Below are 61,643 nucleotides of genomic sequence, written 5' to 3' on the forward strand. Positions count from 1 at the left end.
CCTTTTAGCAAAAGTCAAGCAATATCCACCAGAAATGGGCTCACACAGACAGTAACCATGTGGGTAGTCCAACCCGGGTGTTCGGCGGGATGAGTGAGACCCCCCCCCCCCCCCCCCCCCCCCCCCCCCACACACACACACACACACACACACCTTTCCTCTCTCTGTTCAGGCTCCAAACACAACCCCATTCAACACAAGATCCGCAAGTATCCAGAGCGAGCCACGCCGTCCGTATTCCTCAAACATGTGGACGTAAAACAGGGGAAGGACCATCGCACCAATACCCCCTCCAGTCGAATCTACTGCAGAAGCAAATCCCCGCTTCTTGTCAAAGTAGTGGAGAACAATCACGGCAGACGGGATGAAGGTCAACCTTGTTGGAAATGTAAACAAAGCCATTCGTCATTGGCTCGAGATCTGCATTTTCAGAATATACACGGGAAGAGAATCGTAGAAAGAATTTGGGAATTAAACATATATACATTGCAATAATTTGATATTTTCAACAGAACGTGTCGAAGTTCCCGTCCTGTGTGACGCCATGACTGACGCAAAATCACGCACAACGACAACGGTAGTTATCAGAATTTCTGACTAATTCCGTTGGTTTCAATGAAAAATACAACAACAAAAAACAGTACACAGATTGTCAGAATGTTGCTAATTACTTACATGTCGTATCTGATGTATATACGAACCCTGAATCAACGAAAGTCCCCTCGTAAAGTCCCGCGCACTATTGACAGTCAACTCGCCATTTTGTAAAATTCGGTCACAGGTAGTGATGTCAAACTTCAACATACTTGTTGTACATATTTAGTAATTTCTCTGAGGTGAAGGTCCTTGAATGAAAGTACACACGATCAATGTTTACTGCTTTTTACTGTTTCATGATGTAGGTTTTGCATATATTTTGTACATTTGTTCACACAATTAATTTCACTCTGGGATATTAATTATTGTTCAATATGATATCATACGTAGAGGGGCGGTCGGGCAGCCTAGTGGTTAAAGCGTTCACTCGTCACGCTGAAGACCCGGGTTCGATTCCCGACATGGGTACAATGTGTGAAGCCCATTTCTGGTGTCACTCACTCATACGTAGATATAGGCCACAACATATATGGAGGTTTGATCATCTCCTGTTTGTTTGAATAAAGTTCACATATGAATTTGATAAGTTTATAGTGTCGTATACAATATTTCTTACAAGATGAAATGTAAATGTACCTGTCACATGTATGTATTTCTAGGGAGTGTAATAGTCAATATTATAAGTTCATATAAATTGTGTCCATGAATAGCCGTTTCATTTTATTTTGTAATTAAAACTGACGATATAACTTAACCAAAACGGATATTATTTTGCGTTAAATTATATGCACACATTTCTTGAAGAATTGGATTGGAAATTTTATGCCGTTTGATACAGAACAGTGGTATCTGAGGATTCGCCAGGTGTGCGTTAGTCGCTATGGTGATTGTGATTTTTTTTAATTAAAGATTTAAAATACCAATAATTCCCAAGAATAGAGAAAATCAAAATATGTGTTATGAATGTTAATTTTGTATTTAAATTTGCGTCCATTGTTTATTAGTATGCAAAGAAATGCTGAGTAATTATGTATTCCTACACAGTGATTCGGTCGCTTGCTTCAGGGAATGCAAATCATATTTTCACCCTTTGACATTCGGTCATGTGACCCAAATTAGCCAATCACAATACCAATCTCATTAAAATCAGATCTTAGTTCTCGCTGCCGCTAAACAAAGATCTGAGGACATCCCATTACGGGTCACGTCAGACCGACCTTTCGCAAACTCTGACCGACCAATGGAATTACTGACAAGAAGTCGACATTAGCCAATCAGAAGGCAGCTTAAAGCTTTCTCGTGCTTTACGGCACTAATTTCAAATTGGCGACTACGCTTCGAAACATATTTTGACAAATTCTCGCTTAAGAATTTGAAACCTGAACAAAAGAACATTCTTGAATGGCTAATATATGATCTTGATTGTATACATTCAGTCGCTAAGCCCGTAACTATCGTTCGAAATACTCCGTTATTAAGTTTTCGAGGCTGCGTGATGAGGAATCACATTCCGACTGTCACTTTCATGATTTGTTAAGCGACGCTCTGGTTGGTCGGATGAAAGGTCGTTCTGACGTGACCCCAAATAGGTTGTCTTCAGATCTTTATTTAGCGATAGTGACAACTAAGATCTGATTTTAATGAGATTGATCACAACACAGAACACACTTTCTATAGGTTTACAATTATGAATATTGTCCAACCATAGAGAAATACTTGCGTTGTAAGATTTGATAAAATTTCTTGTTCTCCAAAGGAATGTCTAAAGGCACATGGCCTGGTACATATATATAATCAGATGCGACACAACAGGACGTCATGTCACATCCAAACGCAAATGTTACACACCAAACATTAAGCAAATATGACTCACAAGTATGAACTTAATGTTTCACATCCAAGTAAAGCAAGAACAACACTGCTGAACGCACACGTGTCCCAAATGGATTGGTACAGAACGCAGAAAAAAAAAAGAAAAAAAAAAAGGACGTGCCGCATTAGAGTAGCAGTTGTTGAAAGTTTTGCAAATGACACGTGCTATTTATTGTATTATTTGATCATACAGAGTCGAAATAAACATGATATATTCGTCAAACGTATATATGATTTGGGGGTCCTCCCATTTGTGAGACACGAAGTTCTCAGACAGTTGAATATTTTTTAATTGTCATACACCCCTTCATTCATTATGATATGGCCCACACACTGGCAATCACTTTGATGTTTTAAGCAGCTTGGTTTAACTGTAAATGTTGGTTGTCACTGAAGTTTGTGAGATTGTGCTTATTGCTTGTTTTTAATAGGCTTCGTTAAAATAACCAGTTTGTATTTGCAAGTAAGTAGGCCAATTAAAAGTAATCTGTAATGCATTTGAAGTGTGTGTGCTTTATATTTTACTGTTTCACGGTTTGTTGTCATTGATATGTTCACTGAGTAGAGCTGTCTAGTCTCATTGCTAAATTCATCCGAGTTGTTTTTACTGAAATTAGAGGTTATATTATATAAGGCACATGGTCAGAGCTCACATATATACCAAAAGCAGACCACATAATCAAACTAACAAACTTCCATACTCAGGTCCCTTAGTTCGTCCCCCAAACCCTCTTGGCATTTTTTTCAAAATTTCAAAATTTCCAAAATTCTATATAAGCAACCACTAAAACACCCCTACTGGATTGCCAAACAACTTTTTCCCCTTTTCGGAAACACATTAAATGGCTTGGCCGGGCCCGTGTGCGAAATACGCTGCAGTCGGAAAGCGCACGTAAAATCTCCAATATAAGTAAGTAAGTAAGCTCGTGTATATGTTCATGGAGGTCACAAGGACAACTGATGACAGGGACGTTCCCTTATTCAATGATGGAGATCACAAGAAGATCCTATCCTTCTCCAGCCTGGAACAGCTGGATGGAACCATCACATCTGTCACCTACCTACTTGTCTTCGTCCTGCTTCCTGATCACTAGGCCACATCCTACACCAGGCTGTTGAGCCGACTGAAAGCTGACATCAACAAAGACCACATCGACCCTTGACTCCTTGAAGATCCAGGCTTTAATTTGCTGCCATTCGAGCCGTTTAGACAGAATTCCCTCAGGCTGAAGTAAAGGGATGCTGCTTCCACTTCACCCAAGCTACCTGGATGAAGACCTTAGACCTAGTATTTACTGTTCTATACCGAGCAGACTCCCCAAGTGAAGAGTAAGATCCGGAGAGCAAGTGGTTTGGCCCTTCTCCCACCAAGCATGGTTCAAAAGTTGCGGCTGGACAACATACCATCTCAGTCCATATGCAACTGGTTGACAAATGACGTCATGTCACCAGAGAATACTCTTCCCTCTTTTACATGTATAGGGCGGTCGGGTGGCCTAGTGGTTAAGGCGTTCGCTCTTCACGCCAAAGACCCGGGTTCAATTCCCGACATGGATACAAGGTGTGAAGCCCATTTCTGTTGCCCCCTGCTGTGATATTGCTGGAATATTGCTAAAAGGCGGCGTTAAAACTCCCTCGTTTACTCAGTTTTACGTGTCTGTCATTGAAAGTCTTTCGTCATCACGGTACAAAAGTACTGACAGAAATGTTGGACAAAGTCCTTGCAGAACAAGGTGTAGATGGCGGGAGCGACTTTTTCGATTGTGCCGTGCTGCGTGATCAACGCACAGGTAGGGAAGGTACCCGATTACTCAGTGACTCGGGATGAAGAAACATCAAAGATAAGACTCATTAGGTCAGATAGGACTCCACTCAAATATGACTGTTCAGAACATCAACATCAGGTAATGTTATACACACGTAGACATACAAGTGTATGATTTATCCATGGTTTTAGGGGTTTGGAAGAAGACACACAAAATATGTGAACACCACATCCAAGCCAGTCGTCCCAACCACAGCCCAAAAAAATGAAGGTTTCTGTTCTCCGGAAACCTTCGAGAAACCTTCCGGAAATCTTCCGGGTACCTTTCCACTTTGGATCCGGCCCGCATACCTTATAAAAAAATGTCAAATTTTAGGGGTGCAATTTGTTCAATTAAGTGTTAAACACATACAATTTTTTCTGAAAATTACCAAGAAAATTGAAGGTTGCTGAAGGTATCTGGAAGGTTCCCGGATGCAAATTTTCTTCATGTCTTGTTTCTGGTGAATAGCGTTAGTCTGTGCATATCATATAGCTTTTGTAATATTCATTGTTATTTTAGTTGTAAATATCCTCCTAAAACTGAGATCTATGGACATGCATTTTTCAATTTCATACATTGCTCTTTTCAAATATTAAGCGTATTTAATGAACAAACATCAGTTCTCGTAAAATGACTTCTAGTTTGTACTGAGAAAAAAGTTAAAAGTCATCGACAATGTGCTCACTTGGGCCTTTGGTCCTTGTGAGATGATAATAAGACTATTTGTATCGGCACGCGTACTTGTTATATCCAAACATACTACGTCATCAAAGTTTGCCCCATCCTAGTTTCATCGTACTCAGTTACTGGGAATTCTTTTACTGAAAGAGATTGAAAGTTAATTTAACACTGTGAGTTGTGTGACACTATTTGCCACGGGCATTTTGTGAGCCCTAACAGCTGCACTGGATAGTCGTGCAACTGCACTGCATAATTGACCAGCTCAGCAGAATGATAATTGGTCAGCTGGCGTATTTATATAAGCAGCATAGTTGCTGTCATAGCAAATGTCAAGTACATACTACTTGGTGACATAGCGACTGTCAAGTTGATCATAAGTGACTAGCTCAGCAGAATGATGATCGGTCAGCTGCCCTTAAAAGCAGGCAGGCTGTGTTAACAATGGAGAACCGGTAAACCATCGGAGGAGCGCAGTAACAGTAGTAGGGAGGAAAACCAGGGACAAGGAGAGACGAGCACTGACCAGCCAGTCCAGCCCTCAGCTGCCCAAGTGTCATGTGACTTCGTCGTCTTCCTATGTTCGACTCTGTAACTATTCGTTCGGTTCTGTAGTTCTACTGAGTTAATAAAGAAACCATTCTTTGCCACCACCACGACTTGTCGTTCTAACTGCACGGAGGTGTCACAGTTGTAACCGCTGCTCATATATGTGTATTCAATTAATATAACAACGGCATGCTTAATACAAATGTCTGCAGAGATAAGCAATTTAGTTACGAGTTCTGGAGAATTATGTATAAAGATTTTAGCTATCAAAAATAATTGTTGCCACATGTACTTACAGAGAGAAGGCAGCCAAATCACAAATCAGGACTGTATGTGTGTCTTGTTAAATGCCAAACATTTAAGATCTATATTTTTCCACATTGATGACTTGAAACCATCTTTAAATGACATCTCTTAAAAACATTCCCAGCAATATCTGCTTGCTATACAAGCCAAAGTAATAGATCAGGTAGTTAGTAGGCTCGTTGATCGCACGCAATCATAGTGTCCATAACAGTTATCATCGGTTTGTCTGGACTGAGTTCATAACATTAATCACTGGTTTGTCTGGTCGAGATTTGAGATGTGAATATTTACAATCCTTGTCATAAAGTCAAATTATTGCTGGATGCGGTGTTAAATGAGTGAGTTGGGTTTCACACTGCTTTGAACAGTATTCCAGTTTTATCACAGCCTGTCTGCTTGATTTCGGAAGAACGCCCTAAGGGATGCAGGTACTTCATGAAAACCACGAGCATGATTATAACGCTGACAAACCTAGAAACATAATCGGTGCGAACCTGGATTTGAACCCATGACCATAGGTTTCTGCCAAACCCAAGAGATGCAACTCTGCACATCAAATTGTGGTGCCTTAGATAAAAGGGGCACCCGTTGCCCACAGGGATAAAGACAAACTGAAGAAATATTGCAATATAGCCATATGCACCAAACAGAATCATTTCTGAATATTTATCACTCACTGTTGCGCTTAACTTGTTCCTCGTTGCTTCTCTTCGATGGTCTTCTTTCTTTCCACTGATGCGGCGCAGATGACCATCTCTTTTATTCATCCAGACATTCTACAAACATAAGTAGCTTTCACATCACAGAAATGTCCAAACTCTACATGTTGTACATTTGATTCAAATGAAAAGGTTCCAGTTCTGATTCGCGACTTAGAATTGCCCTTACTAAAATATTTCATGTGAAACATTCAGAGATAACACTTATCCCCATATTCAATAATGTCAAAACAGTATTTTGACAAAACAGACAGGATCATTCAACACATACATTACATAGGGAATCACTTCGAAAATGCAGAAACATCCTCACCTAGGTAAATTTTCTTGAAATGCAGATTAATGCAATGCAGTATTTACTTTTAGTTCTAGGTTGTTTATTTTGCTTTTCCATGGCACTGTTTTGACAGAGATCTAACCTTACTATGACACTATGTTCAGAAAGGATATGAATAAGATGATACTTTATTATTCTCAAGGAAATTTGGGTTACCTTGTGAAAGCACAGAGAAACATGTAACAGATTCATGATTTAAATTTAAATATTGCTGAAATATTGCTACAAGTGGCGTAAAACCTCACTCTCTCACTCACTCACTCACTCACTCACTCACAATATGATACGCGTGTTTATGCCACAACACAATAGCAATCTAACTTGGAATTCGTTTAACAGTTGCCCAAATAAGTCTGGAGCACAGTCGAAGTTAATTCAACTTTGCCTCGTTTAAATTTTACAATTGGCCAGAAAACTTCGAAAATGTGAAAAATGGATACATTAAACAAATATGCATATGATCAACTGCTTGCAAAACACAATCGTGATAAGTGATGTCTGCAAGGCAAGTTCTTTGAACAATGAAATTATAGCCAATGCTGCATGATAGTACAGACATTATATATGGACTATTTGTATATCAAAGAGGTAATGTGTGAGGTATCTGAAGCTACTAGCGGTAATTAGTGTGTTCTGAGATAAATAAATATACAGATAACAAGATAACCTTTTCCACGTTCCATTGACGGTGATATTAAACATAATTACCGTCAGTGTAGGGAGAGCGAAGCTTTTGGAGATAATTGGTGTATTCTGAGGTAATAACACAAGGTCACTGTATCATATTTCCAGAGATAGTGGATAATATCTGTCTCAGGCCAGATTCATTTTGTTCTGTATGTATTGTATTTTCTGACGTCTGTGTTTTGAAGTCGGTATATTATATTTGAAAGGGAAGACTATATAGGGATAAGGACTGGCTATGTACTTTGGTGTGCTGACTGTATTGGGCTTGCTGTGCGTGAAGGTAAGTGTGTTACAGAGGTTTTTGTCCTCATTTCACTAGGTCTCGAATGTTTCTCAATCTTTCTATTATTTAAATGTCTGAACGTACGGATAATTACATCTTTTCATGTCGATTCCTTGATCTACTTATTGCCCTCACTCACTCACTCACTTACTCACCCAAACCCACTCACTCACTTTCATCAACTGTGTGATACTGTTGCGACCGGGTGTTATCAGCTGACGTTTAGTGTGTACTACAGTTGGGTGTAAACAATCACGCAGAAATACATTTGACAAATGAACTTGTACGTCATTCCACAGACGTCACATAAATAATGGTGTGTAAATGTTCAAACTGTACGTATGTTGTTTTTATTCTCCAAAAATCAAGGTAGTAAACACATAATGATCAAGTTAATTAAGTAAAGTATTCAGCAAATGTTGTTTCTGTGAGAGGAAGAAGGATGTACGTTTTAGTGGCTGCTGTAGCTGTTTGTTGTTTGTTTGTTTGTTTGTGGACACCCACACATAAAGACAAGTTGAACTTTATCTTGTACTTTAAGTTGTAGTATTATTCCATTCAGACATTCAGACGCATCGAATGTAAACATTAAACAAAAGGAACAAAACCCTTCACATATTCGGGGCGGTGGGTCAGGTTGGAGGTTAAAGCTTCGGCTCGTCAAGCCCCAGGTTCGATTCCCCAAATGGGTACAATGTGTGAAGCCCATTTCCGGTGTTGTCTGAACATTGCTGAAAGCGGCGTAAAACCATATTCGCTCACTCCTTTCCATATTCATAAGAAATATCTGCTAAAAGTGCGGCGATTGTTTGATTCCGACTTTATCATGAGCATGTGGCCTTTTCATTCTGTCGTTGTGTTGGACTTCTGATAGCATTCCGTCATGCCCCCCGGTTTGCCCCCTCCCCAATTTATCATGACCCACCTCATACATGTAACAGTTGTTTTCATTGACCTCACTATCATAAATGACCAGTACCAAGGTTGGTTTGTTTAACAAAACGGACTGTGTCGTGTTTCCATACACACCCTCATTAGCCAAGCCGTGCTTCAACCGTACAGACATGGCTCGGGTATATTGGTATAGCTCCTGATGGTGTCATGGTTGGTTGACAACGGCCCATAGTACAACAAGTAGCAGTTAAACACAGAAACATTAGTTTACGTAGGACGATCAACGAGTACTTGGGAGGTGAAACGGTATTTTCCCTTGCGATCGGGATTTGAACGTCACGACATTTGTTGTGCGCGAAGGCATAAAAAGTGATGAGAAAGTTACCATGACTACTCTGCATAAACGTTAATCACATAATCATGATCAATTAGTGTAATATACAAGACAGCTTCTCGATAAATCGCCAAAAAAAATGAAGAATAATACGTGGTATATTTCATGATAAAACGTTGTTCTGTCATTTCTGGAGATTCGAACATACGCTCGCAACATGATGACGTCGTATATTGGACAACGTCAATGTTTTAAGGAATGTGTCTAGTTGTTCCCCAGGATGTAGCTGGGCTACACAGATAATGTCAATGGTCGCACGATCGCATCCTAAAGTGAGCGAGATAAAACAATCGTTTTGTGATAACAGGTACAGATAATCCATGTCACAGTTCTGAGAATATCTGGTAAATACCAAACTTCGCTCCCATGATCAAACTGTTTCCAAGGAGTCATCATTATTTAAACAGGGGTAAAAAAATTTTCAAAACTGGTACATCTTTTTAACGTCTTAGGCTCGTGGTCGTTGGTTATCGTACAATAAAACACAACAGGTAGAATAAACCCTCACTTATCGGAAGGTTATATATAGATCTGATATTATTTAGACCATAGTCCTTTCAACAAACCATAGTGCACTGGAGTTATGCAAATTATGTAAATTTCCTTTAATCTTGTACATGTTTTGAACATCTTTATAGAGGCTGTAGATAATGTTGATATTTAATATACAAAATAAACGACTCGTGGTCGTTGGTTATCACACAATAAAACACTACAGGGAGAAGAAACAAATAACTGTATTCACACACACACATATAATATATATATATATATATATTTCGACCATATTCTTTTCAACAAAACATTGCGCACTGGATGTAGAGTTTAGGATACAATATTAACAAAAGACATACATTGTACCTCTTTACAGTCAGCCTCGTTTCACATGCAGCACGTTTGCTAGTGTGTTTGTTTGTTCGTTTGTTTGTTTGTTGTTTGCTGAAAGAGTAGATAATGGAACCCAGGTTAGAATAAGTCTTCAGCAACCCATGCTTGCCGTTGTTGATGCATGTCACGTATCCCTGATGCATGTCACGTATCCCTATTGCGTAGATCGATGCTCATGATGTCAATCACTGGATTGTCTGATAAACACTCAGTTATTTACAGACCGCCGACATGGAGCTGGACTATTGCTCAGTGCAGCATTAAACAACAACCACAAAAAACAAACAAAAGATAATGGAACACTAGAAGCACAGTAACACAAGCAAATTGTGAGACATATCCATAAATTCTAATACTATGTAATAGTATATACAAACATTTACCGAATAGGACCTATAGTTTACGTACTAGCGGGTATATAATACCAGCATAAACACCAATACATAAACACATATGACTACCATGAGTAAGTGTGGTCAGAAGTTTTGCTGCAGTGGGCTAGTTTGTTTGTTTGTTCGTTGTTTAACGCCGCACTCAGCAATATTCCAGCTATATGACGGCGGTCTGTAAAGAATCGTGACTGGACCAGACAATCCAGTGATTGACATCATATGCATCGATCCACGCAGTTGGGATCGACGACATGCATTAACCAAGTCAGCCAGCTTGACCACCCGATCCTCTTAGTCGCCTCTTACCACAAGCATAGTCGCCTTTTCTGTCTAGAACGGGTTGCTAAAGACCTCTTCATGGGTGGGAAGACAAGCATCGGTTTCTAAAGACATAATCTTACCCCGATCTTCACGGGGGAAAGACAAGCATGGATTGCTGAAGACCTAATCTAACCCCGATCTTCACGGGGGAAAGACAAGCATGGATTGCTGAAGACCTAATCTTACCCCGATCTTCACGGGGGAAAGACAAGCATGGATTGCTGAAGACCTAATCTTACCCCGATCTTCACGGGGGAAAGACAAGCATGGATTGCTGAAGACCTAATCTTACCCCGATCTTCACGGGGGAAAGACAAGCATGGATTGCTGAAGACCTAATCTACCCCGGATCTTCACGGGGGATAGACAAGCATGGGTTTTGAAGACCTATTCTACCCCGGATCTTCACGGGTCCAGTGGGCTAGTAACTTGTGGGGATATAAAGGGAAGGGCCAAACATCTACCTGTACCTGTTCAAACTGTTCAAAACAGGACATAATTACATTTATTATTAATTTGTCTATCCACATGTCTATCTGTTTGAAACCTTTACTGAGGCCTTGAATGTTGAGCTAGCATTATATGACGCTGTTTGAAATGATGATAGAAAGAGCATGCTCGATTGTACCCAGACACCAAAGGCTGGACCTGCTGGAGTATTGCTCGACATAAAGGGAAATGTGACTTTTGGAAAGTTGAAGTCATCCACCCCTCTTGTTATAGAGTCTCGTGGAGTGTGTTTTGTCACTCTGAATCTTCACGAATAGATCTAAATATGAAAACTATGAGGCGATCTCACTGGTCTCCTTTATTGCCAGTTCAGGTGAGTTAATCAGTCATGGAAGGGAACTGACTTTTTTACGGTAATTAAAAAAAATGAGACCACCAATACACCAGAAACTTAAGTTAATCGTTTTGGCCAAAACACCTTGGTTTTGCCACTTCTCGTAGCACCCACCACTCTGACGTGAAGAAACAGACCAACAAGAAGGGGAGCACCCACCTCTCTGACGTGAAGAAACAGACCAACAAGAAGGGGAGCACCCACCACTCTGACGTGAAGAAACAGACCAACAAGAAGGGGAGCACCCACCTCTCTGACGTGAAGAAACAGACCAACAAGAAGGGGAGCACCCACCACTCTGACGTGAAGAAACAGACCAACAAGAAGGGGAGCACCCACCACTCTGACGTGAAGAAACAGACCAACAAGTAGGGGAGCACCCACCACTCTGACGTGAAGAAACAGACCAACAAGAAGGGGAGCACCCACCACTCTGACGTGAAGAAACAGACCAACAAGAAGGGGAGCACCCACCACTCTGACGTGAAGAAACAGACCAACAAGAAGGGGAGCACCCACCACTCTGACGTGAAGAAACAGACCAACAATTCAAGAAGGGGAGCACCCACCACTCTCACGTGAAGAAACAGACCAACAAGAAGGGGAGCACCCACCACTCTCACGTGAAGAAACAGACCAACAAGAAGGGGAGCACCCACCACTCTCACGTGAAGAAACAGACCAACAAGAAGGGGAGCACCTACCACTCTCACGTGAAGAAACAGACCAACAAGAAGGGGAGCACCCACCACTCTCACGTGAAGAAACAGATCAACAAGAAGGGGAGCACAGTGGCTGCCTATGGGGTTGCACCGACCATTCTCACGTGAAGAAACAGACCAACAAGAAGGGGAGCACAGTGGCTGCCTATGGGGTAGCACCGACCATTCTCACGTGAAGAAACAGACCAACAAGAAGGGAAGCTCAGTGGCTGCCTATGGGGTAGCACCCACCACTCTCACGTGAAGAAACAGATCAACAAGAAGGGGAGCACAGTGGCTGCCTATGGGGTAGCACCCACCACTCTCACGTGAAGAAACAGACCAACAAGAAGGGGGGCACAGTGGCTGCCATGGGCTTGCACCTTTTGCCTAAATATCATTTCCCAAACTTTCATGAAGATTTTATCAATGATGGAAACTAACATTTCAAATGTTGGTTTCTCTGTAAAGTTCGGAAGACATTTGCTTTCATTTTGATTGTCCTGAACCTTTGAAAATAGAGCTGTAACTACAAAACATATTCACTTGGCGTGTATCGAAATCAAATCACTATTTACCTTCGAATAAATAAACTGCCCATTATGGAGACATATGACATATATACTTGCCTCGTAATATCAAAGTATAATCTTATCTATGCCTATTGGACGGCAGATATTATTTCTTAAAAAAAACATAGGTATAAATAGCAATGCCCCAACACCATGCCAGAGCTTTTAAAAACGAATATGTTTGTTTTGTTGCGTTGTTTTTTGTTGCTTAACGCCGCACTCGGCATATTCAAGCTGTATGACGGCGCCCTGTACATATTCAAGTCTGGGCCGGACAATCCAATGATTGACATCATGAGCGTCGATCTACGCAATTGGGACAGCGTGTCATATGTTATAAGACAAACTCGATGTGCAAACTGATCAAATTACTCGAGAATGACTGGTCCTTGTCTATACACAGGGACATACGATGAAGCTGACCTGGCTGATGTTGGCAGTGTGTGTGACGTGGGGGACGTTGTACTCGGTAAGTAACACAGTGTGTGTGACGTGCGGGAGGTTCTACTCGGTAAGTCACACAGTGTGTGTGGCGTGGGGGACGTACTACTCGGTAAGTAACACAGTGTGTGTGGCGTGTGGGGCGTTCAACTCGGTAAGTAACACAGTGTGTGTGGCGTGTGGGGCGTTCTACTCGGTAAGTAACACAGTGTGTGTGGCGTGTGGGACGTACTACTCGGTAAGTAACACCGTGTGTGTGGCGTGGGGGACGTACTACTCGGTAAGTAACACAGTGTGTGTGACGTGCGGGAGGATCTACTCGGTAAGTCACACAGTGTGTGTGGCGTGGGGGACGTACTACTCGGTAAGTAACACCGTGTGTGTGGCGTGGGGGACGTACTACTCGGTAAGTAACACAGTGTGTGTGACGTGCGGGAGGATCTACTCGGTAAGTCACACAGTGTGTGTGGCGTGCGGGAGGTTCTACTCGATAAGTCATACAGTGTGTGTGGCGTGGGGGACGTACTACTCGGTAAGTAACACAGTGTGTGTGGCGTGGGGGGCGTTCAACTCGGTAAGTAACACAGTGTGTGTGACGTGCGGGAGGATCTACTCGGTAAGTCACACAGTGTGTGTGGCGTGGGGGACGTACTACTCGGTAACTAACACCGTGTGTGTGGCGTGGGGGACGTACTACTCGGTAAGTAACACAGTGTGTGTGACGTGCGGGAGGATCTACTCGGTAAGTCACACAGTGTGTGTGGCGTGGGGGACGTTCTACTCGGTAAGTAACACAGTGTGTGTGGCGTGGGGGACGTACTACTCGGTAAGTAACACAGTGTGTGTGACATGGGGGACGTTCTATTCGGTAAGTCACACAGTGTGTGTGACGTGCGGGAGGTTCTACTCGGTAAGTCACACAATGTGTGTGGCGTCGGAGACGTACTACTCATTAAGTAACACCGTGTGTGTGGCGTGGGGGACGTTCTACATGGTAACAAAGTGTGTGTGTGGCGTTGGGGAGGTTCTACTCGGTAACAGTGTGTGTGGCGTGGGGGAGGTACTACTCTGTAAGTAACACAGTGTGTGTGGCGTGGGGGACGTACTACTTGGTAACACAGTGTGTGTGGCGTGGGGGACGTTCTACTCGGTAAGTCACACAGTGTGTGTGGCATGGGGGACGTACTACTCGGTAAGTAACACAGTGTGTGTGACGTGGGGGACGTACTACTTGGTAACACTGTGTGTGGCGTGGGGGACGTACTACTCGGTAAGTAACACAGTGTGTGTGGCGTGGGGGACGTACTACTCGGTAAGTAACAAAGTGTGTGTGGAGTGGGGGACGTACTACTCGGTATCACAGTGTGTGTGGCGTCGGGGACGTTTTTCTCGCTAAGTAACATAGTGTGTCTGACGTGGGGGACGTTCTACTCGATAACTCAGTGTGTGTTGCGTGGGGGACGTACTACTTGGTAACACAGTGTGTGTGGCGTGGGGGACGTGCTACACGGTAAGTAACACAGTGTGTTTGACGTGGGGGACGTACTACTCGGTAAGTAACACAGTGTGTGTGGCGTGGGGGACGTACTACTCGGTAAGTAACACAGTGTGTGTGGCGTGGGGGACGTACTACTCGGTAAGTAACACAGTGTGTGGCTTGGGGGACGTTCTACTTGGTAACTCAGTGTGTGTGGCGTGGGGGACGTACTACTCGGTATCACCGTGTGTGTGGCGTCGGGGATGTTTTTCTCGGTAAGTAACATAGTGTGTGTGACGTGGGGGACGTACTACTTGGTAACACAGTGTGTGTTGCGTCGGGGACGTTCTTCTCGGTAAGTCACACAGTGTGTGTGGTGCGGGGGCCTACTGCTTGGCAAGTAACACGGTGTGATTTAACCATCACAATGTTATTGCAATAAGAATGTCATCGCTATTCACCCCTTGTGTTGAACAGTTGTCGGCACCACTGTACGTGCGACTGGCGTCTTGCTGCATCTGAATGTGGGAACTGTGTTATCATGTGTTGTGTGAATCTGTTACGTGAATGGATCAGATCCGCTTCCGTGGTCTGGTAGACTGCCTCTTTAAGATCCTCAGTGTATCACGGAGGAGGTAGCTGTTTAACTGTAGAAACATAACTCACCCTCTTCGAGGTAGTCCCACCATATTCCATACGTTCTCTCTATCTTTGCATTGGAGTAAGTCAACAGGATATCCAGGATATACGTCTTCATCATCTCTTAGCGAACATCATCAGGACTTACCTCATACATATTTGTGCCACGGCCACCCCACCTCAGTGTTTGTTTCAATGTCCTTCCAGGGTGCGTCATCATCACCAGAAAGTCACCGAGTTCGGAAACGTCAAGCCACAGTCGTTGTTACTCACGGCGTCGTCAACATCGATAGACCAGGCAGCTCGGCTGATGTAAGCTGACTTTTAAACTGCGCCCTTCTGTGTTGCAAAACGAATATATTTCTTAACGTTTCTCTTACTTTATAAGCAGCAAATTCACAGCACATTTAATTGAATATACCCTTATTATTAGATTCAGCAAAATCAGTGATGGTACATTGATCACTTGATTGTCTGGTTTGGTTACAGGATGACACTGATAGGACGTGTGGAAACACAATGGGATTCGGAAAGATAACGATCTGAAACATTGATAGGATGTGTGGCAACACAATGAGATTCAGAAAGCTAACGATCTGAAACACTGATAGGATGTGTGGAAACACAATGGGATTCAGAAATCTAACGATCGGAAACACTGATAGGACGTGTGGAAACACAATGGGATTCAGAAAGCTAACGATCTGAAACACTGATAGGATGTGTGGAAACACAATGGGATTCAGAAAGCTAACGATCTGAATGGGATTCATATTTGTTCATTTCAGTTTGACAATCTAAGCAACCACGTACAGATCACCAGACACCATGATGACACAGAGGACCACAATGTCACATTTTATAATGTTTCAGTAGTCTTCTCAGAATGTAAAATATACAGAGAGGGTATACTGTGGCGGTGTGTGTAGCACTACAAGTATGTGAGGCTGGCTTGTCTTGTTATATCCAGATTAAGTGTGAGCCTTGTTGTCCTGGGATGGGTGGGATTGGGTTGGTGGGGTTGGGGTGGTGGGGTTGGGGTGGTGGGGTATGGTTTATACGTGAAAGGGTGTGCCTTCAGATGGAAGGTAAATAACCGACGCTGTGATAAAGTTGAACTGTTCCTGACTGCCATGTAAAACAACATCCAAAGAATCTTATCTCAACTTACTGTCTGCCCTGTCGCTCAGAATCCAGTTTCAAATATAATAATCAGTAATAATAGCCCGCACAGAACAGTTGATAAGAATATATACGCACCGCCAAACTTTACACGTTAATACTGAACGACACAAAGGGTGCATCTGGGGTCACGGATCTATTACGTCAAATGTGATGCGCTTGTGAGCGTCGGTTCACACAACATAACAATATGTTCGTTTGTGCACCGAACCAGTCATATATAAACTAACACATATTGTACTCGCGTATCTTTTTGCGGTGAGTATAGATACTTTTCACTCATTCTAGCGTCGAACCAGTATGGGTTACATACTCCTCGGGGAGCTGCGAATGTTATTTCAATATACTTTGAGCATACGTTAATGTGATGATGATGATGATTATTATTATTATTATTATTATTATTATCATTATCATCATTATTCGCAGTAGTATATGTTGTTTTTTTCTCTCAGGATTATTCAGTTGATGAAGCGGAGGATCCAGCCCATTTCAATGACCCGAAATCAGAAGAGGTTAGTATTCTGTGCCCCTTCCACAAAATCATCGTAGCGCTACGACTCTCACAGGTTTGTATTAAAGTATGGGAGTTATAATCATCTTAGCGCTAAAATCGCTTTGTTGGCCCTGACAATTTAAGCGTGTCAGTTTACTCCGTGAGAAGGCCCAGGGTGAGTGAGTTAAAGGCATTACCTCGCCACAACGAAGACCCGGGTTCGATTGGCAACATGCACAACATGTGTGAATCTCGTTCTGTCGGCCGCCGTGATATTGCTAAAATACTGCTTCCAGCACAACAATGGGAATTGTCTTCTCACACATACGTTACACTGCCCGGTGTATTTGAGATTTGTGTGTAGTTTGATTAAACTGAAAGCGAACTACAGTTCGGATCAATTGCAGATGTTCTTCCAGGCTACAGGGAAGACCCGGGTTAGAATTAATCTTCAGCAACCCATGCTTGCCTTAACAGGCGACTATGCTTGTCGTAAGAGGCGTCTAACGGGATCGGGTGGTCAGGCTCTGTGGCTCGCTGACTTGGTTGATTCATCTCAGTGATGCCAACTTGCGTAGATCGTTGCTCATGATGTCAGACTCAGACTCAAGGATTCCCAGTTTACAGTATTGCTAACTGTGGTGTTAAACACTCACTCACTCACTCACTCACTCACTCACTCACTCACTCACTCACTTTGTTACTCACTCACTTTGTTTAATGCAGGAAGAGAATGAAGACGAAGAATTTAGCAATGGTTCAAGGTCACGTCGACTTATTTCCAAGGACAAATCCGACCTGTGGCCTAAGGGCATCCTTCCATACATCTTTGAGGATGATCTAGGTACGTAACTGCAGCACGACATCTATTCACGGCAAATATTAGCAAAGAAAGCCGTGGTCCGTGTGAGATGATCTTGGTTCCTTACTGCGATATATTTCTGCTACAATAAATTGAAAATCATAAAATGTAAATAGTGTGCCTGGATTACCTGTGTAGAGTTGTTTCCCTTTGTAAGAGTTGGATGTTGTTATCCAGATGTTATTTTAGCTTTGTCAGCACCATTCTGATGTCCGTGGGTTTCTCTGTTGTAATTAATGTCTGCGTCACTGTAAGCTATCCTATCTCAATAAGCTGTCACGCTGTTGAAGTTACAGAATACTGACCACGGTTGATCTCACTCATCACTCACTTGAACGTATAAGGCCGCCATCCAGCCCACAGGACAACAGAGAGCACACACACTCATACACTCACACACACACTCACTTGAACATAGAAGGCCGCCATCCAGGCCACAGGACAACAGAGAGCACACACACTCATACACTCACACACACACACTCACTTGAACACAGAAGGCCGCCATCCAGCCCACAGGACAACAGAGAGCACACACACTCATACACTCACACACAAACACTCACTTGAACACAGAAGGCCACCATCCAGCCCACAGGACAACAGAGAGCACACACACTCATACACTCACACACACACACTCACTTGAACATAGAAGGCAGCCATCCAGCCCACGGGACAGCAGAGAGCACACACACTCATACACTCACACACACACACTCACTTGAACGTATAACACAGCCATCCAGCCCACAGGACAACAGAGAGCACACACACTCATACACTCACACACACACACACTCACTTGAACGTATAACACAGCCATCCAGCCCACAGGACACATTTCTGTGACCAATGCAGGCTTTATACGCCTGAAACATTCCATCATTCCCTGTTGGAATGTCCTCATTATGACAGCATAAGTTATAATCTAAGAAGTGCAGTGCTGGAGAAAAGAGAAACGATTACCCTTGCTACAATGTTGGGCGATAACATGGTATATAGTTCAAATCAAAAGACTCTCCGAGAGTAAGTGACTACATCAGGCAAATATGAGACAATCTAATAATATGTCTCTGAGAGAAATAGCAGTAAATACAAATACAAAACGTATGTCTCGCTTTTGAATCGTTTTGAGGTTTCTATTTTCTGGTTGATATTTTGCTTTCTTTTTATTAAATATATTTCTTTCTAAACGAACTTGTGTTTGCTTGATGTATTAATCCATGTTATTAAGCAGATGATTTAATTTCGCAAGAGTAATGGTGTTTAATGTCATACATTTAAATAAATGGTAACTTCCTATGGTGTGGTAAATATACTTATGTTTATGACTGTTAATGATCATTTGGTGTATTCACCGTGTTTCTAGTCTAAGGTGCTCCTAAGCAATAGCACCACCGATATCAAATTTCGTGTTTGATGGTTGGTTCACGAGACCAGTGTAAAATGTGGTTTCACAGCTTGTGTTTTGTTAAAGGCAGCGACGCCCGCAACGAAATCTCCATAACTCAGCGACGGATCGAGAAGTACACCTGCATCCGGTTTGTACCATGGGTCAAGGGCGTCACCAAGGCAACGTACGACCTATCCCACGAGGGTCATCTAAACTTTGTCGATGAGAGCGGGTATGTCTAAGGCGACTTTTACCACGTTGGCAGAAATCTGTAAAAGGTAAAATAACCTTGTGTGGAACCAACAAACAACCAAACAGTGGTATACAATCAACAAATGTATTAACTAGGTTTACAAAAAAATACAAATTACATCAATTCCAATGACAGAAGACATTAGAGTGGTTGTACAATATTCAACAGCAATAAACAATATGATCGCAGTGGTCAGTATCAAATTCAGAAACACAATGATGATTGCAAAAGTCAATGATTATATTATATATTCCGAGATGGGCTAGGTAGGGAATTATAATTAGGGATGATGAGTGATCCTCACATTAAAGCTGGTCCCGAAGCGATGAACATGCATGAGAACTCTTGTCCAACTATATATTCAACCTACCCAGCCAATGGAAAATTCGACAGTGCCCCCACAAGTCTAGCAGTACTGGGACATTCCAGGTGACTGTTAAGTTCAAGACATTTTCATTGGTGACTGTTAAGTTCAAGACGTTTTCATTGGTGACTGTTAAGTCCAAGACGTTTTCATTGGTGACTGTTAAGTTCAAGACGTTTTCATTGGTGACTGTTAAGTTCAAGACGTTTTCATTGGTGACTGTTAAGTTCAAGATATTTTCATTGGTGACTGTTAAGTTCAAGACGTTTTCATTGGTGACTGTTAAGTCCAAGACGTTTTCATTGGTGACTGTTAAGTTCAAGACGTTTTCATTGGTGACTGTTAAGTTCAAGACGTTTTCATTGGTGACTGATAAGTTCAAGATATTTTCATTGGTGACTGTTAAGTTTAAGTCGTTTTCATTGGTGACTGTTAAGTTCAAGATATTTTCATTGGTGACTGTTAAGTCCAAGACATTTTCATTGGTGACTGTTAAGTTCAAGACGTTTTCATTGGTGACTCTTTAGTTCAAGACATTTTCATTGCACTTGTAGCAAATGTAGCATTATCGTTAAGGGTTATACTAAGAAAAAAATATATTGAATATAGCAGTGTACCAACGTACAAACATCGGCCAATTTTCTTTTTCTCGACTTGAAAATCACAAAATGAAATTGACTTGTAAGGAACTTCGTTATTAGTGGCGGAAGCTTAAGGATAGGAGATGCTAACCCTCTTCGCGAAGCCCTGGTTTCATCGCTGATTTTCAACGACCGATTTATGTGGCCTCCTACGCCCGATGGAAACTGTTTCGTCGGATAATCAAGACTGGTTACCCTGTGGCGTTGACGTTTTCTATCACGAAGGTAATCATGTCTCATATGTTATTCATTCATTGCTTCAGTTGCTGGTCGTATATCGGATTTGGGCCCAGCGAGAGTGGCAGGGACATCAAATGTTGCTCCAGGGTATGGCACTCTTTTACCATTATTACAATTCCAAATGCGGTTTCCGGGTCAGAGTTGGTCCAAGCAGCCTTTGGTTGTCATGGAGACAGCTCATGGATCGGATGGTGGTCATTCTGGTTGACTTGGTTGATTGCGTGTCATCGCACCCTGATGGGCGGGACGTTACAGTTCGTAATGCGTATCAACATAGATTTAATATTTCTCATGCCCCGCCCCTATATTTTCTTACTTTTTTAAACGAGTTTAAACTAATATTATTTCACTTTTTTAAAAGTTAAGGTGTTAAAACATCATTAAAATTCTGATTTTTGCAGATGGTTCTGAATCTGGTTCTTGGTATCATTACATTAATATCAGACAAATAGGCAGAATATTAATTTGACATTTGTATTATTTCCAGCATTACTGCACGCACGAGTTGGGTCACGCTCTTGGATTTCCTCACGAACACACGAGCCCAAAGCGAGCTGGATATGTCCGTCCAAATTTACAAAACGTTGATCCTTGTGAGTAATTTAAGTGATGTCATTTTAAGGAGTCTACAATATGAAGCAATATTTTACTTTATACCTCGGTGGCAAGATTTCACTGCAAACCGCATACCGACCGACCCCTCTGCATATGGTTCGGACATACACAAGGGATACAATTTAGCGTCGTACAGCATTGATGATGTTTGAAGTTGAAGTATTGTTTTACGCCGCTTTTAGTAATATCCAAGCAATATCACGGCACGGGACACCATAAATGGGTCCCGATTATATTTCAAGGTGTGTCAGCCATACCCAAAGGGGCGTTCAACCCAACTCACTCACTCCAATATAAATCAAACAAGACAAACGTGTCAGTGAGAGCACAAGATTATCGCAATCGCTGCATGACAGGCAAACAGCCAGGTCACATAGCCTGACCCCCATCTACCCCTGTTAGCAGCTCCCGCGACCAGCATGACACACTGGGGATTATACCGGGACCTCGAAGGGTTCATTGTCCTGTGCAGGGGTGGTTGGACGTTGCAATTGCACGCACACTGCGACCTAGATCACATGGCATTCTTGATAATCTCACATATGTCCGTCACTCTTACACAAGTACTTGCAAAAATGACATTAAACAACAACTAGCTTGAGTTTTGTCTCTCGTGTTGGCCAAGTGTGTTAAGCTGGTATTCAATACTCTGGTATTTTCCAATAATGTGTAATAATAAAATACTTCTATAGTTAACAGATAAACATCGGTCTCCTTTTTTTGTGGTGAAGGTTAGACTCTGTCATATATCATGAACTTAGAATAAGTGTGTTTAATCTTTGTTGTGGATCATCTATCGTTAAATCTGTAACAACCTTGTCATCTCTTGTGTAGATGTTTTGGGACACAGTCAGATATTAACCTGTTGTCAGTGTCACAGGTGACAGGCGGGGGATCAACAGGGCCCTGGAGCATGTAATGTGGGAAGTTACGGGGGGACACCGCCATGAGGCAGATGGTGGTGATTGGCACAGTGTGGGTTGCGTGCTTGAGTGGTGCTGAAGTTCGGGTTTAAATCCAAGCAATTATAAATATATCACCTTGTATCTCTTGTTGTGATATGTGCTATAACTGCTTTCAATACTTGCCCGTGAAGAGATCACCCGTTTAAAAAACATACAGCTGTATTACACATTGTGTAATACAAAAACGCGTGATTTTGTACTCTCGGAACACGTTTCACGAACAAATATGGAAAGCTCTCAACATCCCTTGGCTTACTCAGCGACATTGCGTGTGGAGTTGATAGATCACTGAGAGGAGCTAATGCACACTCGATGACCCCAGCAACCTTGTTGCTAGGCTGACGTCACATGGTATTGTTTCGCCGATGGATCTTGCAACAAAATTCCACAAATTACGTCATCGGGTATTGTGACGTTATTGTAAACTTTGAGGTGCAAGGCCCGTTTCACAAGGCGATCGTATTTTAGCGCAACGACAGTCCTTAGTCTGTTAAGGTATGTGAGTTGCGATAGTCTTAGCCCTACGATAATTTTGTGAATTCTAAAGGTGGACCGTTGTATAGTATTAAATTCATACGTTTCAACTTTTGACGTGTTTGAAGTATTATTCTGTTAAACTCAATTGGACTATGCCGTGGATCGTATAAGTGTCAGCCTATTCATACTCAACAGTAAAATTCTAAAAACGTTATAAATGGCAAGTAATGAATAAAATACTAAACGAGCTCCCGTGTAAAACCAATTTTATGAAACTCGTGACTATTCACTCGTTTCATAAAATTGGTATTACACGGGAGCTCGTTTAGTATTCTATATATTATCCTCTATACCATCTACCTACCGAGTTTTCCAGACACCTGTCTGTGACATCTGGAGGTCAATGGTAATGTTTCATATGATGATATGTGTTGATTGTTTTCTTTTTGTTTGTGTTTCCACAGCAAACTGGGGAATATACGACATTAAAAGCCCAAGCGACTATGAGGACCTGAGGTTTGACATGACCAGCCACATGCATTATAACCCTACAGTATGTGTAAACTACGGTATTCTCCTTCCTATAATGTTTCAATAATATATGATTGCTTCCTTGAACCAATACAGGGGCAGTGATCGGTAATCCAGTAACACATGGCTGCTTCCTTGAAACAATACAGGGGCATAGATCGGTAATCCAGTAACACATGGCTGCTTCCTTGAACCAATACAGGGGCAAATATCGGTAATCTAGTAGCACATGGCTGCTTCCTTGAACCAATACAGGGGCATAGATCGGTAATCCAGTAACACATGGCTGCTTCCTTGAACCAATACAGGGGCATAGATTGGTAATCCAGTAACACATAGCTGCTTCCTTGAACCAATACAGGGACATAGATCGGTAATCCAGTAACACATGCTGCTTCCCTTAACCAATATAGGGACATAGGTCGGTTATCTATCAACACGAGATCAGATATTTTAAAGAACATAGGTCAATAGTTACATTACATAGTGCGTTTCTAAAACGATTCTTTCAGGGTTTCTCCAAGAATGGCTGGTACACCCAGACAGTGTTGTTCCGAGACCTGCAGCCTATGCTACAGAACAGGGGCAACGTCTACTACTCCTGGCACGCCCTGGCCCACGCCTACAGCTGCACGGGTACGTCCACACATGGCCCCTGGGGGTCATGTCATGATAGACCCCAGACGTCGGGTAATATTGGGGAAAAAAACCATCTGTACCTGAAAATACTCGAAATAAGATATAAATTATGTCAGGTTATGCTGAAAGAAAACGTAATTATTTGTTGAATATGCTGGAAGTTCTAAAAAAGAAAGTGTTGCGGGTAAACAAAATAGCTCCTTCTATCTGTAACAATTGGTGGATGTTTTGAAGCACTGGCTGAAACATAATGCAGTACATACCATGGCCATCAGAGTTTAGTGGAACAACCAAAGGGTAAATTCTATGAATGAGAACATTTATTGAGCACGTGTTGCAGCTAGTGACACATTGATATCGGCGACACTTGGTCGAGTGAGTGAGTGAGTAGGGTTTTACGCCACGTTTAAGCAGGTGTGATATTTGCATTTTCATTGACACTGACGCATATTTGATTCTGTTTGATCAAAATTAATTTGCATTTTCATAAAAAAATGCGAGTGTGAAAACCAACTTGTCGATAGCCTGCGCATAGATGCATAGATCAAATGCTGTCCATAACCTATTACAATTGTATACATCTGATATCGGAACAACAACTCAACATACATGATGAAATATGTTATTTATACATTTGTTTCGGCTTATCTTACTTACACTGCTTTCCATGCAAATATTTAATGTTAAAGATGTAGACCTCAAGGTGATGGAGCCTCTGTAACACAACAGTTAGATGCTTAGTGTGTTCTAAGCGCGGTCTATTTTCAGAGGAAAAGTGTCCAAGTGGGGCAGCTGTGACTTGCGTCAACGACGGTTTCGTCTCCTACATCGACAACAGCACGTGCGCATGCATCTGCCCACCAGGTCTGGATCCAGCTAAGGGCTGCTCTGACGTCATAAAACAGGGTGAGTAGGGAATCAAGGGCTTCCATGACGTCAAAAGACTGTTATGCGGAGCAGGGTGTGACATAAAGCCTTCAGATCAGCCTGAGAGTTGGGGAAATCATGATACGTCTGGAAGAGTGCTAAATGTTGCGTAATGCGCACCTCACTCACACGTAGCTTCCACAAATTACCAAAATGTTGACCCACTATTTCGGACATAATACAGTGAGTAGACTGCTATGACCTCATAAAACAGGTGAGGAGGAGATCGAGGTTTTTTGCTGTGATATAAAAGATTAGGTAATTAGGGGCACTATTGCAGTCATACCAGTCCTATGTTGTGTAAACGCGCATGTTGACGGGCTCTCGGGGGAATAAAAGAGAAAAATCGACATCACTGTCCCGGAACGCTTTATGCACAACATGTAAACAATAAACAACAATTGCACAATGAGCGGAATACCTGCTCTGACAACACAAACACAGCAATGAGCGGACCTTCCAGCTCAGGAGTACAAGAGGTGAGCGGAGCTCCAGCTCACCTCTTGGCGTTTCCTACGAGCGGCACATCCTGCTCGAGGTCATCCCTACGCCAGCTCTCAGAATACCAAGCCTGACTAACGACCTAGTAACTGTGTAATGGTAGCACATATATAGTACTGAACAACAATGGAAAGACAATGACGTTACTCTGGACATGGGACTTCCGGGGGTGACGTACCGACACAACTCAGGGGATGAACAATTAAGGCAATAAATGTCATACTATAAATAACAGTAATTAACGGGAGGTGATAAAGTAGCCCAGTTCGGCTGTCAGTCGATATACAATGAAATGTTGGTGAGGATTAACAACGGGGATTAGCGCCTAAAACTTAATGACCGTTAAGTTATGGAGACATGGCTACAGGGTAATTTGCCTTTGGTGTCAAATGTACTTCAGACAATGGTAGTCGTAAATCAGTCGCTATGACAGTTGTAACCTCGCTGTGTCTCTCCTCTGTAGTGCCCGCTCCCACTAAATGGCCTGCAGGGACGTACGCCATGCCGTCAGCTACGGAAGGATGCCCCGGTGACGTATTCCTGGACGGCTTTGTACAACACACCAGTGATGGGGGCAGCACACAGAGCACCACCGTGCACGTCAAGGGGGCGTTCACACCAAGCAGCTCCAAGTACCACTTCTGTGTAAAGAACAGTTCCACCAGTGTTGACGCTGACACAGCAGAATGGGGCCCCGGTAGATACTGCATACTCAAGAAAGGAGATTGTCCTACAGGTAAATGTTACATTCAAATTAAAGTGTAACATACAATGGAGACATGAGTGGCATGCATGGCGGTTCAGGGCCCTGTGTTCATGGGGTCTTATCCCCTTGCTTATGTTCTAGATTTGCAAGGACACACTTACATGAGGTCTTGATCTCTCCCTTGTAATAAACTATGTGCCAAGCGCCCCGATACCGTACCATGTGATGTAAGTCTGTAATTCGGTCACCGTGAAAACGGAAGGTCTGTGGTTCGATGGCTGACCGCGTCATACCAACGTTAAAAGATTGGACGTGTTCTTGCCCTGCCTGGCGCTCGGCATTGAGAGTACAACACAAGGACTGGTCGGCTCAGAGTCAGTATACCGGGCTGTTCATGATGAACTGGTATACGATGGCGCACACACATGCACGTCAGTATATGAGTTAAATAATGTTAAGTGCGACGTTAAACCCCGCTTGACCTAACCTATATTCCGCTGTAAGGCATCAACACTATTTTCCTAATCAGTAATTTGAGAGTGATGGTTTTGTTTTCAAATTAAGAACAGAATGGCGTTACCACGTCCTTTTCATTGACGAGTAAGAGACGTCCAGGTTATTTCTGTGTGGTATCTCCACAAAGCTGACAAGCCGTGATGTAAATGACATACTGTTCAACGTTAAATCAAACCCACTCACTCAAAATAGTTTCAGCCCTTGTATCGTCGTAAGGCTCATTTTCACAACCGCCTTTTCAGGTTTTGAAAGTGGATACGTCAAATACGACAACCTTGCCGGAACCACAACAACCACATCCGGATCCCTACCCGACGGCGTCTATGATGCAGACACTCGTCTTGACTTCTGTTGCCGTGACGACGGCTACTCTATTGTCCCACTCAAACTCCCCAACACTAAACCCTTCATCTTGTTCCGCCACAAAGGAGAAGCCGACTCCTGTCAAGAAGTTGATGGTAAGACAGTCTCTGATTCATCTGTAGGAGTTTGTGTAATATTTTTGTGATAGACTGTCACGCCACTAAATCAGTATTGACATATCAGATTACTGTTGCTGTGCAATTATGATACTTGTGACATATACCAGAATCAGTATTTACTAACAGAAAAGATGTAGCTTCTTAATGGTAAGAGTGTGCTCATGAAATAAGGATTGTCTGTTGACGGTGAAATTTGCCTCCACGGTAAACATTAAATATTACCCAGAACCACAGAGTGATCGTATATGATGTTACAGTGTGTCATTGTTATTAAAATAAGACATGACGTATATATATCACTTCTTTTGTGTCCATATGGGAATTCAAATAATTAAGATTTTAAGTGTTTGAGTGTCATCACTGTGTATGACTACTATGAGTGTGTGTAGCTTCAAAGCATGCATATGTGCATGGGCAGCTTTCCTGATATTAATGTTTAAATCCCAAAACTGACAAATGCTGTGTTTTCTCACGATCCCCACATATCTTACCGTCTCGATAAATATATATATACACCCATAACGAATATACATAGTTTTCCTTATCAGTATCAATGAAACTATAAAGTTATTCCCTCTTTAAAAATAGCATCTGTAGATAGCAATACTTATTAGTTGTGACACAAAACATTTCGAGTTGTATATAACCTTTCAGAATACATATACATATATATTTATGTATATGTATTCTGAAAGGTTATGTACACCTTCAAAAGATTGCATAAAAAAGTATAACTTGTAAAAACAGATATAACTTGGCTTAAAATAAGAATAATCTATCGGAGAGTGAAACATTATAATGATATTCTTAAACGATACCGTTTACCTTAAATTATTATCTAAAACTGCTGCCCCCGCAGGGATGTTGGCGAATCCGGAGTTCCTGAAGTTTGACGATGACAACGAAGGCCAGGCAGCCTTCAGCTCGAGGTTACTGGCAAAGAGATTCATTTACTGCTACTATGTGCCAGCTGAACGAGGTTCGTCAAGCCCTTTCCTTCTCTTCTGTACCAGGGGCTACTCAGTTTTCTCAAATCCACCCTAGATATTATTTCGTATTCTATAAAGAGAAAATGTCATTCACTCACCTTCCTTTAATGCTCACGGTATTGCCATTGAGAGATTAAGTATGACAGTGTTCGCGGATATACATACTTTTCTCCACAACTCCGCAGCTTGTGGTGGCCTGTATACCTTGACTAAAGAGAACCCCACACAGACAATCACATCACCTGGTTATCCCAGCTTGTACCCAAACAACTTGGACTGTTTCTGGATATTTAAGGTAAGATCAGAAATAACTTAAGCCGTGATATACATGAAATACTGTCCAAAACTGTCACTCACGTCTAGTTATAGAAAAGCACTCACATATAAAGCCAGTTTCATTTTTATTCCACATTTTGACATCTATTTTCCTTTTGTTAGTTCGTCAAAAGTCCCAGTTTTCTCTACACATAAAAAAATCCGGGTCCGCCCTGATAATAATTCCTCGTTTCCACTTTTTACGCTGGTGTCACCAAAGTCTCAAGTCTTCATCACTCAGGCTTTCCTCCCACTCCAACTTGATCTGTTTCTTGTAAAAAGTTTGAAGGCTGACGGTATTGTACTGTATGGGGTTCCTGTTATTTAGTACAGTGTTACTTTCAGTTAAGACAGAGGAAATAAAAAGAGCATATTATTCACTAAAAGAACATGACTAATTTAAACAGGCGCCAGAGGACTCAACTATTCTCCTGAATTTTGATGACTTTGAGATCGCTACTTCATCAACATCGGAATGTGAAGATGAGCTTCGTGTTAGATCTGTACTGCTCGGCGAAAACCCCTTCACGTAAGTAAAGCGGCAAAATTTGAAATCAGCACTGACCAATTGCAGAACTCCTTGGTGAGTGTGTTCCCCATTGTATTGCCGATAGGGGGCAGGGGTGGCACAGGCGTCAATGGCACTATGTTGTGTGACGTCCCTAAGGCATGCCTGAAGCCAACGATCGTGGTTCTCCTTGATTATCAGTCTTGGTTCGTGGGCACCATACACGCCACCGGTGGAGCAGGATATATTCACCTTTCGCAACTACATGGTGTCATCATTATTTGTTAGTGACTCATAAACATATGTTATAAATGAAACAAGGAATATTTATTTCAACCTCCTCCATCACTTGTGTCTTTCTTCCACATTAAGCTCTGATGCCACTGAAAAGAACTAAAAGGAAACGGCATAAAACGAAAGCCGAAAGAGATCTGGCAGCAATATCAGCTTGACTTCTTTATCAAAATAATCTTGTTTACATTCTCTGCATATTCATTACATATAGCTTCAATAACAGGAACTGGTAAGCAAGTTGCCAAAACGGCAACTAAATATACTGTGAGGTACCGTAATTACTGTAAAGGAATATATGTTCCTTGTCACCTCTTTCATCTACAGATGCTGTGGTGTACCGTAATTACTGTAAAGGAATATATGTACCTAGTACCGTAATTACTGTAAAGAATTATATATGTACCCTTTCACCTGCTTCATCTACAGATACTGTGATGTACCGTAACTACTGTAAAGGAATATATGTACCTTGTCCTTCATCTACAGATATGTGATGTACCGTAACTACTGTAAGGGAATATATGTGCCTTGTCACCTGCTTCTTCAGATACTGTGGGGAGTCCCTGCACCGCACTATCCGGACTGTACGGAACACACTGTCTCTCAATCTCCGGACTACACCCGAGGGTCAGAGGAAGGGCTTCAAGGCCCAAATCAGTCTGGTCACACGTACGTTTGTTTATTTATCTATTCATTTGTTCGTTTGTTGTTGTTTTTTTTCTAAATATATCCCAGTAAACTGTATTTAATCGAGTTATTGTCAAGTGTTTGGTGCTACTGACTATCACTATTTCTACATTTACAACAGTCTCTGCTGCCACAGCAATGTTTAAAGGTAACCTTGACTGTTTCCGAGCACGCCCAAACATAATGAGATCAGGTCATTAGGTTCACGTCTTCTTCACACATTCATGTTATTTATTCCTTTTGTGAATTCTTCAGCTGAAAATCACTGCTACAGTATGGATGACAAGGGCGTCACGTACAACGGGAATGTCTCGTTCACGCGAGGTCGCAAGACCTGTATTCCTTGGAGTCAAACAACCACGTGCCCACATCACCTGTTTAATCCAAGGTAAAATACCACTTTGAACTGAACATGAAAGTATCAACTGTCAAAATCAAGAATGCAATGTAATAAAACTTGGTCGCACAGTCAGGCTGGTTAGGTTAAGAATCAGGTCAGGACCCTTCCCCCTTGGCACGCAGTCCAGACAGCGAATGCTGCCTTGTGGAACCCACAAAGAGCTTTCTCGGGGTATGTGAAGACTTAACAACGCTGCAGCTTTCGGCATTACCTACAGCGTCAGACGGGATCTTATCCAGACAGACTCTCCCAATGTCAGTCAACAGATTGTGAGGTACCCCGAGACAATGGAGTCGAAAAACTTGGTACTAGGCATGCAAGCGAGGTCAGCACATTTGCCATGTTTTTCCCTGAATCTTGTCAATCACATTAGTTTCATATTGGACAGAGATTTCAATGATATGAATGATTCCATTGGCTTTATCAAAAGGGACAAGATCAGGTTTGTTGGCTGGATACGTCTGAGGCTGTATACGGTCCTATTCCAAATAATTTTATAATTATCATTTTCCATGACGCCCTCTACACATTCTGGGTCGTACATGGATGGAGTCACAAGCATGGCAGAGAGGGTAATACAAGGATCTAGCAAGACCAGCACGTCCTTTAAGATACTGTGTTTGTGCCAGAGCTGGGCATCCACTGACAATGTGTTGGACAGTCTCATTAAATGCATTGCATGATCTACATTTCATATTTCCATTTGGATGTAAAATCACACATTGACGGTTTCGATTGGGAAGTCACTGGTCTTGAGCAGCAAACAGAAAGCCTTCTGTGTCATTTTTTCAGGCCAGCCGATTTCATCAAAGTGAAGGACTCTGGAGGGTTACTTACCTTCTCCAACGATGCAGTGGTCGTTCAGAGAGCCACAGTAGTAGTAGTAGTAGTAGTAGTAGTAGTAGTAGTAGTAGTAGCAGTAGCATGGTTGTTAATATTCTCAATAGCAGCATCGTCATTGTCCTTTATGTTAATATTATTATCATCATCGTCTCATTTTTTTTAGTGACTTTGATGCCAACTTGAAAGAGAACCATTGCCGTAACCCTGACAACACGTTCCGGCCGTGGTGCTACACGGGAGTGTACGAGGGGCAGTGCGACAGGGATTACTGTGATGTGTGTCAGCTGGGTGAGTGTCCAGTGTTTGTCCATCAGTGTGATGTGTGCCAGCTGTGTGAGTGTCCAGTGTTTGTCCGTCAGTGTGATGTGTGCCAGCTGTGTGAGTGTCCAGTGTTTGTCCGTCAGTGTGATGTGTGCCAGCTGGGTGAGTCTCCAGTGTTTGTCCATCAATCTGATGTGTGCCAGCTGGGTGAGTGTCCAGTGTTTGTTCATCAGTGTGATGTGTCCCAGCTGGGTGAGTGTCCAGTGTTTGTCCGTCAGTGTGATATGTGCCAGCTGGGTGAGTGTCCAGTGTTTGTCCATCAGTGTGATGTGTGTCAGCTGGGTGAGTGTCCAGTGTTTGTCCATCAGTGTGATGTGTGTCAACTGGGTGAGTGTTCAGTGTCTGTCCACCAGGGACTACTGTGACGTGTGTCAGCTGGGTGAGTGTCCAGTGTTTGTCGATCAGTGTGATATGTGTCAACTGGGTGAGTGTTCAGTGTCTGTCCACCAGGGACTACTGTGATGTGTGTCAGCTGGGTGAGTGCCAAGTGTCTGTCCATCGCCCTATCCCTCTGTCTTTCAACTCCAATACAAAATACTGTATACGGACATTATCAGGGTTTATGTTGTCTTACAAGATCCTTCAGAAGTCAGAAGACCCTTTCTCTGGTATTTCTTACTACTCAACACATAACGAAGATTAAGGCCATATACTTGTGTAGTCCTGCATGTCGAGGCAGCTCGATATTGGGAGAAACGTCTACGAGCATTATTCAGGAAATGTAATGTCATAATGATCTCTGGAAACTATCAAACCTTATTGTCGGAAGAACCCATGTCGTCATACTTGTACAGTGACTACATCTACAGTCCACCAACTGTGTAATTAAGGTAAATGTATTCTGACTGATAATAGAATTGATGTGGTGTGATTGTGTACGTTCTCCATCTCATGGCCCACCTGTATTGTGTATCTATCAAATCTGATGAGCTGTCAGAAATGAATTAAATTGATATTTTGAGTATGATGCTTTTCCAGAGAGCAAGTTCGACAACTACCCTGACTGTGCGGAACTGAAGGAGGCAGGCTTCTGCGAGAAGGATCTGACGGAGGCGAGGGCTGGCTGTGCCAGAACGTGTGACACGCCCAATGTACCTGTAACCCCAGGTTATATTTACCTGTCCATGCATCACATCTGTGTGTCCATACTTCACTGATATTTACCTGTCCATACATCACATCTGTGTGTCCACACTTCAATGATATTTACCTGTCCATGCATCACATCTGTGTGTCCATACTTCACTGATATTTACCTGTCCATACATCACACCTGTGGGTCCATACTTCACTGACATTTACCTGTCCATGCATCACATCTGTGTGTCCATACTTCACTGATATTTACCTGTCAATGAATCACATCTGTGTGTCCATACTTCACTGATATTTTCCTGTCCATGCATCACACCTGTGTGTCCATACTTCACTGACATTTACCGGGACATACATAAAGCCCGTGCAAGAAAACGAAGTCCCACAAATATGCTTGATCCTAATATATTGTGATCCTTTCATCATAAGGTTATGAGTTAGGAAAGTCTTATACGTTTTTCGTGAATGACTCTCCGCATAACGCCGCCTGACAGCATGTCAGTCATCTTGATGTAGGAGGACAGCTTTAAGAGATGCAAGTTTTAGACGTTTACCACTTTCGTGATACCCGAACACGGTTATTGGGCTGAAAAAGGTTAAAAAAAAACAAGTAGCAGGACGAGACTCGGATTCACAAATGCCATCTACACTATCACGTATTCATGTTCATATAATTTCACATTTGAACCTTGACAGTGACGACGTGTTCTGCCCCTGACGATGTTGCTGACGCTGACCCCGTGACGACGCTGACTTCCAGCTACAACCTCGGGGATACCGTCCAGTTCAAATGTAAATCTGGTTCAGACACCCTCACCAGGACATGTTTGACAGACGGGACGTGGTCCCCCGGAGGATATGTGTGTGGAAGTGAGTAGAACTGTCTGCCTAGCATCTATGCTTTTTGTATGCTAATGTTGGTATGCCGGGTATATATGGATATATCTGGGTTTTCTGTGTATGTATTTTGCAATGTTGTTTAACGCCGCAAGTTGCACTATTTCACCTTCATGACTGCGTCTTCAAATACTCAAGTCTCAACCAGACAATTCTTGACTGCTTGTTTGGGCAACTATTCAGGGTACGATGACAAGTCATTGGCGAGAGACTGGTTAGAAGTCATGATATCGTCATACAATCAGCCATCATCTATTGTGTGTCGTCATTTAACAGACAGCCACTCAGACAGAAAAGCATTGTTGACACAAGTGAAAATCAACTTCTGGTCATACATGTTTGTAAAAAGTAATTATTCCACTGACAACGAGGATGCTGGCAATTTATAAATTGTAGAGACATAAATATTGAAGGATATTGTGCTCTAAAGTATACACTTACAGTCTATATATATAAAGTATTGAGACCCGTGAAGATCAGCGGTAGAGTAGGTCTTCAGCAACCCATGCTTGTCGTAAGAGGCGACTAACTGGATCGGGTGGTCAGACACGCTGACTTTGTTGATGCATGTCATAGATCCCAATTGCGTATATATATAGTGATCTAATCTCTACCTTTGAATTCTATACATATACATACTAAAGTGTATATGATGATTTTTTTTTATGATGTGCGTTTCATAAGCATACTCGCTAAGGGCCTTCAATACACTCAACATATCGCATGAACAAAGTTGTAAAAACTTATTGCAGATAGTTTTACATGATAATACTTTGGAAAATTAGTAAATCTTCGGTTTCAAACAGCGGTCAGAGTAGAAAATGATATTCATCGTCTAAATCACCACTAACAAAATACAATATATCAAATCCTTTCAATCTGCTACTCTGTACTCCCTTCTCCCAAGTGTAAAGTGTGTGAGGAAAGTCTCAATCTTGGTTGTACAATTCAAATGTTTGTGTTACTTAACTTTGTGCAGATATGGTTCTATTCAAAACTTTAGTTTATATGTTTTATATACTGGCATTGAAAAAGTTCTCGGACATTTCAGAATCAATCCGAAGTGAAATGATCTTGTAAACTATGTTTCAGAATATTGAGGAAACATTGACTGTTGACATATGTGTGTGTAACCATACATCTAAAAACATTTCCCCCATTTACTTCTTATTTCATGTAACCACTGACTTCTTGATTCAACTGATGCCTTATGCATTTTTTGCAAACTAACATTGGAATTCTTTGGAGAACTATGTAAATTAACTTAGTAAAGTACAGATTCTAGTACTTTTTGGGGTTGAGTCCATGTACTTGACAAAGAAAGTGTTATCCAAAATATAACGAAGTAATAATGTGATATTTTAAATAATCTAAAGTCGAAAACGTTGGTAATCAATAAATAATTTCTCAAAATTACTCAACAGAGTTATGCCCCTTTAATTTATCCAGTCACCCACACGTCCCTCCTTTATGTAAAGGTTCCACAGCGCCTACTGACCAAACTGATAGGAAATGACCAGTATCTAATAAACAATTATAAAAGGTTGCAATATTTGTATCTGTCTTCACTGACTTCACCAGATTGCCCCAATGGCTGGCATTTCTACAACGGCGACTGTTTCGTGTACGTCAACGTGGAGAAGAACTATGCTGATGCCGTTTCCCACTGTCAGACGCTGGGAGCTATAGTTGCCCCCACCAAGAACATGAAGGAATTAGAATTTGTATCAGCTTTACGGTAAGAATTAGCCAAAAGGATTGATATAGCAGGCTATGATTCTCTCAGGAACTCGCGATCTATTGGCGATCTCATCGCGATCTATTGGCGATCTGGACGTGAAGACCAGTAAGAAAATATAAGATAAATAAAGAATATTCGCCTGTTCTTCTCAAGCAATATGTGGCAACGCTTTCCAATATCACATTTGTCAAGTCACTCCATGAGATTAACATGCTTTTTGTTAAGAAAAGACAAATATCCATCAGATATATAATAACGACCGAGCTTCGCTTTGCAATAAGTGTTGGTCACAGTCACCTGCATGAATATATACAACTGCTGACACGATGGCACGTGGGTTTCAGGGAAAAGAAAAAATTGATTTGGATCGGTGGCACAGACATTGACACTGAAGGGTCGTTCAAGTGGTCGGATGGTGCCCCCTTTACCTGGACCAACTGGGAAGGTGGTATGTCACTCCATCTTTATTCATTTTAAGGATAATGTTCAGTATGTACAAGGAAAGTACGAAATGTCAATGCAAGCAAAGAACCAGCAAATCACTGATGCGTCAGTTTTTGGAAATGTTGTAAGCTTTTTGAAACAAGCTACAACACATGTATCTAAATATGAATGCTGATGTTTCACTGGTCCCTATTATTTCTAGTGCAGGTGGGTAAATCACACGAAGGGACTTGGCCATTTGACAATTATTCAACGATAACAAATCATCCATATACCGGAAGCTTGAGTTAAACGTCTTGGATAATTTCCTGTGTCTTGATTTTGCCAATCCCTGCAATATTCCGATTCATATGCGTGAAGAAACTGATCAGCAAGAAGGGGAGCCAAAGAGATGCCAATGGGGATATCTTATCCCAAATTTTACACATATGTTATCAACGAGGAAGTCCATTATTTCAGATAATGTCTTCTTCTTCTTCAGTTGTCATTTGCTTTCATTTTTGACAAATTGTGCTGAACTTTTGAAGAGATGTAAGTGAGTGACAAATGTCCCATGGATCAGGAATTTAACTTACGTGTTTTCTGAGATTACACAATTTCAAGATGTTTCATATTTTTGCAAATTCACATGGCATTATTTCAATTTATTTCAAATGCATAAGGTTAATATATTGAAACATACAACGTCAACGACAGAGTATAATCAGTCTCGAGTGGGCGTAAAAGGCAAAGTAGTGGTGACAATTTCGCAAGAATGGATCACTGAAAATCAATTGTTTGATGGGCATTACTTAGAAGTTGACGAATGACAAGATAGACACAATTTTATGGATAACAACGCCCATTCTAATTCTGGAAACCCATTTGTCCAGAAACTCTCCACGCTGTGGCGAGTCTCTGTCAAAGGTAATTACAAAATTGAAGATGCTGTTCTCATTGGTACATAAAAAGAAAGAAAAAATCTTCACAAAATATTTTAAAAACTAAAAAAATAAACTGTGTATTTAAATTTTGATTAACACGAGCTTTTGTGCAAAGGAAAATATTCTCGCCCATGTTCCAAACCTTTTCGGACATTTGCGAAATATTTCAATAACGCCTCAAATTAGTTGGATTAAGTAAAAATGAGTTAAATCATGTGTCACGATGCTTGTAGACAAACCTTTATTTGCCAAAGAAAAAGATGAGTTTTGAGCAAATGAAAATATTCTCGTCCGTGGGCGATATATTTTAAATTTTGAGTTTTCAAAAACAAAATTACATTTGTTCTTCCTTTTTATGGACCAATGAGAACAGCTTGTTTAATTTTGTAAATACCTTTGATAGAGACTGGCCACAGCATGGAGAGTTTGTGGACAAATGGATTTCCAGATTTAAAATGGGACGTGTTTTACGTTAATTAAGAATTACGTCCTTTCTTGATCCATACCTCGGTCGTCGAATTTATCTTGATTCACTTCTATCACTCTCAATCACTTGATTGTCTGGTCCAGATTCCATTAATTACAGATCGCCGTCATATAGGTGGAATAAACCAAAAAAACAAAACAAAACAAAACAAAAACACTTTCTGGGGGCAATAATAAGTGTTGACATTGAACAAGCACAACTATAACATGTAACTGAATACTGTTTAAGGCGGCGTTAAACACTCACTCACCCATTACTTCTGTCCAGGTAAGCCGAACAACTACGCCAACAACCAGGACTGTGTAGAAGCATATGCAGAGAAACACCAGCATCTGTGGAATGACATGTACTGTTCTTCTGAGCGTACGTTTGTCTGTAGAAGGAAGAGAGACAGTGAGTATATAACACCTTGACTTAACCTTGGACCATAACAATACTAACGGGCGGAAAATATGTCTTCCGTGAAGACGCTCATCATTGCTTGTACCTGCAGCCCATATGGACAAGATGTATCATCCATACAAGTTGCTTTTGTTCATCATTCATCCTACAAATTAAAGCTTGGAGGAATAATACATCAATGTTTCTTTCATGTTGCCCCTGAGGTTTCACAAAGTAGCTTAGATGAACAATTTAGAGATCTTTTGTACCAATGCAATAAGATTCAAATAGTAGCCTGTATGGATAATATATCATTATTTCGTTATGTGGTAAAATGCAGAGAGTGACCTGTATTCAGTTATATCATTCTGTCGTGCGTGCATCCCATGTCGACAAAGAGCAATTTCCTTTGATAATATATATCAACTGTCCTTGATACACACGTACATGATATATGTGACGTGAGCTGATCACACCAGACACAAAGTTTATGTTTCTTATAGGTATCAGGCAGTTGGTTCATGTTTCTACTGGTGAGCAGGCTGTACATGTAATCTGCATTTACAACTTTTATGAGCCATATTTATTTTTATCTTCATCCTTCCCTGGCATAATATGCACGCTGTGTGACTTAGTCAAATGGAATTATCAGTATTATTAGAACGTCGACTGGTAGAGCAATCCTCTTGGGAATGTGCGTTTCTTTCAATCAAATCTGTTTACATATAAAAATGCCTTCAGTCTTTGTGTTGTTTGCTACTGATGAAGTTGTTGCCTTCAGGTCGTTCCATCTGTGTGGACCGGAGACAGGACTGTAACAAAGTCCTGACATCATCGCCTAAGGCCTGTGTGGAGTATGAAAAGTTTGCAGGGGAGCAGTGCCCTCTAACGTGTGGAGTTTGTAACGAAAGCGGTTCATGTATGTTATATTCTTGTCTAAAACAGTTTGCATTTCAAAAGTCCATTGCAGTATATAGGACTGTCCTTCATTGCTTAACGTGCATCCAACATTCCGTTGCTACCATCTGGCAATGTTCATATGTCATGTAGTACATATAGCTCCCGTGTAATACTAATTGTTGAAGCTCGTTGAAACTCGTAGTAATGTATTTTGCAATGTTGCTTAACGACGCAAGTTGCACTATTTCACCTTCATGACTGCGTCTTCAAATACTCGAGTCTCAACCAGACAATTCTTGACTGCTTGTTTGGGCAACTATTCAGGGTACGATGACAAGTCATTGGCGAGAGACTGGTTAGAAGTCATGATATCGTCATACTATCAGCCATCATCTATTGTGTGTCGTCATATAACAGACAGTCACTCAGACAGAAAAGCATTGTTGACACAAGTGAAAATCAACTTCTGGTCATACATGTTTGTAAAAAGTAATTATTCCACTGACAACGAGGATGCTGGCAATTTATAAATTGTAGAGACATAAATATTGAAGGATATTGTGCTCTAAAGTATACACTTACAGTCTATATGTATAAAGTATTGAGACCCGTGAAGATCAGCGTTAGAGTAGGTCTTCAGCAACCCATGCTTGTCGTAAGAGGCGACTAACTGGATCGGGTGGTCAGACTCGCTGACTTTGTTGATGCATGTCATCGATCCCAATTGCGTATATATATAGTGATCTAATCTCTACCTTTGAATTCTATACATATACATACTAAAGTGTATATGATGATTTCTTTTTATGATGTGCGTTTCATAAGCATACTCGCTAAGGGCCTTCAACACACTCAACATATCGCATGAACAAAGTTGTATAACCTTATTGCAGATGGTTTTACATGATAATACTTTGGAAAATTAGTAAATCTTCAGTTTCAAACAGCGGTCAGAGTAGAAAATGATATTCATCGTCTAAATCACCACTAACAAAATACAATATATCAAATCCTTTCAATCTGCTACTCTGTACTCCCTTCTCCCAAGTGTAAAGTGTGTGAGGAAAGTCTCAATCTTGGTTGTACAATTCTCATGTTTGTGTTACTTAACTTTGTGCAGATATGGTTCTATTCAAAACTTTAGTTTATATGTTTTATATACTGGCATTGAAGAAAGTTCTCGGACATTTCAGAATCAATCCGAAGTGAAATGATCTTGTAAACTATGTTTCAAAATATTGAGGAAACATTGACTGTTGACATATGTGTGTGTAACCATACATCTAAAAACATTTCCCCCATTTACTTCTTATTTCATGTAACCACTGACTTCTTGATTAAACTGATGCCTTATGCATTTTTTGCAAACTAACATTGGAATTCTTTGGAGAACTATGTAAACTAACTTAGTAAAGTACAGATTCTAGTACTTTTTGGGGTTGAGTCCATGTACTTGACAAAGAAAGTGTTATCCAAAATACAACGTAGTAATAATGTGATATTTTAAATTATCTAAAGTCGAAGACGTTGGTAATCAATAAATAATTTCTCAAAATTACTCAACAGAGTTATGCCCCTTTAATTTATCCAGTCACCCACACGTCCCTTCTTTATGTAAAGGTGCCACAGCGCCCACTGACCAAACTGATGGGAAATGACCAGTATCTAATAAACAATTTAAAAAAGGTTGCAATATTTGTATCTGTCTTCACTGACTTCACCAGATTGCCCCGATGGCTGGCATTTCTACAACGGCGACTGTTTCGTGTACGTCAACGTGGAGAAGAACTATGCTGATGCCGTTTCCCACTGTCAGACGCTGGGAGCTATAGTTGCCCCCACCAAGGACATGAAGGAACTAGAATTTGTATCAGTTTTACGGTAAGAATTAGCCAAAAAGGATTGATATAGCAGGCTATGATCCTCTCAGTAACACGCGATCTATTGGCGATCTCGTCGCGATCTATTGGCGATCTGGACGTGAAGACCGGTAAGAAAATATAAGATAAATAAAGAATATTCGCCTGTTCTTGTCAAGCAATATCTAGCAACGCTTTCCAATATCACATTTGTCAGGTCACTCCATGAGAGTAACATGCTTTTTGTTAAGAAAAGACAAATATCCATCAGATATATAATAACAACCGAGCTTCGCTTTGCAATAAGTGTTGGTCACAGTCACCTGCATGAATATAAACAACTGCCGACACGATGGCACGTGGGTTTCAGGGAAAAGAAAAAATTGATTTGGATCGGTGGCACAGACATTGACACTGAAGGGTCGTTCAAGTGGTCGGATGGTGCCCCCTTTACCTGGACCAACTGGGAAGGTGGTATGTCACTCCATCTTTATTCATTTTAAGGATAATGTTCAGTATGTACAAGGAAAGTACGAAATGTCAATGCAAGCGAAGAACCAGCAAATCACTGATGCGTCAGTTTTTGGAAATGTTGTAAGCTTTTTGAAACAAGCTATAACACATGTATCTAAATATGAATGCTGATGTTTCACTGGTCCCTATTATTTCTAGTGCAGGTGGGTAAATCACACAAAGGGACTTGGCCATTTGACAATTATTCAACGATAACAAATCATCCATATACCGGAAGCTTGAGTTAAACGTCTTGGATATTTCCCTGTGTCTTGATTTTGCCAATCCCTGCAATATTCCGATTCATATGCGTGAAGAAACTGATCAGCAAGAAGGGGAGCCAAAGTGATGCCAATGGGGATATCTTATCCCAAATTTTACACATATGTTATCAACGAGGAAGTCCATTATTTCAGATAATATCTTCTTCTTCTTCAGTTGTCATTTGCTTTCATTTTTGACAAATTGTGCTGAACTTTTGAAGAGATGTAAGTGAGTGACAAATGTCCCATGGATCAAGAATTTAACTTACGTGTTTTCTGAGATTACACAATTTCAAGATGTTTTCATATTTTTGCAAATTCACATGGCATTATTTCAATTTATTTCAAATGCATAAGGTTAATATATTGAAACATACAACGTCAACGACAGAGTATAATCAGTCTCGAGTGGGCGTAAAAGGCAAAATAGTGGTGACAATTTCGCAAGAATGGATCACTGAAAATCAATTGTTTGATGGGCATTACTTAGAAGTTGACGGATGACAAGATAGACACAATTTTATGGATAACAACGCCCCGTTTTAATTCTGGAAACCCATTTCTCCAGAAACTCTCCACGCTGTGGCGAGTCTCTGTCAAAGGTAATTACAAAATTGAACATTCTGTTCTCATTGGTACATACAAAGGAAGAAAAAAATCTTCACAAAATATTTTAAAAACTAAGAAAATAAACTGTGTATTTAAATTTTGATTAACACGAGCTTTTGCGCAAAGGAAAATATTCTCGCCCATGTTCCAAACCTTTTCGGACATTTGCGAAATATTTCAATAACGCCTCAAATTAGTTGGATTAAGTAAAAATGAGTTAAATCATGTGTCACGATGCTTGTAGACAAACCTTTATGTATTTGCCAAAGAAAAAGATGAGTTTTGAGCAAATGAAAATATTCTCGTCCATGGGCTATACAGTTTAAATTTTGAGTTTTCATCAACAAAATTACATTTGTTCTTCCTTTTTATGGACCAATGAGAACAGCTTGTTCAATTTTGTAAGTACCTTTTAGAGACTGGCCACAGCATGGAGAGTTTGTGGACAAATGGATTTCCAGATTTAAAATGGGACGTGTTTTACGTTAATTAAGAATTACGTCCTTTCTTGATCCATACCTCGGTCATCGTATTTATCTTGATTCACTTCTATCACTCTCAATCACTTGATTGTCTGGTCCAGATTCCATTAATTACAGATCGCCGTCATATAGGTGGAATAAACCAAACCAAACAAAACGAAACAAAAACACTTTCTGGGGTCAATAATAAGTGTTGACATTGAACAAGCACAACTATAACATGTAACTGAATACTGTTTAAGGCCGCGTTAAACACCCACTCACCCACTACTTCTGTCCAGGTAAGCCGAACAACTACGCCAACAACCAGGACTGTGTAGAAGCATATGCAGAGAAACACCAGCATCTGTGGAATGACATGTACTGTTCTTCTGAGCGTACGTTTGTCTGTAGAAGGAAGAGAGACAGTGAGTATATAACACCTTGACTTAACCTTGGACCATAACAATACTAACGGGCGGAACAGCACACCGCAGTGTACATATGTACTTTCCAAATGCATAGGATGAACCTTTTGCTGAAAGTAACCTTAGTGAAAATATGTCTTCTGTGAAGGCGCTCATCATTGCTTGTACCTGCAGCCCATATGGACAAGATGTATCATCCATACAAGTTGCTTTTGTTCATCATTCATCCTACAAATACTAACTTGGAGGAATAATACATCAATGTTTCTTTCATGTTGCCCCTGAGGTAGCTTAGATGAACAATTTAGAGATCTTTTGTACCAATGCAATAAGATTCAAATAGTAGCCTGTATGGATGATATATCACTATTTCGTTATGTGGTAAAATGCAGAGAGTGACCTGTATTCAGTTATATCATTCTGTCGTGCGTGCATCCCATGTCGACAAAGAGCGATTTCCTTTGATAATATATATCAACTGTCCTTGATACACACGTACATGATACATGTGACGTGAGCTGATCACACCAGACACAAAGTTTATGTTTCTTATAGGTATCAGGCAGTTGGTTTATGTTTCTACTGGTGAGCAGGCTGTACATGTAATCTGCATTTACAACTTTTATGAGCCATATTTATTTTTATCTTCATCCTTCCCTGGCATAATATGCACACTGTGTGACTGTGTGAATGGAATTATCAGTATTATTAGAACCTCGACTGGTAGAGCAATCCTCTTGGGAATGTGCGTTTCTTTCAATCAAATCTGTTTACATATAAAAATGCCTTCAGTCTTTGTGTTGTTTGCTACTGATGAAGTTGTTGCCATCAGGTCGTTCCATCTGTGTGGACCGGAGACAGGACTGTAACAAAATCCTGACATCATCGCCTAAGGCCTGTGTGGAGTTTGAAAAGTTTGCAGGGGAGCAGTGCCCTCTAACGTGTGGAGTTTGTAACGAAAGCGGTTCATGTATGTTATATTCTTGTCTAAAACAGTTTGCATTTCAAAAGTCCATTGCGGTATATAGGACTGTCCTTCGTTGCTTAACGTGCATCCAACATTCCGTTGTTACTATCTGGCAATGTTCATATGTCATGTAGTACATATAGCTCCCGTGTAATACTAATTGTTGAAACTCGTTAATAGTTCTGATATCTGACGAGCGAAATAGTACTGTCCTGCACCACAAAGTTTACAATCAGAAGACCCTGTGACGTAATTTGTGAATGTTTATTGCAAGACACACCGACGAAGCAATGTCATGTGACGTCAGCCTATCAACAAGGTTGTTTGGGCCATCGAGTGTGAATAAGCCCAAGCCAGTGATATATCATCCCTTCACACAATCTCGTTGAATAAGCCGGGGGATGGTTGGAGCTTTCAATATTTATTAGTGAAATCTTGTTCCCTCAGTGCATATGCACGCGCTTTGGTATTACACAATGTGTAATACAGATGTATATGTATTAAACAGTTGATCTCTTCACGGGCGTGTAATAGAGTTATGTCTTTAGGAGTTACCTCCCGGAAACACTTGTAGACCTCATCACAGTTTCCCTCAACGTGTACAAGCTTTGTACCTAACAGTGCCAAGGTCCATTCTATATTATTCTACTTTTGGGGCTGGTCACATCACCCAGACTTGGTCATTTAAGGGCAACCGTGACATAGGTAAAATCTTGCTCACTACTCATCCACTTACCCACCCTCTCTCCAACATTGTAGAGCAGTTGTCTGCACTGTACTCTCTATTCCAGCCCTCACCTGTTTGGTAGCCGCAGCCTCGACTAACGTCATATTGGAGGGGGCGACCGACAAGGTTCCACGTGGTCAGGTGGTCCAGTACAGGTGTAAGGATGGCCATGTACGACAGAGTGGTCATCCAGAAAGGGCGTGTCTTGCTAGTGGTCAGTTGAGTGGGGAAGACCTTGTTTGTGAAGGTACGTAAACATAAACATTGGTGAAGACATGTAACACTTTATGGATAACAACTTTTTCATTGTTCATAACAACGTTTCCAGCCTATGTCTTTCCTCTTCATCATTTACATCAATCGTTGTTACAACCACAATCAACCATTACAACAAACAATGTTCATTGCCAGGACATATCATATACTTCCACAAACCACAATATACCATTACAATATCCAATGTCCATTGCCAGGACATATTACGTACTTCCACAAACAACAATGAACCATTACAACAAACAATGTTCATTGCCAGGAAAATATTACATTTCTTTAAAAGACCAAAATGGACCATTAAAATAAACAATGGTCAATGCCAGGACTTGTAACACATTTACAGGACCACAATAAACCATTACAATATACAATGTCCAATGCCTGGACATATTACATATGTTTGCATGATAAAAGTCCAACTACAGTTGTGAATGCCTACATATGATGGAAGGATGTGTACTACACACCAATGAAGTTGTTTCCGTACGATTTTAGTAGGAATTGCTATTTACAAAATGCACGCTGTTTAACGAATGCTGCTATTGTCGTAATATTTTTTTTTTGTCTCCTAAAAATAGGTCTTCATGCTTGCCGTAAAAGGCGACTATGCTTGTCATAGAGGCAACTGACGGGATCGGGTGGTCAGGATAGCTGGCTTGGTTGATTCATGTCATCGAATATTGTTAAGTGCAGCATTAGACAACAACAAAACAAAAATCCTTAAAATACGCCCCGCAATAGTTATTAGCTCTAACTAATTTTACCCCACAGGACAACACAATCAGGTTGGTGAATACTGAATTGTGAAATTTGGTTGGATCCAGAATCGAGTTGATTCGGTTGACAAGAAATTTTTTAGCTTGACATTAGTCGCTTAGCAAACAAACTATCCAACATAAAAGAACAACACTGCTACCTATTGGCTGCAAATAATCAACTGATGAACACACATTCAGATTACCATCCCTTGTTGAAACAGAATGATGATTGTTCATATATCCCATCAACAATGTTCATGTTTATTTAATTATCTCACAATTAGATGTTCAATGGTTTAATTTCGCCTCCTTTCGGTGAAACCATTAAAGTATGTTGGTTGAGTTGGTTTGTTATTTAACGCCGCACTCCAGCAATATGACGGCGGTCTGTAAATAATCGAGTCTAGACAAGACAATCCAGTGATTAATATCATGAGCATCGATCAACACAATTGGGATCGATGACATGCATCAACCAAGTCAGCGAGCCTGACCACCCGATTTCGTTAGTGGCCTCTTACGAAAAGCACAGTCGCCTTTTACGGCAAGCATGGGTTGCGGAAGACCTAGTCTATCCCGGATCTTCACGGGTCCCATTTAAGTATGTAATTTGCCAAAATACTCTTACCACATGCACGACCTTTGCTGTGTTTAGATCGGGACAGTTATATGAGTATGCATGGATAGTAAGTTGCTTGACTACACTGTGGGTACCTAAAAAGCATGTCTTGCTGTTGAATCACATTAATCTGGAATGCCGTTATACAACTGGCACACTGTTCAAAGGAGCGTTAACCCCCCAAAATAAGTTTTATTGTGATATTATTTATGCGACGTCCATGTCCAAACGCCTCTCCTGTTTGTTTCAAAGCCCTGACAAATACATATATGTATTGGTGTTACATTTCGCTGTAACGCCGTTACACTAAACTTGCAGCTATGGCAACGTCAGTAACTCCCAGCAACAATGTGGACCTCGTCGCCCGACTTGAATACGGTGATAAGTACTATGCTTACCTCGGTGACAACGCCCTCATGAGGATCACCCGAGAAGGAGATCTTACCCAATGGCAATATTATGCGACAATAGCAGGGAAGGCAATGCTCCAGGTGTGGCGGCCAAGAAGCGACGTGGGAGAAAGAAAGTAAGAAATCAGTTCAATAGTTTCTTTTGTTTCTATATCCTATGTCTCTGTTGACAGCCGCTAAGACTATCATAAACCCCATTCGCTTTGTGGAACAAAACCGCAGGCCGTTCCCATCATTGAATGGAAAGCTACTCGTTACAGTTATGTCCAACTTTGTCACAGAACATCACAGTAGACCCAGTCGATACTTTGTCATATTCGTGGTGTTGGGGTAGCCAAGTGGTTAAAGCGTTCGCTCGTCACGCCGAAGGCAAGGATTTTATTCCCCACACAGGTACAATGTATGAAGCCCATTTCTCGTATCGCCCAGCGTAATACTATTTGAATGTTTCAGAGAGCAGCTTAGAGCCTCACTCACTGCATATGTTCTTGATATGGTAATTCTCGTGTGTAGGTTTGAGTTCATTGGTCAGAACCTGCTGGACACAAAGAAAACTGGACGTATTGAGGTCCTGGATGTCCCCATCAACGACCGCATCCCTGTTAAACCCGGCGACGTGATCGGCATCCACTACTTTGACCCCTTGATTGGTATAACCTTCACCAAGTGCAACAACGAACTGACGCCCGAGGCAGCCAACATGTCGTGGATCAACCAAATAAATACAGACATGGACTACTTCACTCCCGGCAAACTCTACACACGAGCAAACAAGAACAAGTGCTACATCATGTCTTTCAGAGCCCGGGTCGGTCCTGTAAGTAGCTTGACTTGAATCAGGTAAACTACTCTTTGTAGTCTATCATGAAAACTAATACTATAATACTTTGTAACAGAGACTCAAAGAAACATAGAGGTGAAAGTTATAGGGAGGAATCTCGGAAAAGCAGTGATGACACCAGTGTTCGCGAAATGGCCAATGATGTCATTCCCCACCGTAAAGCACCCGTCACTCACACAAGTTACCTCAGCAGAACATAATTCCCTAACTGATGCGCTATTCGCTCACTGTATGATTTGTTGACGAAGGTGGTCACGTGTGATGTTCCTCCTGCCCATCCTAACGCCATCTTGGAAACAACCACCAACCCCGTCCGCATTGCTACGGTAGTCAAGTATGCGTGCAAAGACGGCTATGACCGACTGAGAGGAGACGCGCAGAGGAAGTGCCTGGGAATTGGTCAAATGGACGGCGAAGAACTCATCTGTGAAGGTTAGGGGCCGTCCATTAAATATCCCGAGCGAGGGTGGTTGTTCTTGAAGTTTCTTTTGAGATAGAATATTTATAATTGTTCTCTAACAAGATGCCAAGTATTTTTACTTGGACACATAACGAATTGCTTTTCAAAACTTCCAACATGTCCATTAAACGTTTGTATAACAAGACCAAAGGACAAATGTTTATTACAGCATTTACAGGAATAGAATATGCATATATATGTAGAAATATGTTATATCGTGGCACGCCAGTATCCACTAATAGATTCGTCCGATAATGATGATTGTGGGTTCCAATTCCAGATTCGTCCTTTTAGTGATTCCTAGTTTTGTCGACATCACACCAAACAAATCTTGAAGCATCATGGGTGTATTCACTCAATCTCATGTCGTCACAGTGTACGCACTGCATGTATTCTACATCAGCTGATGAAATTCCCACACTGGAGTCAGAAAACAATGTAATTCATAATGATACCATTTTAGACACATCAACGTCAGTAACGCCCAGTAACAACGTGGACCTGATAGCGCGTCCAACCGACGGCAGCATGTACTGGAGCTACATGGGCGACAGCCACGTGACGAGAATCAACAGAGATGGTGAGGTCGTGCAGTGGCAGTTCTTCTCGACCAGACAAGGGAGAGCACTGCTGCAGGTCTGGAGACCACGATCTGATGCCGGAAGTCGAAAGTAAGTTTGCTGTTCATGCATTTGAATAAGTGGTGTAGGCCATTTCCGCTTCATAACTGTCTAATTTCAATTTAACCGAAATATATTAGTGACAAACTGTGTCGGTTGGTCAGGCTTGCTGACTTGGTTGATGGTTGTCATCGTATCCCAATTGTGTGGAACGTTGCTCTTGATTAGTCACTAGATTGTCTGTCGATTATATACAGTCCGCCGTCATAAAGCTGGAGTATTGCTGAGTGGGACGGTAAACAACAAACAAATAAACCATCAGAATGGGTAAACGGCGTTGAGTGAATCATTTTCGATGGTTCAGAGTGTTAGATTCAAAGTCACTATTTCATTATTGTCATACTGTTCTACATCATAGCTTCGTGTTTGAGTCCTATAAAATGAATTGACACAACAACTAGTCGATAAATCCAATTACACTACATTTAAGTGTAAGTTACGGAGAGACGGTGATGGGGAACCTTCCAGGGCGTATATTATTTTCAACAGTTATTTGGGATGGTAACCACATCCAGCCTCAAGCACCATGAAGTTCCCTCGGCCGCCTCCTTGGTCTAATGGACAGAGCGTCTGCCCGGAGAGTGGAAGGTCGATGGTTAGATCCTCTGGTCGAGTCATACCCAAAACAATATTTGATGTTACCCTACCTGACGCTCGACTTCTAAAAGCAAGGATTGGTTGACTCGTCGTTAGTGTACTGTGTCTGAGTGGAGTATGAATGTTAAACTGTGGCGTGACAGATCGTTGTCCTAGCTCTGTGAAACCGACAGCGACCGAAGTCCGGACTAGTACAAGCAGCCACACACATGTGCATAAACGTCATTACATAAATGCAAGAATCTTGAACGCTACGTCAAGGACTATTTCAGCTTACCTTCACCATTGAATCCTTTGACGATCTATTGTCCTTCTTCCAATCGACCCGCCATACTGAACTTAGTAATGCTTAAGTCACTTGGAGCCAGACCCAGGCGTCACACTGTGTATTTCATAGTTTTATAAAACATATACAATTTTTTAATTTGAGGTTTACACGATATACAGCTTTTCCATTGGACGAGAGGTCGGTCAGTGTATGAACGACACAATTTGACATTCATACGTTTTTCACGAGACCGTGTTCTTGAAATGACGTAAACACTGATGGACTACTTCCATATTCCTGGGGAAACCCCTGGGGATTCCCTAGCACGAAAACATGCATAAACATTAATTATCATTTAGAACCTTTAATCTTGGTCTCAGCATTTCAATATACATTTAGGAACTTGAAGAGAAGAGATCTTGACGTGCATGTTTGTTCACGAATTTCCTGGCTACGGCACATACTAATGAACAAACGAAAAAATGCACATCCAAACTATTGTCAGCATCGACTCGATCTGTGTCTAGGCTGACTGTGACCGTCTCCAGCGATCTACGAATTTACCTTGGTGTCTGTTTGACGCATCTTTAATCACCTTTCAATAATCATTCAGTTGATCAATAATGACTAACACATGTAACCGCCACAGGATCATTAACAACTTCGGAAATCTCTCCCGTTACGTTTATCGTGTCGGCCATTTTGACGTCTTGTACTTGATGTAAATGTATTACGACGCGCTGTCATTGTGGCTGACTTACTGAGGTAGTTCATTACAGACCTTTCTCATCTAATGGGGATATTATATGAACACATGTGTTGCATAAGATGTTTCTGAAGAGCAAGATCTGCATCCATACGCTCATGTCACCTCTCTCTTTGAGGAACTATTTTATTCCGCGATATAGCTGGTTGTCGATTGACTGTCAGTGTAAACATGAAGTCACATGAACTAAATAAAATTGTGTTTAGATCTTTGCTTACATCCTTTGAGGTAAGAACTTGTGATAAAAAATTATAAGAATTGACTTTCACTTTGTGTGAGTTCATTGGAGAACAAACCTTCATAGAGTGAGGGCCAAACATTGTATGAACGTCGTCGCAAGCTCCGAAGGTCAATTCTTAAATATATATATATATATTGTTACCAACGAAAGTGCCAAACTGAAGCGTTGATAAAGCTAAATGAATGTGTTTTATTGCTAAGTGAATTAGTACTGTTACAAAATAGATCCTCACTCCTCAAGTCCAGATACTGTGAAAATATTAGAATGATTAGAAGCCTACATTGGTTGCATACTTGGCAGGATGCCTGTCTGTAGTTATTCGGAGAATGTACTGTTTCAGGATTAGACTAATGTCTGGTTATCTTTCGATTCAGTTTTGGTTTAACCGCCTAATACAAGTACGTATCTCCTGACCAGATTCGAGTTTATTGGCCACAACTTGGTGGAGAGTAAGGTGACTGGACAGGTGGACACATTCGACGTCCCTGAGTATGAGCGTGTCCAGGTGAAGAAGGGAGACCTGATCGGTATCTACTACTATGACCCTCCCCTAGGGATAGCCTTCACTATGTGCAGTGCCAGCAAGCATCCTGAGGCTTCACAGATGTCCTGGATTAACACAAAAGTGGAGAATCCCTCCTACTTTGTTAGTGGGGAGATATACGACCAGGCGGTCAGGAAGATGTGCTACATCATGTCCTTCAGAGCAATTGTCGGACCGGTAAGTATCTTACAACACGTACCGTAGAGTGACAAACGCTGACATATACAGTTGCCATTATAAGCAGAACCCCCACCGGGGCAGCCCGAGAGAGTGAGTGACAACAAAACATACCCAATTCGAAAATCCAAAAACGTTATTCAATTCGAACACGGACATTTTTCAGAGTTCCCTTTACAAGCCAATTCTAATTAGTGTTCTGTGTTTTGTCGCATTCATATCTGAAGAAGGAACTGAAGTGAGTGAGTCGATTATACTGTCTGTAGGTACTTCAGAAATTGGCTTCAAGAATCAAACAAGGACCTTCGGCATGATGAGCGAACGCTTTGGCCACCAGTTGGTTGAGTGAACATGGGAGTGAGTGAGTGAATGATGGAGTGAGAAGCGTTCTGCATAGCTTTTAGCAATACTCCAGAAGTATCATGTCAGGAGACACCAGAAACTGATTTACGACTTTTTTTACATATTGGAATCCATCCCGGGTCTTCGGGATGTTTTTCGCTTTTACGTACAAATAGTACACCGCCGAGGAATTTGTTACACATTATTCATGTCAGTAATTTATCAAACAACATCTTACGGTTATAGTACAATGAAAGGCAACATTTTTCACGATATCCTAAATACAAAGAGATTCAGTAAAAACAAGTTACTGTCATGTGTGTCATTATATTACATGCAACGAGCAATGTCAGAAGGTAGGGAAAGGAGCAGCAGTTCGTGTGAAGGGCGCTACTGTCATATGCACATGGGTTTCAGAGGCCAGTTCATACAGTCAGTGACGAGTATGTCGTGATAATAACGATAATAACCCACTCACAATGGAGAATCAATTAAGATCCGATGGATGAAATACGAGTATAACCATCTAATTATCACTCGTTATATCTGGACGAAATGTCGGCTACTACTTTCGGTGGTTGTCTATATTCTGAAGGAGTTTCAATAATTGAACAATGACATCCCTTCAAATGGTCTTTATAAACAGGATTTGACATGCTGAGTGAATGCTTGATCATTGTTTGGAACCGAGCACCTGCTTGTGGAAGATGTTTACATGAACCTGTGAACGTTTATTCTTACATATTCAGGAAAGGAAATACAAGTTGTACCCTACCAACTGGCTTCCACTCATCAGTCGAGGGAGTGTAGGACCGGGGCGGTATGTGTATTCAGGCATCAACGACAACTTCCGTATCCAGCACGGTGGCCAGATCATCCAGTGGAAGTTCTTCTCCAAATATGTCGGAGACCTCGCGCTGCAAGTGTGGCGGGAGGTGAAGACAAATCAGTGAGTCCTGTTGAATATTTCATCCAATTCTACCAAGCTGTGTCTCGTTTTTTATACTTGAACAGCCAATGTTTGCTGCCTGAAAACTACAATACCATGTCTACATTCCTCGGTATATCTCCTTTCTCTCTGATGTGTATTTCTACAACATGATCCTTCCCTGCTTCATAACAACAGCTGCAAGTGCTTAAAGAGCCCAGTCACTGAGGAATAACACGGTCTAAGTGGTTATTGGACTGATTGGATCGGATGGTCAGGCTCGCTGACATGGCTGACTGCATGTCACCGTGGTCTGACGGCCTGGAACGGTTCACATCAATAGAGGATATTTCATGTGTCGAGACATGTGTTATGTGTAATTGCGACTATTTCCGTGTTTGCAAAATCTACTAAAAAATATAAGCAAAAGTAATATAAAATATTTTAGGTTGTTAATACTCTATATCATACATTTTGATATGATGAGACCGCCTCCGTGGTCTTGTGGTAGAGCGTCCGCCCGGAGAGCGGAAGGTCCAGGGTTCGATCCCGGGCCGCGTCATACAAAAAGACGTTAAAAGATTGTACTTGTTGTTACCCTGTCTGGCGCTCGGCATTAAGGGGCTAAAACAAGGACTGGTCGGCTCGGAGTCAGTATACTGTGTCTGAGTGGGGTATTCATGTTAAACTGCGGCATGGTATCTCAGTGAGCTAGCACTATAAATCGGCATCAGTCCGGACTAGTACAAGCAGCCACACACACACACATACACATACACGTGCATGCACGTCGCTATATAAGTGCAATAATCTTGGACGCGACGTTAAACCCCATTTCACCTCACCTGATATGATGATATGTACAAAATCAACTTAGAAATATCCTTAAAAGATTCGAGACCACTGTTGCAAGTGAAGCTATACACGCGGATCATATACAAAACATGGCGTTTTGCGAAACGAGCATTCACCTTAACGAGGTAAATGAGTAATTTATAGCTTATAACTAAATAGTTTTAACGAAACAAGTTTATAATGAAACAAAAGAATTAAAAGCAAGAGGCGAAATTAACTCCATACATGGCAATCTGTCAATATGGAACTTACCTAAAATAAACCAACAGTTTGTGTGCAGGCCAGACATTTAAGATAAAGGGAGACAATTTGCGGGAGGTAACTCTTGAAAAAGTGTTCCCTGAGCTGAAACATAAAGTGTTATGCTCACTTCGGTAAAATATCAAATCTTATGTTCACTGCAGTAATAAATCAAGGGTTATATTCACTGCAGTGATTTAGCACTTTTCTCAACGTCAGAAAACTCAGTCGTTCACTGTTAAGTACACATTATTGTTACACCTCTATTTCGAATCAGACGGTGTTACCCTGTCTGGCGCTCGGCATTAAGGGGCTAAAACATCGACTGGTTGGCTCGGAGTCAGTATACTTTGTCTGTGTGGAGTATTCATGTAAGACTACGACATGGTATCTCAGTAGGTTAGCTCTATAATTCGGAATCAGTCCGGACTAGAACACAGACATACGTGCATGCACGTCACTATATAAGTGCAATAATCTTGGACGCGACGTTAAACCCAATTTCACCTCACCTCACCTCACCTCACCTCACCTCTTCTCACCTCACCTCACCTATTTCGAATCTTGCAATACCCTTGGTTAATCTGTACCACGTGTCGAAACAATACATTTCATTGCAGACCTCCAAATCGTGTTACCGACACTGAACTCGAATATTGACTCGTCACATGATCAGTATTGAACTGTCACGTGACGAACATTGACTTGTCTGCTCGAAAACAAGATGGCGTCTGGCACAAACATTTTTTTATGAGTAAACTTTAAAAGTAATTTTTTTTTCGGTATAACAAAACGAATGATTACGCATGTAGGGGTAACTATTGAAAAGAAGTGCCTTCGGGCCCGCCCCCTTTGTTGGTTGGACCGGACCTCAGACCACCTCAGGGGACGGGTCCTCGGTCCTTCGTTCGCAACATGACCCCATCAAGTGTCATTATTTGTATAATATCAATCACTTGTGTGTTCATCATTTACACACCGTCGTCATATAGAGCCGTTTAACAAAACACAAACCCGCTCTCTTCTACTCCAGGTTCAGCCTTGTTGGGCAGAACATAGTGAAGACCATCGACAACGCGGTACAAGTGGTCAACGTCAACGCCAGCGACCGCATCAGTGTGGAGGCTGGTCACCTGATAGGGTTTCACTACGGCAAGAACAAGGGCGGCCTCTGTTACACCTACTGCAACGGCAACCGAAACCCAGAGGCTACGAACGTCAGCTGGATGGAACCTAGTATATCCAATTCTGCAGATATCACACCAGGTAAATGTAAATGGGCGAATGAAGTTTTTGTAAGGAGTATTCAATATATTTGACGAGCTGAGCTAAGTGACATTGGGTGAATCTAGTCCAAAGGTGTCCTCATCGATGAAAGATTAGCATATATCTGGGATTCAGGAAGAAACAGCTTTAGCTCCAATGATCCATTGAATTGCCACTGTCATCAGCCCCATCATTAAAATGTTTCGATAAGACTTAAACGTGGCATGTATTTGTAGCAGGTGTATATATTTGTATTTTAGTCTTTTGTGTATATATTTGTATTTTAGTCTTTTTGCAAATAAATCTATTTCAGGTTTTGTTTCTGTTGAACTTTATTCAACAGAGGTGTGTGTTTGTTTTTATCCCATCATTCTAAGTCCAGGCCTCAGTGATCAATTACAACCCAAGCTCAAACTACATTCTTTGTCCAGTCCTCTGCTGATCAATCACATCCCAAGCGATCCTGTGATTGGCCAAATTCAAACTTTACCTTCTTGCTCTGACTAACTCCATATTGCCACTTCACTATGCACTGCACTGGGAGTATTCATAGATCACCACAAAAGGACATACCATGAACGGTGACATTTGAAGGGTGTCACGTTTCACCCCCTTGTGCCACACATAGGGGTGTCTATCGTGATTATAAATAACCATAAGCCTCACACCCCGTAGCCGTCTTGGTGTCATCTATATAAAATAATGGATAAAGTTTTCAAGTGATCGAGATCAAGGACTTCTGAAGATAGAATCGATATTGTGACCAGATATTGAAATCAGTTTAAGATGCGAAGTTAACCAACAAGCAAGATAAAGAAATGTTTGCAATTACTGCATCATTGTGTTACAGGGTGGTGGGTTATATGACCTATGTGTTAAACAGGATAGGGCAACATGATCTATGTGTTACAGAAGGTAGGGTTACATGGCCTATGTGTTATGCAGGTAATGAATTTATTCACTGTTTATTGTTACAGACATGGTGTTCACTTTCCAAAGGAAGACTTGTAGAATTTTTTCTCTCACTGCCTTCATCAAACCAGTAAGTATTATGTCCAGGTCGTGTCATTATACTCCAGTCAATCATCCATGACCACAGAACCTTATGTCATTGTAGTCCAGTCTTGATGTTTGTCATTCAGTCATATATTCTAATTATGTGTTACATCATATTTTGTAGTTTTTTTCCCTGGACATAGTCATATATCCTAGGTTATATAACCTTTGATCATTGTAGACCAGTCATATATCTTAGGTTATAGAACCTTGGGTCATTGAGACCACTCATGTATCCTGGGTTATAAAACCTTGGATCATCATAGACCAGTGATATATCTTAGGTTATAGAACCCTGGGTCATTGTAGATCAGTCATATATCCTAGGTTATAGAACATTGGGTCATTATAAACCAGTCATATATCCTAAGTTATAGAACATTGGGTCATTTTAGACCACTCATATACCCTAGGTTACAGAACCTTGGATCACTGTAGACCAAATTTCCAACTATGTTTATTGTTTACAGGTGGACTGATCTGACGATGCTTCCGACTGACTCTGTCAAGAAAGTTTAAAGAATAAACGAATCTGAAAGCACTTACATGTTACTGTGTTTTGTTGACCAACTGTGGTGACGATATGTGGACTCCACCTGATGGATGTCTGTGAAGGAAGGGTTGCAAGGATGTGCACTTCTCATGCTTCACGTTGCTGTCCATATGTCAGGACAGCGTGTCAGATAGAAGTGGGGGTGAAGATACGTAGTCTCGACCTGATGGATGTCTGTGAAGGAAGGGTTGTAAGGATGTGCACTTCCCGTGCTTCACGTTGCTGTCCATATGTCAGGACAGCGTGTCAGATAGAATGAGTGAGTGAGTATGGTTTTACGCAGCTTTTAGCAATATTCCAGCAATATCACGGCGGGGGTGTCAGATAGAAGTGGGACTGAAGATACGTAGTCTTGACCTGATGGATGTCTGTGAAGGAAGGGTTGTAAGGATGTACTCTTCCCATGCTTCACGTTGCTGTCCATATGTCAGGACAGCGTGTCAGATTGAAGTGTGGGGGAATCACCAACTGATACAAATGTTATAGTGAGTGAATCAGTGAGTATGGTTTAACGCTGCTTATAGCAATTTTTTAGCAATCTATCATGGCGAGGGACACCAGATATTGGCTTCAGACATTGGGGAGGGGAACACGGGCTCCGGCGTGACGAGCAAACGCTTTAACCACTAGGCTACCCAACCGCCCGAAATTCTTAATTAAGACGTTTTTAAGTTTGCTGAGGCCCACGAACATGACGATGAACCCATCATACACGTGTATGTCTCCCTCTTTTAAGACTGCAGATAGTCTTATTTCGAATTCAGAATACACATATATGATATTGGTTTGAAATTACATATGCATTAAATTTATATGCACACATTTCATTTGTTGATAATACATATGTGGACAAATACTATTGTGCCATGTAGTTGACAAACGATAAGTTTCCAGATGTGTTTCCTAAATGTTTTTTACTCACATCTGCAGTGGTTGTTACACTTGCTCTTCAGTGGTCATTGAGTATCTGTTCACCACAGGCTCTGTTCATCACAGAGATATCTGGTGATACTCTACACAAACAAGGGCTGTCTCTGGATTGCTGTCTCTGAGGCCTTGTCTGTTGCACTCTTGGTCAAACAGCTTCTGAGCAAGAGTCGAGATATGCTCTCTAAAATCTTGGTAGAAAGAACCTGGACCATTGTGAAATGTGGACACCAAGGGCTGGAGCTGCAGGAATATTGCTCTTACCAGCATTCGTGATTTAACTGAAACATTTCCACCCCTCTATGTCAGCCATTCTTCAAAGATGAATTAGATTCCACGCCAGAAAGATTTCGTGCGGATGTGTCCTTCACTCAGGGGCTTATTTGTCAGCCATTGTATCAAACAGTTACATGATTGACACTCGACAGTGTATGCAAAACATAAGCAAGCCATCAGCCCCCTCGTGGGCGATAGCTTGCTGACATTTTGTATACACAGTCTCGTATCGTCATGTAACCATAACTCATTGCACGATATCAGATAATCAATAAACCCAAAACTTTAAGTTAAACTTTTTCGCCAAATTACCTGTTCTTGTTCTACCACTATGTGTGCTGCTTGGACACTATCTGGACAGTTAAATAATACCATTACGTCCATGTGTAGAGGTTAGTCACTGTGCGGGACAGTAGATGTTAAGTGTTTGTTTGTTGTTTAACGCCGCACTCAGCAATATTTCAGCTATGTGACGGGGGTCTGTAAATAATGGAGGATGTTAATGTCATCGGACAACTGAATGTGAAACTAAATCACTTAGGCATCAGTACAATGAGAAACAAAGAATCAACAAGCTTTCATTTTGTTCACGAAATAATTCATCCGTTGCTCTAAAGAAAGTGTAACAGTACAAAGAACAAGCCATAATAAAATGGGTTTATCTTCTAGTCACGAGTAGAACAAAGCGACAGAAAGGAACCTCTTCACAAAGCAGACCATTATACGAATTCGACTATGTCATGAGCCTAGGTTTACACATTTCTTACTTAAAATACATACATTCCTTTGAACTGATATGCAAACAGTCACAAAGGAATTTTGTAGAGAAGGACAGCCTAGTACATATTTTGTTGAAACCACTGTGTGTAAGTTAGTTTATTAATATGTTTCACGGCTAACGCAGCACTATTCTAGTTGTGTGATGTAAATAATCGAACCTGAACCAGACAAAGCAGTGACTGATATTATGAGCAACGCCTTAAACCGTAGGGTGACATGTCGATGAACCTGACGACCCGATAAATTTGGTACACTTAATATTTGGCAAGGGCATTATACATACCCTATATATATAAGACAGGTGAGTTCGAAACCAAGGTTCGCTACACTCATGATCGTGGATCTGTCAGCACCATCCTATGCCTGTGACCTTCCCCCTACACTGTGGGGAGACCCAAATATTATGCAGTAGTGTGTCAATGTACTCCAGTCATATATTCATGATTACAGAACCTCATGTCATTGTAGTCCAGTCTTGATGTTTGTCATCCAATCAAATATTCTAATTATGTGTTACATCATGATTTGTCGTTTTTCCATGGAAATAGTCATAAACTGCAATATTTTGATATTAATGCGATGTCCTGATAAAATTATTTGATTGCGTTACATGTTGATTCTTTAATTGAAACACTGGATTTATCTTGTTTATTGATGACTTGATTGTCCGGTTTGTTTACAGGCTGACATGGCATGGCAGGAGTGCTGCTGTGCTGCGTCAGAAATAAATATTTACTTTTATTTGTTTAGGGTATGAATGGCGGGTGCTACCGGTAAGGCAGATCATGCTTACCCTTTTCTCAAACACATGGTGTCATCCCTGATGTTCAGTGTTCCATTTACACAATTTCCACAGCTATTGCCCCTTTACGCAAAGCAGAATCTGTTTTGGAAGAGAATCCAGGCTGGTCATTCTTTTCATTGACAATTTATATTAAACCACATCATCAACCACAATGGCACCTTGACTGCCTCATTGCTTGTGTCACCATGGCCAGCTCTTTGTTATTACACCCAGCCCAATGTACCCTAAACACCTTCAATGTACCCTATTGGCTTCTCTATTGACAATCTCCTCAGCGATGTCAATATAGTGTTTGTAAAATCGTCCTACCTTGTGTTGTTAAAACATGTCATCATGACAGACATTGTGATCCCACGGAAGCAATTAGATGCAGATGTGTGGCCAGGGGAATGCTCACCTACTCTGCCTGCAGCGTTTGTGTCAACAGTAGGAGGTTCTGTGGCTCGCAATCATTACTTCCCATTAATGTTCGCCTGGGTTTAAAATCTGGAGACATGGAGGGCCATGGCAGGACCTGGATGTTGTAATTCTTAAAATAGGCTATTATCAGTCTTGCCGTGTGAGGTCGGGTGTTACCTTGTTGAAAAATGGTTTAAACATATTTATGCCATGAAAATATAAATTGCCGGATCGGCAGACGAGCTTTGTGAGCTTATTTGAATGCAATGCTTCCTCAGATAGCATGGTTAGCTTACTACATGCCAGAAATTAAAAAAGATATATATAAAGTAAATCATATAGTCAGTAAGTGATGGAAAGAAATAGTAACAAATCAAATTTTGGCAGTATAAATCTGTTGAAATACAAGATAGAAAAACAGCGACAAAACCCTTTTTAAATCCAATAGAAATATCTGCATAAAGCAGCGTCGATTGTGTGATTTCGACAATATCATTAGCGTGTTTTTTTTACTCACTATCTAATATTTATGATACGAGGTCTTCGCAAAAAGGTGAGTGTATCCTACTCCTCCGATGGCAACCGTCACAAACACATGCAAAGACAAGTCAATTGTTCATATAGAGCATGTTGGATTATTTCTCAAAAGTTGTGAAATGTAAACACCAAAGGCTGGAGCTGCTGGAATATTGCTCAACATGAAGGGAAAGCTGACTATTTGAAAGTTGAAGTCATCCCTCTTGTCATATAGTTTTGTGCAGAGTGTTTTGTCACTCTGAATCTTTCTTCATAGCTCTATATAAATATGAAACAGATGAGGCGCTCTTACTGGTCTCCTATATTTCTACTTCAGGTGGGTAAATCAGTGGAAGGGAATTGGCTATTTGATGGTTATTGAACTATATCAGATCATTGATATACCTGAAGTTTAAGTTACACTTTTTGGCCAAATTACCTTGTTTTGAATTTGCCGATCCGAACAGTAATCCCGATTCATATGCACATATAGCGCCGCAAAAGATGGGACATTATTGGTACCAATGGGGATGACTAATGCTTGCCTAAAGGTCCAGCATTTCACATAATGTTTTCTCATTAAAACTTCAGATGACATTTGCTTTCATTTTTCACAAATTTTCCCGAACCTCTGAATATAGATACACAACTGTATCTGTGTTCACCACGTTTTGTAGCGTGCCCCATGGATCAAGGAATGAAGTTTTTCCTTTAGTTTGTCATGTGCGATAGTGGTGTACATAGTTGACAAATCAAACGTTTTGACAAAAGGGAACTTGGATCTTTTCTGAGACTGCAAAAAGTCAAGGAAATCCTTTGGGTTTTGTGAAACCACATGATATTAATTCCACTTGTCTTAAATATTTGTTTTTGAATATATGTTAAGTCCTTCCTTGATTATAACAAGGGTTATGGTTAGTCTTTGAGAGGGATTTGCTGGTACATTAGCTGGACCCAGCAGTATAAATATCTTTGTATGGAGGTTTTTGGAGCTTTGGAATTCAATACACAAGAGGAATGGTCATGTCTTCAGGTTTTAGAGTCAAGTCAAAAGTTGACAGTGCTTATTTATGGAGTTCACATATTGGCCTTATATGTGGCATTATTTGATTTGTCATTTATAATAAGTTCTTCGATCAAACAATTAAGTAGTGTTTCTTACATATAATGGTTATGTTATTTGAGGCCTTGTCTAGACTTTGGATGACAGCTGGTTTGGACAGAATGGGTTTATTCAAATTCCGTTGCCTCTTTTTAAGTTTGTGCATGCTACCAATGACAGCATCACGCATCGACTTAACCCACCCTGACACCAAGACTTTCAAAAGGTGGGTCGCTCTTCTCTTTTCGCCTATGTTTTTACATATTCTTAGACAGCATGCATAATGATTTTCAAGCTGTGATCCTGATTGGTAGGAGGTTGCTCATGGTATTTTGTTCCTTATTTGAATACCTGACGAAGGTTGTTATTGTCAACAATAGAGAAGCCACCAGTGATTATATGACCCGCAGATTGACAGCAGTATGATGAATCTTGGCAGGCACTAGCTAGTAATTGAATTTACATCATGAAAAGTCCAAGTTCTGCAACAATTTCCTATAATTGAACAACCTGGGTGAAACTGTGTTCGAAGAGGAAAATGAAATTATAGGTGCTTCCTAGAATTTCAAATATTGTGAGGTGCCTTCTCTACTAGTTTGAGAGTGACTACATTACACTCTACCCTGAGCAGATATCAGATTTCAGTGGAACATATTTCAGGTGCTGCTTACTTGCCCCAAGATTGTGCGAGTAGATATCATGTTGAGTGTACTGATC

The 61,643-nt window shown here is 41.2% G+C and overlaps 1 protein-coding gene across 1 annotated transcript; it reads left to right on the plus strand.

Moving 5' to 3' along the window:
* Window positions 1–7,788: 7,788 nt before the first annotated feature.
* Window positions 7,789–56,106, plus strand: LOC139441438 (uncharacterized). The gene is made up of 35 exons (XM_071222349.1): window positions 7,789–7,833; window positions 13,246–13,311; window positions 15,607–15,711; window positions 17,037–17,096; window positions 17,804–17,921; window positions 19,420–19,567; window positions 20,857–20,920; window positions 21,321–21,426; window positions 23,355–23,443; window positions 23,934–24,057; window positions 24,829–24,966; window positions 25,952–26,224; window positions 26,953–27,168; window positions 28,052–28,171; window positions 28,367–28,476; window positions 28,904–29,025; window positions 29,846–29,967; window positions 30,241–30,373; window positions 31,392–31,516; window positions 32,528–32,656; window positions 33,341–33,514; window positions 35,123–35,279; window positions 35,627–35,730; window positions 37,404–37,529; window positions 38,299–38,436; window positions 44,309–44,491; window positions 46,216–46,423; window positions 46,821–47,124; window positions 47,397–47,580; window positions 48,072–48,279; window positions 50,578–50,881; window positions 51,973–52,172; window positions 54,280–54,512; window positions 55,490–55,554; window positions 56,039–56,106. The coding sequence occupies exons 1-35, from the start codon at window positions 7,789–7,791 to the stop codon at window positions 56,045–56,047; spliced, it is 5,010 nt and encodes a 1,669-aa protein (XP_071078450.1). The 3' UTR covers window positions 56,048–56,106.
* The last annotated feature ends 5,537 nt before the right edge of the window (window positions 56,107–61,643 follow it).

This window comes from Haliotis cracherodii, unplaced genomic scaffold, assembly GCF_022045235.1.
Source record: "Haliotis cracherodii isolate W230 unplaced genomic scaffold, xgHalCrac1.p SCAF_40, whole genome shotgun sequence".
Lineage (NCBI taxonomy): Eukaryota > Metazoa > Mollusca > Gastropoda > Lepetellida > Haliotidae > Haliotis > Haliotis cracherodii.

What these genes read in the sequence shown, in the direction of transcription:
- LOC139441438 (XM_071222349.1), top strand. Translation starts at nt 7,789, where the DNA reads ATGTACTTTGGTGTGCTGACTGTATTGGGCTTGCTGTGCGTGAAG. An exon ending in CTATGTGCCAGCTGAACGAG is followed by an intron (nt 28,172 to 28,366) that starts GTTCGTCAAGCC and finishes ACAACTCCGCAG; the next exon opens with CTTGTGGTGGCCTGTATACC. An exon ending in CAATGTACCTGTAACCCCAG is followed by an intron (nt 32,657 to 33,340) that starts GTTATATTTACC and finishes GAACCTTGACAG; the next exon opens with TGACGACGTGTTCTGCCCCT.